This window comes from Coenobita brevimanus, chromosome 77 (assembly GCF_032717465.1).
Source record: "Coenobita brevimanus isolate Jiangsu-jjx chromosome 77, ASM3271746v2, whole genome shotgun sequence".
In the NCBI taxonomy this organism is placed as follows: Eukaryota; Metazoa; Arthropoda; class Malacostraca; order Decapoda; family Coenobitidae; genus Coenobita; species Coenobita brevimanus.
The window spans coordinates 18,744,452-18,816,540 of NC_137030.1; positions in this window are offsets into that span (position 1 = coordinate 18,744,452).

The following is a 72,089-nucleotide window of genomic DNA, read 5'->3' on the forward strand; positions in this document are numbered from 1 at the left end:
CCGGACATAATCATCCTGGATCCAATATTCCCAAAATGGGCCCAAAACCGCAAAAAATTCGAAAAAATCTGACTATATTCCCTCCCGTAATTTGAAATTGCCGCATGGCGCTGAACAGCTGTTACACCATGGTCCCTTCACCCCTTCCTTCCTCACCCTCCCCCCTCCCCTGTCAGGGTTGCCATTTGGTATTTTTCATTACCAAGTGTGGGCCAATTTGGTAATGAAAAATTCGTTTGGTAATGAATCAGAATAATGCATTACCAAATGGATTTTTCACATGTATGAGGATACACAGGATGGAGATGGTGGATTGATTGCTCTCTTTGATTAATCTGTTACCCTACATAGCGTGAAAAAAATCAACATGGTGTTAATTATAAGGAGAGTGATTACATGTATTTCCACTTGTATATATATTTAGTGAAGAATAAATGCTAGCTTTACGAATTTGGTAATGAAAAGTTAAATTTGGTAATGAAAGTTGAGGAGATTGGTAATGTGGCCATTGCGATCTGGCAACTCTGTTACCCTGCCATCATCAACAGTCACAGCCAAACTCTGATCGAGAGCAGATGCTCATAGCAGTGCAAGCCACAGGTGCTTGTTTTTTGTGAATAAACAGTGAATAAACTGCAATACTTCACCACTAGAACACACAGGAATTTACAGTGTTGTGCAGTGTTAAGAAATTAGAATTTAGAGTGCAGAGGATTAACTGTGGACTGCAAACTGGCGGTTCAAACCAGTCCAGGAGACAGGGACTTGTAAGTACCTAGAATGTTTAATATTGTATAAACTCACCTCTAAAACCTCATTTTATGGCTCTTTTGTGTTTATTTCAGTCTTTTATGTCCCTTATTGGTGTGATTTGGGTCTTAAATAGGTGCAATGCATGTCCAGAGGGAGTTGTATAGGTGTTTTTCTGAGTTAGGGTCCATAAGTACAAGTCCAGGAGGCTGGGGCCCAATATCAGGACAGGATCAGTATCCGGACATCCCTTTGGCTCTATTACGTTGGATATTGGAGGGATTACTTATATATATATATATATATATATATATATATATATATATATATATATATATATATAGGACAACAATGGATACTTATCTAAAGTCAAGGAGCAGAGATGAGAACAGTGTCAAAACAAGAAAATAAATAAAACAAAATGTAGTTGCAAGGAGTCGAAGAAACTCATTATGCATAAAGAGTAAGAATAGGAAATAAATTTAAAGAATGAAACACAAGAACACTTAAAGTATGAAAATTAATGCAAAGATGACATACTGGAAGAAAAATTGCGAGGGAGAGTAAAGAGAAATGAGAAGAGAATGAAAGAATTCCTAATAACCAGGAAGCACAGAAGAGAGAGAGAGAGAGAGAGAGAGAGAGAGAGAGAGAGAGAGAAGGGGGGGGAGTAAAAAGAGAGGAACAGGCAGAGGAGGAGAGAATTTCGAGCGAGAGTAAAGCAGTGAAAGCAGAGAGAAAATGAATGATGACAGCAATTGTGAGGGAAATATATGACGTGATGAACGGAGAAGAAGGGAAGATATGAGAGGGAGGGACTGAGCAAAAACAAGAGGAAGTGAAATGGCGTAGGAATGCAGAGGAAAACAGCAAATAAGCAAGAATATGAGAGGAGGAGGATGGACCAAGAAGTCTGGGGAGAAAATGAGAAAATCAGGAGAGGTAAGACAGGAAATTAGGGCAGGAGGAAGATAAATGAGTAAAAAGATAATCCAGTAAGAGAAACAGGGAGGAAAGAATATTAAAATAAAGAGAAATATAAAGAAAATACGAGAATACAGAATAAAAATAACAGAGACTGGGACGAAAAAGAATTAAGGATGAACAGAAACAGAAAGAAATAAACGAAAAGGTAAATATTGCCTCCCCCTTTTTCTTCCTCTGCTTTTGTCAACTTTCAGCCATATTTTCTTCTTCCTATTATGTTATGTTTCACCCCGTCCTACATCGTTATTCCTATCAATCTTTCACAGTTTTATGGCTCTTCCGTTTGTATCTCTTCCGGCATTTCTCTTGTCCACTCTATATATCCCTCCCTCGTCCTGATTTCCTTTGTCACACGCCATATTCCCCATTCCTCTCTCCTTTGTCCATGTCTTCGTTTTCTCCCTCGGCAGTCCTTTTCTATTTCTCTTCTTTTGTCTTCCCCTACTTTTTTCCAACCTCAGATCCCACTCGCAATCCAGTTCCTGTCGCCTTTCTCTCTGCCTTGTTTACTTCTCCATGTTATCCTTCACTTCAGTTAATTATATTTTCATTGCCAGTTTCGAGAGATCAAGGGACGGGGTGGATGGAGAGGTATATGACAAAGAGGATGCGAGTTGGAGAGTGGGCAGTCTGATGGCAGAAGACAGGGCGAGCATGATGGCGATTCGTTTGTGGCCACTCCTGATGGGATTCAGGCGTCTGGCGATGGATAAACAAATATATCACTTCTCACATGCTCCTCTCTTTATTATTATTATTATTATTATTATTATTCTCGTCTTCCCATCTCCTACTGTATTATTTAATCATCAAACCTCGTGAGCTCTTTTAGTCTGTCTTCGTGTTCTATTCTCTCTCAGGTTTCTTTTATTATTATTATTTTTTTCACGGTTTATTTCATATATTCATCACCCTTCCTCCTGTTTCTCCAATTTTCCCTCATTATTTTCCTTTATTTCCTATCTTTGTTTCTCGAAAATGGTCCTTAATACTATATGTTATTCTCTCTTATTCTGGTCCTCGTTCTTACCCCATTTTCAGATCTCCTTTCTTTCTATCTTCCTTCCTTCCTTCCTTCTTCTTCTTCTTCTGCTTCTTCTTCTGCTTCTTCTTCTTTTTCTTCTTCTATATTTTTTATCTACATTTTCTTCAACATTTAGCGACATTATAAACTTTCCCTCATATTTCCGGTTGTGTTCATACGTCTCTTCCACCGATATATTATGGTTTAAGTTAATACTGTTTTCTTTTCAAGTCATCTTTCCCATTATATTTTTTTCCATCTAACCCTCCTCCTACAGTTTCCGTAACTTTCTCTATAGTATAATTATTATCTTAGTCGTCCTCTAACATCATATCTATCTATCTATCTATCTATCTATCTATCTATCTATATATATATAAATATATATATATATATATATATATATATATATATATATATATATAAACTATTTTAATTTCCATCCTTCATTATCGTTATTTTATATTTCCTATTTCTTCCCTCCTACTTCTTTCTCATCACTATTCTCACATTATTCCTTGTGCATTGCTTCTTTCTTCCTCTAGTTTCTCTTGTTCTGCAAAGCAAATGCAATTTTTCCTGTTCTTTCATCTGTATCTATTTTATCGATCTGCTTATTTTTTTATCTGTCAGTGTATATTTATCAATGTATTAGTTTACTATCGCATTGTTCCTCGATGTCCTCTCATTTATCTCCGCCAGGAGGTATATGTTTTACCCTGCTTTGATTTGTCTGTCTGTCTGTCTGTCTGTTAGCAGAATTACTCAAAAAGTTATGAACGGATTTTCATGAAACTTTGTGGAGGGGTAGGGTGTGGCCCAGTAAACAATCGTTTAGATTTTTATTGTGATCCGGAATTATTTGTCTGTTTGTTCACACCATATCTCCAAAAGTTCTTAGTGAATTTCAATGAAACTTTGTGAGACGATGAGCCATGGGCCAAGAAAGAATTGGTTATATTTGGGGGCGAATCCTGATCCGGATCCGGCATTGGCGGAGGCATGCGTTGTCTGAGTGCTCCTCTACTTATTATTATTATTACTGCTGTTATTATTATTATTATTATTATTATTATTATTATTATTGATATTTTTTTATATTATTATTATTATTATTATTAACTTAGTCAAGGTTGTTATGGTTTAGCCTGCGATTGTTTGTTTGTTTGTTTGTTTGTTTTTCAGTCTGTTAGCAGGATACCTCAAAGTGTTATAAACAGATTTTGATAAAATTTTGTGGAATGGGGAACCATAGGCCAAGGAAGAAATAATTAAATTTGGGGGCGGATCCGGGTCCAGATCCGGAGTATCCCATACAATATCTCCAAAAGTTCTCAATGAATTTCTATAAAATTTTTTTTTGGAAAGATGGGCCATGAACCAGGAAAGAATTGATTAAATTTTGGGATGGATCCAAATCCGGTTCCGGATCCTATATTCACAGATCAGGATCCTCATCCTTTTTAATGGCAATGGCATTGGCGGAGGTATGTGCTCTCTGGGCCGATTCCACAGTTGTTCGTAGTGGTTTGCAAGCACCCAAACGAAAGAAACTGAACTGTGTAAATGACTTATGACTGAATTATATGATGATTTTGGTAACTAAACTATGTAGCAATATTAATTATCCAACCATTTTTTAAAGGCAGTGAAAGTGGATACTGAACTTTTTGGAAATAATGTAGTTATAAGTGTGGTTGGGGAGGAAGCAAACGAAAACCACTGTGGACTCTCCCCTCTGAATACTTTCTAGTATCCTCTGTTTTACTGGGGTCCATTATTCTTTCCTTTCCTCCCTCTCTTTTTACTTAAAAATTTTCTTCCTCCAGTCGTTTAATATCACCATCCCTTCTTGCATTCCTCATTCACACGCCAAATTCTCACTCTTCCTTCCTTCCTCCTTCGACATCAGTTCCTTCGTTATTCTTCCTGTATTGCTTCGCATTTGTCCTTTTCCGTTTTATTGTTCATTATCCTTCTCTCATAAATCACCCTTTCTATTTACATTTCCAGTTATTCTTCTCCCCTCTTCCTCTTCTTCTCCTTTCTTTTCCTCCTCCTCCTCCTCGTTTTTCTTATTCTCCTCCCCTTCCTTCTCGTCCTCCTCCTACTGCTCCTTTGTCCTCAGTTTTTTCCCACTTATCTACATGTATTATTCCTCTTTGTCTTCTGCTGCCTCTTCCCACCCTCCTCTCCCACTCCTCACCTTCCTCTTTCTGTCCTCTCTGCACCTAGCTCGTGCATTGCTCCTCGTCAGTCTTCCTCTGTTTTATTGCTCCATATTAAAACCCTTTCTTGTATTCCTCTTTGTCACTGTATTTCCTGGTTTTCTCTCTTTCTCTCCCTGTATGAGCATCTTCAATTCTCACTTTCTGTTCTACATGCATTCCTCTTCTGCCTTTCCCTCTATCCCTCTCTCCCACTTCGCTTTTTCCCTGCTCCTTCTCTCCTCTTTCTGTGCCTTTACTGACCCCGTTATTCACATTTTATTCCTAGTCCTTTATCACCATCTGTTTTACTATATCATACTTCTATAATTTCCTTCTTCCTCTTTTCCTTCTTTTCTTGTCTATCCTATTCTCTCGTTAACCTTCTTGTATTTCTCTGTTCGCACCTCTTGTTTTCCATTTTTCTTCTCTGCACCGTATTTTTCAGTTGTATTCCTCATCTATGTCTTCTTCTGCCTCTTCCCACTCTCTTCTCTCACCCCTTATCTTCCTCTTCCTGTCATCTTTCTCCCTCATTCACACATCCTGCTCTCAGTTTTATTTGTCTAGTATCTTCCTTTCTTTTCTATTCCTTCTTACCACCTTTTCTTTTTATATCCCATGAGGCCATGATGCTGCGATGCTTTCTTATACTGACTGGTGCCTATAGTGCGCTCTGCGGTTTTGTGTGTTGTGGGGACGAATTAATCTGCTTTCATGGGGAACGAAGATATTTTGAGTGCCTCGTAACACTGCACGTCAACCATGCAGTTAATGGAAGTATAATATATAATATCGTATACACATACATTCATACACACACACACACACACACACACACACACACATATATATATATATATATATATATATATATATATATATATATATATATATATATATATATATATATATATATATATGTGTGTGTGTGTGTGTGTGTGTGCGTGTGTGTGTGTGTGTGTAGATAGATAGATGGATAGATAGATAAAAAGACAGATTGACAGAGAGAGAGAGAGAGAGAGAGAGAGAGAGAATAACCAGACAAGGATTACTGGAAACTGAAAATAATGCAAGGTAGACAGTGTCAACGTTTACTGAACCGTCACAACAAACGGGCACTGAACTGCGTAATATATGGACCAGCTTGTATTTGATTCCCGATACCGCTATGTGATGGTACTCAGGACGGGCATACACACACTTAGGATCAATTCCCCGTCGTAACTCAAAGTTTGATCTCTAGTAAGAACAAGGAGGCTGTCGAATCTTCCTATGTCGCTTGTTGTAATTTCTTGAATAAATCTTAGTTACAGAACGAAAGTTACCTCAGAGTATAACTGTTTTCTGCAGGACCATCGGGGAAGTGAGTGAAAAGTTTTCCTTTGTCTAGTTCTTCCTGGAAAAGCATATCAAAGTTACGACGGGGAAAGAATTGTAAATATGTCTGAGAATCCCACCCCAGCTCACGCACTACAGTCTTGGAAGCAATACCCATTTGAACACCTCTTCAAAATGGCGACATTATCACATTTTAGCTACCACCAAGCTATTTCACTAGGCTTAGGAAACCTCTCGTTGTGAAGGGATAAAAGCCTTATCAATTAACTCCTACAATGGGATACAGCTTTTATAAACAGGTTCCCACCTTGTAGTATCTTTTGTGTTGCTGGAACGACCTGTTTGCTAGTGTGGTCGTGAATTGGGCAGTAGGAGTACAGTAGGAAGTGAATAATTGATGCAGAATAGACACGGCTAACGCTAGACCGATCCGTCCTCTCAATACACAAGAAATCACCCGGCTGACTGGAAAAGAGGCGTTATACACAGGCTGTCTTGGGAGGAAAGGGCATAACTTGGGAAATGATAGCTGAGCACATTCCAAGTGAAAAGTGTTATATGAACATGTGCCCAAATCACAACTGTTACGGAATTATATATACTTACCATCTTATAGGCGAAAATGTCTCCCCCATAATTCACCCAAAAAATCATCAGTAGTTGTAACTCTGTAACGGATGAGATTTGAAGACATGATGATAGAACACTTTTTGCATAGAACTGCCTCACCTGTCACTTCCCAAAGTTATGCCCTTTCCTCCCTCGACACCCTGTATATGAACCAACCCGTATTTCATTTGAGCTATCACCTGGCAAACTTGCCTGGCTTAGGGGAAATTTCAGTTTTCACATAGTGCAGGGGGTCAGAATCAGTGGCCATTAACCCCTTTAGTACGGTTATATATTTTCTTGATACCGTCAAACGATTAACAACGCCATAGGGCAGGGAGAACTTTTAATTACTCTCTTTGCTTAGTATTTTCTTCGGTAAGACAAGCGCCCTTCTGCCCCCTCCTTATCACTTAAACTTGATTATCGTATGCCAATATTCTTTTGTATGTTAAAGTTTTCAACCTATGCTGATAATAAAAAGACATAAAGGAGGTACAGCAAAAGGTTAAGGTTACACACACACACACACACACACACACACACACACACACACACACACACACACACACACACACACACACACACACACACACACACACACACACACACACACACACACACACACACACACACACACACACACACACACACACACAAAAGAAGACGCTATGGAAGAGTGATGAAAAGCTTCTCAAGCTGATGAGATTATGGGGCTCAGAAATACGCCCCTTGAACCTTTTATTCAATGGCAGTTTTGTGTGTGTGTGTGCGTGTGTTTTTATACTACACGTCTGCCAAAGCAAACGATTTCTATTCAGCTTTGGGCAGACCTGTCATAGTAAACGTTTTTTTTTTCCCTTATGTTTCATTGTTTTTTCTTTCCTTCTCTTTCCATTCTTCTTCCACTCCCCTCTCCTCTCCTCCTTCTCCTCCTCCTGTACCCCTTCCTCGCCATCCATCTCCCAGCGTCGCGTCCCTCACTTCACCCCCGCGTTAATCCCCACCTGGCAGATTTATTCCTGCCTTCATCGTACGCCCTGCCACGGAGGGATAGGAGAGGGAAGAGGGCAGCTGTCATCATCATCGTCAACACCTTTCCTCATTAAATTAGGCACCGTAACTCATCACACACTGTCATGAGGAGTATGAGGAGTAGACTGTAACACCAGTCGATCAGGGCAGTACTCCCGAGGTGGATGGAAAGCTGATGTCAGGGAGTGCTGGAGCTCCCGTTTCATCAGCCCTCAGGACTAGTTCCTGACCATCCCCCTTTGCTGAACTTTTTCAGTGTCTCAGTTACACAGAGAGTAGGCCAGCATGCTCTCCAGTACAAATTTCTCTAACTATCTTCACCAAACTACATGCACAGTACACACTACACTTCCTATTCAAAATTTACCAAAAATGGCGTCGTTTTATCAAGCCTCGGAGTCCCCAGGGGGGTGGACCATAAATGCCCCCACCATCTGCCCCTCTCCCGGTGACGACTCAAGGTGCCTGGAACCACTGTCTGACTCTCTTCTTCTTCATTTCTGCAACATTCGCGGCCTTTCCTCTAACTTTCGCTCTGTTGAGCACCACCTCTCCTCCTCTAAACCTCACCTTCTTTTTCTAACGGAGACTCAGCTGTCTGAGGCAACTGACAGCAAACACTTTTCTGTATCCTCCTACTTTCTCTATACTCATTTCAACGCCAAAGGTGGCTGTTGTGTATATAAACGCAACGACTTATCTTGCTCTCGTGTTCCTGAACTTGATTCTTCTGAATTCTCCACACTCTGGCTTCGGCTTTCCTGTCATTCTCTGACTAAATATATCTGTGCTGTTTACTTATCCCCTAATTCTACTGACTATCAAAAATTCTTCGACTATCTTACTTCTACGATGGAACACATTCTATCCATTTCTCCTTTCTCTGAAATCTCCATTCTTGGAGATTTCAATGTTCACCACCACCTTTGGCTCTCCTCTCCTTTCACGGATCCACCTGGTGAACAAGCCTACATCTTTTCTATCCTTAATGACCTAGAGCAGCTTGTACAGCACCCTACCCGTATCCCTGACCGCCTTGGAGAGAGCTCCAACATACTTGACCTCTTCCTCACAACTAATCCTTCTGCTTACTCTGTTAATCTTTTCTCTCCGTTGGGCTCCTCCGATCACAACCTTATTACCTTAACCTGTCCTATCACTCCGGTGCGGCCTGTGGACCCTCTAGGGAAACATCGTCTGTGGCATTTTGGAGCCGCAGACTGGGAGGCCCTCAGGCAGTACTTCTTTGATTTTCCCTGGAATGATTATTGCTTCCATGGTCGGGAGCCATCTGAGTGTGCCTTGCCAATTACGGAGGTTATTCTCTCGGACATGGAAGCATACATTCCTTTCTCATATCCTTTGACTAACGCAAGAAAGCCTTGGTTTAATCACGCTTGTTCTAATGCTGTCCGCAACAAGGAGAGGGCCTACAAAAAGTACCGGAGCCAACCCACCCCTGAATCACATCATCTTTACGTTTCTGCCCGGAATCGTGCTAAGTCTGTTCTTTGCTCTGCTAAAAATAATTTCATCCATACTAAATGCTCTCAACTCTCCAACTCGAATTCTTCACGCTCCTTCTGGCATCTTGCCAAAAATCTTTCTAACAACTTTACCTAATCATCCTTCCCTCCTCTTTTCTACTCTGATGGTTCTGTAGCTATTTCTTCTACTGATAAAGCAGATCTCTTCGCACAGACTTTCTCCTCCAATTCTACCTTAGACGATTCCGGTGCTGTTCCTCCATCACTTCCCCCCTCTGACTTCCTCATGGCTGACATTAAAATTTCTTCAGTTGATGTATTTTCTGCCATCACTGGTCTCAGTACTAACAAGGCATATGGGCCTGATGGGGTCCCTCCTGTTGTTCTCAAGAACTGTGCTTCTTTGCTTACACCCTGCCTAGGCAAACCCTTTCGTCTTTGTCTGTCAACTTGTACCTTTCCTTCTTGCTGGAAGTTTGCTCTCATTCAGCCAGTCCCAAAGAAGGGTGACCATTCCCAACCCTCCAACTATCGTCCAATTGCTTTAACGTCCTGTATTTCAAAAGTTTTCGAGTCAATTCTTAATAGAAAAATTTTAAGGCATCTTTCCTATCACAACCTTCTTTCCGATCGTCAGTATGGGTTCCGTCAGGGACGCTCCACTGGCGATCTTCTCACCTACCTTTCAGACTCCTGGTCATCCTCCTTTCGGGACTTTGGCGAAAGCTTTGCCATTGCACTTGACATCTCAAAGGCTTTCGATCGAGTCTGGCATAAATCTATAATTTCCAAACTGCCCTCCTACGGTTTCTATCCTTCTATCTGTGCTTTCATCGCTAGCTTCCTTTCTGGTCGTTCTATAGCCGCTGTTGTAGACGGCTATCGTTCTTCTCCTAGATCTATCAACAGTGGTGTTCCTCAGGGCTCTGTCCTATCACCAACTCTCTTCCTTTTATTCATCAATTATCTTCTAAGCTGTACATCTAACCCTATCCACTCATACGCTGATGACTCCACCCTTCACCTTTCCATTCGGTTCCCGCAACGCCCATCTCAACAGTTACTTCAACAATCAAGGGATGAGGCTATGGCACACCTAATGTCTGACTTGGCTCGTATCTCTGACTGGGGTAAAAATAATATGGTTGTCTTTAATGCATCTAAGACTCAGTTCTTACACCTATCAAGCTGACAAAATCTTCCACAGGGATACCCACTAATGTTTAATAATATTCAGCTTAATCCTGCATCATCCTTAATCATGCTTGGGGTTTCATTTACTCGGGACTTATCTTGGAAAGATCATATTACATCTCTTGTAAAATCTGCTTCCAAGAGATTGGGTGTGCTAAGCCGACTCCGCTCTTTCTTTACCCCTGCACAATTGTTGACTCTATACAGAGGTTTTATCCGCCCCTGTGTGGAGTACAACTCTCATGTGTGGGGAGGCTCCCCACATACAGCTCTTCTCAATAGGGTGGAGTCAAAGGCTTTTCGTCTCATTAACTCTCCTCCTCTTACTGACTCCCTTCAACCTCTGTCTCTTCGCCGCACTGTTGCATCTTTATCTCTTTTCTATCGCTACTTTAATGGTCACTGCTCCTCTGAACTGTCTGCTTGCATTCCTCCACCTCTACGACGGCCACATAGCACCCGTCTGGCAGCAAACTCTCATCCTTTTTCTGTCCAACTCTCTAATGCAAGAGTTAACCGTTACTCCCAGTCTTTCATTTATGCAACAGGTCAGCTCTGGAACTATCTCCCTCTGTCTGTATTTCCTGCTGCCTATGATCTCCAGTCTTTCAAACGCAGTGTGTCCAGGCATCTCAAAATGATCGGATCTTGAATTTGGCTCTATATTGTATTTTGTTTTTCTCTTGGAGGGAACTGTTACTGCGGGCTCATGGCCTTTGGTTCCTTCTTCCTCGCATTAAAAAAAAAAAAAAAAAATCGCACGGTCAGTTACAAAATATGGCCATTTTCATCATACGGTCAGATTCATCTGACCTTATATTTTAAAAGTGGGAAAGTTTCAGCACTTTGTCTTGTTTTCTCTTGCCACGATGATCACGAATACTTTGCTGTCTTAACCTTAACTTCACCTAACTTGTTGCAGCTTCACACTTCCTAGCCAAGCAAACAGACAAGGCAGGCAAGCAGGCAGGTTGCTTGGGGCTAAGCAAAAATCCTGATGTGTCTGAAATATGTATCATCATATGGGTTGGACTAAAAAATATCTTCCCATAACTGATTTACTTGGTTCTTCACAGAATTCAAGTGGCTTGACTTGTATCACACCATGGTGTAGTAGTAACGGTGCCTGCCTGATTTGTCTAGAGGTCTTGGGTTCGCTTCCCAGCTAGAGCGTCAAAAACTTTCCACATATGTATGCATGTGTGATGTGTGTTTCTCTAAAACACACACACACACACACACACACACACACACACTTATATATATATATATATATATATATATATATATATATATATATATATATATATATATATATATACCTAGGCTGCTTCCCCCAAGGAAAGGGAGGTAGCCGAGACAGGACGACACACTCCCTATTTGCTCATCCATTCAAACACATTCATTCGCATCTTAGCCCCAAAGGGGAGAACGGACTGATCCTCACAGTATATATATCATCTCATCAGTCGTTTGAGTGTCCACTGTAGGACCGGCCTATCCCGACTGAAATGGAGACGATACAGCCAATGTATCTCTACCAAGTGGCTTAGGCTGTCTGGTAGAGATTGTGTGTAGAGTGAGAAGTGTAACTGTAGTGTTGAAGTGGCTTTGGATGTGTGTGTAGTCTGTGAACCAAGCATAATCGGCCCGCGCAAACCGAATGGGTGCAAGCATACTTTATAGTATGCGACACTGGTTCAACCACGACACGCCTTATGTCCGCCAATGCAGTACGTGGCCAGAGGAATGCTCCCAAAGTTTATTACCCTGGCGGGGCGCGAACCCTCGTTCTTCAATGAACGAAAATGCACACTTTACCACTGTACCACAGAGGCTCCATATATATATATATATATATATATATATATATATATATGGAGTCTCTATGATATAGCAGTAAAGTGTGCGTTATCGTACACTGAGGAACGAAGGTTCGCGCCCCGCCAGGGTAATACACTTTGGGAGCGTTCTTCAGGCCACGTACTGCATTGGCGGACACAAGGGGTACTGTAGTTAAACCAGGATCGCATAGTATAAAGTATACTTGTACCCAGTCAGCTTGTGCGGGCAGATTACACTTGGTTCACAGACTACATACACATCCAAAGCCACTCCAACACTACAATTACATTAACAAGCACTTTTCACCCTACATACAATCTCTACTAGACAGCGTAAACCGCTTGGTAGAGATATATTGGCTGTATCATCCCCACTTCGGTCGGGATAGGCTGGTCCTGCAGTGGACCTCAATAACTGATATATATATATATATATATATATATATATATATATATATATATATATATGTGTGTGTGTGTGTGTGCACTAGTGCTTGCCAGCAAAAATCGGCAGGGCTAAATAATAGCTTTTCCATTACATAATGTTTGCAAAGACCATTATCTTTGTTTCCATACCGTTATTGAGCTCACAGTGACCAAATTCTCTTTCTTTCTTTTTTTTTTGTATATTTCTGACACTCCCTGGACTTACCCGTACCTAAAGCTGCATTCCCACATTCACTATTCAGCCTTCCGATCGTCCACGACTGCCAACCATGGCCAATCGGAACCGTATCCCAGGTAATCTGGAGCCTAGGCATGCCGATGGGTGTGCCATAATGACATTCGGGGATGGCAAAAGGGATTGTTGGGATGGGATTGGGATGGGGTTGAGACAGCCTAACGGGTATCTGGGACCGCGTTGCGAATGTCGCAATCGGGGCCGATGGTGCAAGTCCAAGACAATAGAGGACTGTCGGGGTGCGGTACGACGGTCGTAAAACCGACTGGAGGCACATGCGATGCCATTGTGGCAGAGTTACGGTTGTAAGGGATGATCCTAACGGGATCGCCATACCTGCCAAGATCCGATAAAAGAGGGCGTGGCCCACATGAATGGCATACAAGACACACCACCACCGAACCGTCAACAACAACAACGAGCTCCCCAAAAACCATGGACATCCCCGGCGAGTTTGATCCACTAGAACTTGTGACGGTTGTACAAGGCACCCTTGCAAGACAATTTGCAACTGCTGCTGCAGTCAAACTGGTGAGGAACTGGAAGAAGCAGAAGGGCAAGAGGAAAGTTTGGATGATGCCCTTCCTGACGAGACAACCACTTCTGGGTCACTACGATCGGTTGATGAAGGAGTTGGCAAAGGAGGAACCGTCATTATACCACAACTTCCTGAGGATCGACGAGGAGATGTTTAACGAGGTGGTTGCGTGAGTCATGCACCGCATACAGAGGCAGAACACCTTCTGGAGGAGGCCGCTGGACGTCGGTTTGAGGATGGCCATAACCTTCATAATGACAAAGATGGGAGGTGTTGGTGGTGCGAGTGGAGAAGAGTGTCTCCACCCCTTTTATGGCCGACGGTCCCCGTGTGCCGTTGTGACTCTTGCGTCAGGCAGTTGGTGTCTGGAGTCGACCGTTGCGCTGTCGGTGTGAGTTGCCGACGGTTATATTTTTTTCACGACGGTCGCTATAGTTTCGAGGCTCGTAACTACCCGTGATGACTTGTCAAGACTCGTAAAGACTCACAGCGGCTCATTACGGCTCTATTAGGATATTAAAAGGACGATCGCAATGTGATGGCGATCGGTGACAGTTGGCCCGAGCGTCGGCAAAATTCTGAGCAGGCCCAAAACCTTGCTCTGATGGCCGGCCCGCGCCAACAGCGCAACGACTCACGACGACGGTTGGGACGCTGTCGTCAGTGCGTGGGGATTGTGCGCGATCATAATGGCGACGCTACGCCGACTATCACTTTTCGGCAGTCGTGGACGATCGGGAGGCGGGATCGTGAATGTGGGAATGCAGCTTAATGCAAAAACAGTTAAGTCGGTATCAATTACCGTCCTCGTGAAAGAAACGAACAAGTTCACAGACAGACACACACATATGCAGCTTGACTTTCTTCTCTCTCTCTCTCTCTCTCTCTCTCTCTCTCTCTCTCTCTCTCATACTGTCATACACACAGGCACTCACACCGGTACACACACAACTATGCGCACACACACACACACACACACACACACACACACACACACACACACACACACACACACGAAACAAAATGTTAAATTGGATGATATACCTGGTTGTAAAGCGCAAAGATAGTTTTCGGTACGTACGGTAGACATAGATAATGCGACACAGACAGACGAATGAAACAGGCAGACTACAGACAGACAGCCATTAGCTGTCAAACAGGCAGTCCGGAATTAGAATTACAAAAATATACACCATTTAGTCAATAAACAACGTATAAAATGTCAAACACACTCATACACACATGTAAACAAAGAATCAAACAGAGAGGTACAGAGGCACACGGACAACCAATCGGACAGTCAGGCAAGTAGATATAGTAAACCAGAAAGCACTAAGAGAGCGTATACCTATCAATCAAATTTGATTTGTAACTTACCGCTGTAACTCTTTCCCTTCTACAAGATGAATACATCTGCGATCTCTAATAGGCAAGTAATTCTTTCAGTCTTACTTTGCCCTGTTATATAATTTCAGAGAAAGCATCCCTCAGTCAATAACATTCAATATTTATTTCTGCATCCGGAACCGGATCCACCTCACAGTCTAATCAAATCTTTCTTGATCCACCAGCCACTCATTCACCAGATTTCATTGAAATCCGAAAAAAAAACTTTCTGAGATATTTTGAACATAAACAGAGAAACAGAAAGACACGGGTGAATACATGACTCCTCTCCAATTTTGTTGGCTGAGATAATTACGGATTAAGCATTAATTCATGACATTACCAGGTGTGAAGGTGTTTAAAAAGGCCTTGTTGCTAATGAGTAAACAGGTAGGAATTATATTATATCAGCAGTGAGGATAAGCCTGAACATATGGTTTATTTGATACGTATACTGTCTGTCGGTCTCTTCCATAGTCTTTTTATTCTCCCCTCTTTCTTCCCTCTCCATTCTTTCCTTTTCATTTCTTTTCTCTTCTTAATTTTATATTTCCCACTCATGTCACTTCCTACCTCTTCCCACCCCCATTCTCTGTGTCCTTACTCTCTTGCTCTCTCTCCTACTCTTTCATACTTTTCGTTCCTTTTCTTTCTCCTGCTCTCTTCTTTCCCCCTTATCTCTTTCATGATCTTTTCCCTTTTGATTATTTTTCTTCTGTTTTTCTCTCTCCCATCGTTTTTCCTCCTCTTCACTCTCCAGCTTCTATTAGTATTCCTTCTCCTCCTCCTCTTCTTCGCTCTCCTCCTCCTCCTCCTCCTCCTTCTCCTCCTCCTCCTTCTCCTCCTCCTCCTTGTTCTCCTCCTCCTTTTTCTCGTGTTTTTTTTCCCTCCTCGCGTTTTCTAATCCCACTTTACTTCCTCTCGCTGCTTTTTTCTGTTATTCATTCTTTCCTACACTTCTACAATATTCTTCATTTCTATTCTACACTCACTCTTTTCTTTCTCCTCCTCTTTCACTTTCTCTATCATTGTATTCACTCTCTCCTCCCAAACATCTCATAATTAATTGCTTTTCCTACCCTCTCCTTTACTTCATCTAATTCATCCCTTTGTTTCCTTTTTCACATCATTTCTTTCACCATAATCTCATCTTCTCTCCTTTCCCTCTTCTTCTCTCTTCTCCATCTCAGTTTATATTGCCTCCATTTCCTATCTTTTTCTCTCTTTTTACTCTATATTCCTCTGGTTTCCTCTCCTATTTTCCTCCTCCTCCTCTTCCTCCTCCGCCTCCTCTATTCTACTAACTCTCCTTTCTCCAATCTTTATCTTCTCCTGTTCTCCCCCTCTCCTCACTCTTAACTCACTCATTTTTCTACTATCTCGTATTTCCTTTCTTTTCCCTCCATTATTTGATTTCGCATCTCCTCTTTACTTTCCCTTGTGTTTTATGATTTCTGTTCTCTATCTATTTTCCCATTTCCTTGCTTTTCCACTACTCTCGTCTGTCCTATCCTCTTTCCCCCTCTCTTTCTCCTCTCTTAAACTCCACCTCTCATCCAATTCCTATCTCCTCTCCCGTTCCTCATTCTTATCTCACTTTGCCTTCTCTCTCTCTCTCTCTCTCTCTCTCTCTCTCTCTCTCTCTCTCTCTCTCTCTCTCTCTCTCTCTCTCTCTCCAGCACTCGAAGTTAGATTAAATCAGTTCATCTTCTCAGAGGGCTCCAGGGGCCCAAGCCTGGGTTAAGCCAAGTTTTTCTAGATTTTTTCTCTTTGTCCTTAATTTACTTGATTTTTATTATTATTTTTTCCTTTCCTTTTGCTCTCTGGTTCAATCTTTTAACTTCATGCTGTTTCTTCTCAGTCTCTTCCAGCAGCCTCTTTTTCGTACTATATTTGTGTCTAAATGTCATTCTGAGTTTTTCCTGTTAATTTTCCCTTTATCTCTCTCTGTAACTCCATTTGTACAAAAAAATTGCCTCACTCTCAAGTTCACAATTTTCCTCGTCTAATGCATGTATTTTCTTCTTTCTTTCTACGTTTATTCCAGTTATTCTACCGTCAGTATATCTGTGTCTACTGCCATTTTGTTTTCTAATTTCATTTTACCTTCAGTGTGGTTGATGTTTTAATAATTATCTGTGTTTTCTACGTTTCACTTCCTTCTTGTTTTGCTGGGCATCTTTAGTCTCTCCGACAAGTAGAGTACGTTTCACCCCTCTTTGTTTGTTTGTTTGTTGTTTGTTTGTTGGTCTGTTCCCAGGATTATTCAAAAACTAGAAGAGAGATTTGGACCAAATTTGGTTGGTTGATAGCCCATTTCCCAGGGAATAATCGATTAACTTTTGGGACCGATCCGGATCGTATTACAGATTCCGATCCGGAAAGCACATTTTGCGAAACCCCAGTCAACTAGGAAGCACTAAGAGAGCCCTTACCTCCGACAGTGCCACTGCCATTAAAAAGGATGCGGATCTGGTTCCTTGGATGTAGGATGCAGATCCGAATCCGGTGTCATATGCACAGAGTGACTTTATGCTGGAAGTTACCGTTCCCTTCTCTATTAAGCCTAGATTAACCTAACCTAACCAAACCTAACCTAACCGTAACCTAACCTTATCGTAGATCAACCTGACCTAAATAAACACAAAAAACTAATTTTAATTCACGAAATGACTAATTTCACAATCTTCCTATAACATATATATATATATATATATATATATATATATATATATATATATATATATATATATATATATATATATCGACCTATAGTTACCTACAGGTCGATAAGACATCCAACTATCTTCCTGGCACATGTATTTCATACAATGTTGTTGATAAATGGCACAAAATTTGAGATAACATGCAGATACTTTCAAAATAAAAGCTAAACGGCCACCCGGCGCATGCGCACTGAGCGGAACGGTAACTTTCAACATAAGTCACCCCGTGCATACGACACCGGATCCGGATACGTCCCAAACTTTAATAATTTCTTTCCTGTTCCACGGGATACCATTCCACAAAAATTGAAATTCAATGAGAACTTTTGGAGATATTGTGCCGGATACTCAGGACCCGAATCCGGATCCGCCCAAAAGTTTCATCGTTTCTTCCTTGGCCCATGACCTACCCTTCCATTAAATTTCATCGAAATCCGTTAATAACTTATTGAGTAATCCCAGATTCGGCTCCGTGGATATAGGATCCTAATCCCAATCAGGATCTGCCCCCAAATTTAAGCACTTACTTCTTGGTCTATGGGCCACCTTTCCACAAAATTTCACTTAAGTTCATTGAGAACTTTTGCAGATGTTGTGCAGGATACTCCGGATCCGGATCCGCACCAAAATTTTACAGTTTTTTCCTTAGCTCATAACCCACCGTTCCACAAAATTTCATCAAAATCCGTTCATAACTTTTTGAGCAATCCTGCAAACAGACAGACAGAGAGAAAGACAAACAAACAAACAAATGCAGACTAAACCATAACCTCTTGGCGGAAGTAATGATGATAAATCAAACCCATTATGAAGAATGGTTTGGAAATTACGTTACCATTGTCTGAGGAATGCACTCCACTAAGTGCCCCTCTATTTTTCAGTGTAATTAATATCCAACAACTCTGCATCTCTCTCTCTCTCTCTCTCTCTCTCTCTCTCTCTCTCTCTCTCTCTCTCTCTCTCCTCTTGTGGTGAATATTATATTTCGAACTTTTTGTACCGAATATATATATATATATATATATATATATATATATATAGATAGATAGATAGATAGATAGATCGATCTATCTATATATCTATATCTATCTATCTATCTATCTATCTATATCTATCTATCTATCTATATCTATCTATCTATCTATATCTATCTCTCTCTCTCTCTCTCTCTCTCTCTCTCTCTCTCTATATATATATATATATATATATATACACACACACACAGTCCTGTATATATGTTATGTCTAACCCCCCCCCCCGTGGCTCTTGTTGTGATTATTATATTTCGTACCTTTTTGTACCGTTGCTAGGCTACCTTTATTCTGCAGTGTGGGATGTTGTCTGGCCATCCGCCTATTGCTTGCAGGTGTTCCATAAATGATCGTCAAAACTTATGAATACGCTTACACCTTCGGAAGGTCAGTTTCAATTCAGTCGTAACATCCACGCTTTTTTCCAAGCTCACATTTTACTTTCAATCTCACTTTTTTCGCAACATCATTCTTTTTTTCTCCCTCAGTGATACGCACTCCGACTCACACTCATACTCGCTGTTCCTTTTCACACTTATTCTCTAACAGAATTACTTCATACATTCACTCACACTTACTGTGTAATCACTTTCATATTCATTCCTTCATTTTCACTTACTCTCCTACTCTCACTCTTGTGCTCATCATTGGCCTCATTACCATGCTCATGCTTCACATATGATTATTCACGGTGCTTAGTATGCGGTTTTATTTATATTTCATATGAAAATTTTACACACACACACACACACACACATATACATATATATAGATAGATAGATAGATAGATAGATAGATAGATATAGATATATATACCGTATATATATATACATAGATATATATATATATATCTATATATATATATATATATATATATATATATATATATATATATATATATATATATATATATATATGTGTGTGTGTGTGTGTGTGTGTGTGTGTGTGTGTGTGTGTGTGTGTGTGTGTGTGCGTGTACCTAGGTTGCTTCCCCAAGGGAAAGGGGGGTAGCCGTGACAGGACGACACACTCCCAATTTACTCATCCACTCAAACACATTCATTCCCATCTTAGCCCCAAAGGGGAGAAGGGACAGATCCACACCACACCACACTACACGAGGGTCAACTACGCAGTATAATCAGTGACATCTGCAGCAGGGCCCGACAGCAGAGCTGGTTTACCCCTGCCACGTCATATTGGACCCATCCCCTTACCCGCACCTGACCTGATGAGCTGATCAGACCAAATGCGGAAGAATATTCCCTCAGGGCTGCGTCATCATTTATTCATTCACAATTTCTCTCCAGTCACTTCTATCACGCACAGCCACTCTTCCTTGCTCAACAGACATCCCTTTCGCATCCAGCACTCTTCTCACACTGTCCATCCATCTTATTCGTGGTCGTCCTCTCAGCCTTACACCTCTCACATCAGATCTAGTTATCTTTTTCACCATTCGCTCATTATCCTTTCTCTCCATATGCCCAAACCATCGCAACACCCTCTGCTCAACTCGATCAGCCATCTCCCGAACAACTCCAGTTCTCCTTCGCACTTCATCATCTCACTCGATCCATACGCGTCACTCCACACATACTCCTCAGACATTCAAACTTTTCCTCTCTGCTACACCCATATTCCATGTTTAAGCCCCATATAACGCACACGGTACCTCAACACCCTCATACAGCCTTCTCTTTACATCCACTCTAAGCGAATGACAGCTAAACACTTTTCTCATTCCTCCCAGAACCTTTCCTACTTCATTTATTCTAAACTTCACTTCTCCATCTATTTTTCCATCCACAGCAACATGTGACCCTAAATACTTAAAACGCTCTACCCCCTCAAGCAACTCACCATTCAAAACTATATTCGTCCCCCTACCATCTACCAGCTTCATACACTTCATCACTTTACTCTTATTCTCATTTACTTTCAATTTCCTCCTTTCACACACTCTTCCAAACTCCTCTACCAACTATCTCAGTCACTCCTGTGGATCAGCCACCAGTGCAGTATCATCCGCAAACAGCAGCTGCTTCAGATTCCACTCTCTTCCATCAACATTCACCAGACTCAGACCTCCACCTAACACTCTTGCATTCACCTCCTTTACAACACCATCCATATAAATATTAAACAACCAAGGCGACGTCACATATCCCTGCCACAGCCCCACTCTCACGGGAAACCAATCATTCACAGCATTTCCCACTCTTACACAGGCTTTACTATTTACATAAAAACTTCTTACTCCGTTTTGCAGCCTACCATCAAATCCATACAGTACGGTATTAAAAGTCCACAAAGCCTCCCTATCAGTTCTACCATAAGCTTTCTCTAAATCCAAGAACGCCCATAACACATCCTAACATGTCGCTAAATACTTTTCACACACCTGTCTCACAGCAAACACCTGATCCACGCATCCCCTCCCACTCTTAAAGCCCCACTGCTCTTCACGAATCACTCCCTCTGTACCCTCACTAACTCTCTTCATTAACACTGTACCATACACCTTTCGTACAACACTCAACAGCCTTACACCCCTAAAGCTAGCACATTCATACTTATCGCCCTTACCTTTTTGCAGCGGGGCCACACAAGCACTTGCCCAGTCAACTGGCACCATACTGTACCTTTCAAATAGCACACATACGACAATCTTAGTAACCAGTCAACAATAGTAGCTTCACCACCTTTCAGGCATTCCACAGCACAGCCATCCACACTTGCAGCTTTCACTGTTTTCATCTCCTTTACTGCCACCTGCACCTCCTCCATCGTGATCAAAGAGTCATTCAACTCTCCCAACACATTTATTCCACGCACCCTTCCATCTGCCACAATCCCAGCCTCCCTTTCCTCCTCTTCATTTAACAGCCTTTCAAAATACGCTGCACATACATCTCTTCTTCATATATATATATATATATATATATATATATATATATATATATATATATATATATATATATATATATATATATATATATATATATATATATATATATATATTCGGTATACATATCGTAATAACGCCTGATTCATACATAAGCTGTTATCCACAAGGAAAAAGGAAATACGAAATATCCCGACCATTATCGTGTATTAGGTGGTTCTGCATTGGGTGACAAGTCAAATCGTTTCCTGTTCACCATGAAACCATTTAGTGCACTGGGTAGTGACCATACAGTATAACCAAATTGTGGAGCCTGGTGGTTTGGTGCGTAATTAAAACTCTCCAGTTGGATTGAGCCTGTGTAGGTTTGTATCCAAGGGGTGGTTGGGGTTTGTTGCTCACGTAATGCAACTCAGGGACTAGTGAGGCTGGTCACTGCCATATTAAATGTCAGGACCAATATGCCTAGCCCCGGGCTCCTATGCTCCTCATTGGGTGGTGTAGGATTGCATGATGGATGGATGGATGGATTATTATTATTATCATTATTATTATTATTATTATTATTATTATTATTGCTAATATTAATATTTTTATGGCAAGCTGATAGACGACGATGACCAGCTATAAGATGACCAAGCTTTGTCAGCGACTGGAGGTGAGTTTCGATACTTTAAGTCATTTCTATATGGTGGTATTCCAGCGTAACATTCCACTCAAGAATCATGGCCCTGGATTAATAATCTTCGAAGCCTTATCATTTCACGCAAGAAAGGTTGTAATTTTAGCACTTTTCATATTTTCTGCACTTGATTACCTTTGACACCTGACCTGGCGGATATAGGTCATGCATGCACGAAGCATACTTGTAGTACTCATTAATGTCCATAAGCATGCAAAGTTTCATTCGATATCATCCACCCACTGTGGAGCTAAGGAACTTGAAATTCGCGGAATGGCCCACTAGAGGTACAGCTTCTAGGTGACGCTGCCAACGACTGAACAATAATGAGTTTCGACACTAAATGTCATTTTTGTATGGAGGTGCACCAGTGCAACATTCCACCTAGTATTCATGGCCCTGGCTTAGTAATATTCGAAACCATATCATTTTGCGCGAGCATAGTCATGGTTTTAGCTATTTCCACCATTTTCGCATTTCATGACCTTTGACCTCTGACCTGGCCATTATAGCAAATAGGTGTACCATAGAAAGTTGTAGTACTCGTCAGTGTCTATATGCAAGCTAACTTTCATTCAGTTCCATCAAGCTACTGGGGAACTACGGGGGGATTTTTGAAAACTGGTAGTGGTTGCTATTGACGCTGAGGCCAATCTTCTCAAGGTTGCCACTCGAAAACTAGAGGAGAGAGGGGAAAAATGGATGGCATGCTTCCAATAGGGAATGACTTCAAGATTACGCCTAAAGAAATCAGAGCATTCTACACCCATTAGTAATACTTCTACAGCTCAAAACGTGAAAAGTAAGAAAAAAGTGTTTTTTCGGCCGTTGCTAGGCAACGAGTAGCTGCCTGGCAATCAAAACCTTGCAAACACAACTAGATCATAGGCTGGTCATTGTGTCCAAGTTTGGTCTGAATCGGTTAATTCTGAAGGGTAGAAATGCCTGCCACTATTGAACAAGAGAGAAAGAATATAGGAAAGAAAGAAAGAAAACTCGATTAACAAAAAGGGCAGCATGGAGCTGGCCAGTTAAAATAATTATTATTATTACCTCCCCCAACGAAGTTGGAGGAGGTTATGTATTCACCCATGTTTGCCTGTCTGTCTGTATCGGTTAATTCTGAAGGTTAGAAATGCCTGCCAATATTGAACAAGAAAGAGAGAAAGAATACATGAAAGAAAGAAAGAAAACGCGATTAACAAAAAGGGCGGCATGGAGCTGGCCAGTTAAAATAATTATTATTATTACCTCCCCCAACGAAGCTGGAGGAGGTTATGTATTCACCCATGTTTGCCTGTCTGTCTGTTTGTCCAGACAATATCTCCAAAAGTTCTCGATGAATTTCAACAAAATTTTGTGGAAGGGTGGACCATGGACCAAGAAAGCATTGATTAAATTTTGGGGTGGATCCGGATCCGGACCCTGATCGTGCAATGGCAATGGTGGAAGTATGCTCTCTCTGAGTGCTTTCTACAGTAGTTATTATTATAACTGTTGTTGTTGTTGTATTCGTAGCAGTAGCAATAGCAGCAGTAATAGTGGAAGTATTCTAATTGTTGACTACACTTCAGGCAAGGCATAAGCTTGTAGAGTGAGACACGCCTCGAGGTTATTTTAATTGAGGAAACTCTATGCATGGTGAAAATCCAAGCCTCTCCTCGCTGTTATTAGCTGCGTTGAGCAATGAGCATCCCGCCAAAGCCAGGCAAGTTGTTCGCAACCGCACAGACGGAAACAAGTGTATGCATAGTATTTTCATCTTGTACATCTCACTCTGCACTTCTGGATTATATCTTATCTGATGGAGGATTCGTTTATTGTGTGTCCATAAATGATGCTCGTTGATATGATGTGTCAGGAAGGACACTAACAGATCTGTCATGAGAAGCAGACACAGTAGAACAGAGGATGAGTTTTGTCAAGACTGTCCCTTTTAGACTGTCCTGAGACCCCATCTAAGCGTGCTACCGGGTCGTAGTCTGGTTCGTTACGGGCTTTCGCAACACCTCTTCCTGTGTAAATTATTTTGCTCTTGCACCTAACTATTCTCTTGTAGGCTATTGATGCAAAATATATCAACATTAGAAAGACAGACATAACTAACAAGATGATACTGAATTGCATTATGCAATATAAATTGCTGAGGAAGAAGTGTTACAACCTCTCCATACAAAAGGATATTAAAGTATACAAGATTACTGATATTCCCAAAGAAATGCAAGCGTCATATAAGACTTTGTAGTTACTTGTAGTGGAGTTATATATATATTAGACTTGTGGACGAGCGGTTGTTATACTTGAGTAGCTTCGTGAGTAGATAATCTTCTTTCCCATTTGTCATGTAGTGACAGGAGAGGTAAAGAATAGTATGGGACTATTTTTATTTGTCTTGGAAATATTAACAATTCTCTCACACAGAGCGAAGTATAAAGTAGAGTCCCGCTAGCTATCTCTCTGTCTCACTTTCTCTGTCTCTCTCTCAAGTTGCTAAGCCCTTCTCCCTGCGACCTGTCTGTTCTATCGCTAGCTTCCTTCTGTCTCACTGTCGCTCCCTCTCTCTCTCTCTCTCTCTCTCAAGTTGCTAAGCCCTTCTCCCTACTACCTGCCTGTTCTATGGCCTGTCTCCTTCTGAGCTCTCTTTCCTAAATTCTGGTGTAGCAGGGGTTGTGTCACGTGTGTCCACTGTGGATGGAAAGTTCTAGAAGCCTGTGTGTGAGTATGTGTGTATGTGTGTGTGTATGGTCACTAGGCACTGTCGTGTGCCTATAAAGCATTCCTTGAGTTAAGAGTGTGTAAGCATGTTTAGCATTGCTCGATTCTTGCAGACACAGTACCTTCTCATCATCTGACTTCTTGCTTCTATCTGTCTCTCTATCTATCTATTTATCTATCTATCTATTATGATTTGTAATTATAATATGGAGTCCTAACATATTGCTCGGTCACGCGGAAATGGCGTACCATCGACAGTTAATAGTCCTAACATATTAATACATATTAAATGCACATTATAATGAACTTATAAGCTAATTAAGTGAAATACATACTATTGGAAAAGTAACATAATTGTATGAATATTGTATACATATAATATTCATAGTAAATAGTGATTATTCAGTAATATTACGTTTTAAACAAGTTGTATACATATTTGAATAACTGCATTAAAAGTAAATTATTTAACTGTTATACAGTATGTACTTGGGTTATTGTAGTGAAATGCATAATTGTGTTGGCCTTATAACTGTAGTTACATTTTGTTAATACAACTGTTACATAAGTGTCTTGGCCTTATAATTGTAGTTAAAGTTACATCTTGTTAATGCAACTGTTAATTGGCAAAGTGTAACATAATGCAATCGTTTGTCGTTACATAATTGTTACATATCGTTTGTAGTTACATAATTGTAGTTAAAGTTACATAAAAGTTACATCTTCTTAATGCAACTGTTACATAAATGGTACATATTGTTTGTAGTTACATAATTGTAGCAAGTGTAACATAATGCAATCGTTTGTCGTTAAATAATTGTTACATATCGTTTGTAGTTACATAATTGTAATAAGTGTAACATAATGCAATCGTTTGTCGTTACATAATTATAATATGGAGTTACATAATTGTTACATATCGTTTGTAGTTACATAATTGTAGCAAGTGTAACATAATGCAATCGTTTGTAGTTACATAATTGTAATAACTGCAGTCCTGACATATGAATCCAGTCATGCTGCGGTCGATGATAGTGATGATGTGTCATGCCACTTGCTTGTGGAGACAACAATTTGCTTTTTTGTTTGTAGTTTATGTGGTATTTTGACATATGTAGTAACACTTACGCTTATTTTCATTTGTTTGTTATGTGATCTTACTCTATTTCTCTTTTTTCTTTCTTACTTTTTCTTTTTTTTTTTTTTTTTTTTTGTATGTATTGATTTTCTATAGTTTGTTTTTCTTCGCTTGTGTACGCTTTTTCCATGTTGTTCATGGTTGCATAATTACTGGCTAGTTTCGTTGGGATACTTTTTTAAAGTTTAGTTTATATTGCACAGGTATTACTGAAAATGATATAATATAGTCCCATATTTTGTTATTTTATAAAAAAAAAATATATATATATACATATATACAGTATTAACTATATACACTGACTTGTTGTTCACTTGTACCTATCGTGGGTATTATGTGTGTCAGCACTGTGTGGAAATCATTGTCTTCACGATTGTGTTGAAGATGTTCACTCTTGCTAACGTCATTTGTGTTGGCCATTTTTTTTTTTTCTGGTTTTCCTTGTAAGTTAATTTATCTGTTTCCACACGGTAGCTTTAATTAATAAATGTTTAATACAGTTCTTTTAATCGATCACTGAGTAACTGCGATGGTATATTTTCTTTATCACTTTGTAGATGTAATAATGTATAGCTGTATGTATGAAACACGTATTTTATGTAGGTATAAATGGTAACACTCGTTGGTAGTAAATAAATGTTATAATAAATGAATGAATATATACAGTGTAGAATATTTATTGTTGGTGATTATTTAGTGTTTGAGTTATGCTGATAACTGAAGTAAGTATGTGTATTTAAGCTGTAACTATACAGCACGTTTTATATATTTGTGCAGAAGCTTATTGTCTATCACTGTGTATTGTATAAATGAAGTAACTATGTAACTCACTAATTTTTACCGTGGTGGGAATGGTGTGAGTGGTGGTGCAGGTGGTGAGTTGACTGACGTGGCGTCTTTTCAGCAAGCACGCATGATGACGTCGACTTCCCACACTGGTAGCTATGGTGAGTGAATGAGTAGCGATGAGTAACTTGAGTGAAGATGAGTGAGTAAGATGAGTTATGAGTCGTGTCTCACTCTTCTTTTGTTTGTTCCGTTTTTCTTCCTCGAGGTATTCGTGGTCCTTTTTTCTTGTGATTTACTCGTTGTGGGATGAAGACTGCCGCTACTTGTAGGTGCGTGTAGAAGATTATACAGACGACTCGTAGAGTTGTTACTTGCAGTTGATTGTAGATGGTTGTAGTTCGTTGGTTCGTCGTAGAAATTTCAAGATTGTTTGTATCAGTACTTTGTTAAACTACTTGCAAGACGTCGTGTGATCTCTTCACCTCTGCATCAGCATGATGATCGGGGAGATGGAGGGGGGGTTGGAGAGAACTGTCAGGAGCTTTTTGTGAGTTGTTGGTTGTGAGAGGTATTCTTGTTTTCAATCTTGATATTTTGTAGGAATTCAATGTTGACTCGTAGACGAGGTTCGTATACGTTCGCTGCTACCAAATGTCATATAAGACTTTGTAGTTACTTGTGGTGGAGTTATATATATATTAGACTTGTGGACGAGCGGTTGTTATACTTGAGTAGCTTCGTGAGTAGATAATCTTCTTTCCCATTTGTCATGTAGTGACAGGAGAGGTAAAGAATAGTGTGGGACTATTTTTATTTGTCCTGGAAATATTAACAATTCTCTCACACAGAGCGAAGTATAAAGTAGAGTCCCGCTAGCTATCTCTCTGTCTCGCTTTCTCTGTCTCTCTCTCAAGTTGCTAAGCCCTTCTCCCTGCGACCTGTCTGTTCTATCGCTAGCTTCCTTCTGTCTCGCTGTCGCTCCCTCTCTCTCTCTCTCTCTCTCTCTCTCTCTCAAGTTGCTAAGCCCTTCTCCCTACTACCTGCCTGTTCTATGGCCTGTCTCCTTCTGAGCTCTCTTTCCTAAATTCTGGTGTAGCAGGGGTTGTGTCACGTGTGTCCACTGTGGATGGAAAGTTCTAGAAGCCTGTGTGTGAGTATGTGTATGTGTGTGTGTATGGTCACTAGGCACTGTCGTGTGCCTATAAAGCATTCCTTGAGTTAAGAGTGTGTAAGCATGTTTAGCATTGCTCGATTCTTGCAGACACAGTACCTTCTCATCATCTGGCTTCTTGCTTCTATCTGTCTCTCTATCTATCTATTTATCTATCTATCTATTATGATTTGTAATTATAATATGGAGTCCTAACACAAGATGGTCTCCACAAGGCTACATTACACTGGCATGCTTCTGCACAAATTGCCATGATGATTAGTGAATATTCAGAAACATAGGATCTCAATATTTGTGTTTATTTTGTTTGACATTTGACCTCATAAATCCTTTAAAAAACTAAATAAAGCTAAATAAATAATAAAATATCAGGGGCTATTCGATCATGGAACAATTGTGCCAAGTTTGAAGCGAATTGGAGAAAAATTTAAGGAATGGGGCCAAACTGAAAAGCTTCTGGCATAAAAAAGAAAGAAACGGAATAAATACAGTAGTGTTCCACATTCTGATTTGGAAACTTAAATATGCGAAAAATATCACTGTTGAAGAGGAGCTAAAAACCCTCAATACAAAAAGATATCATAGACTAATACAAAGCGCAGAATTAATCGCTGTGGATGTAGTACAACAACTCTCCATACAAATGAATATGCAATTTCAAAACAACGTGCAAAACAAATCGCAGTGTAAGAGGTGCTACGAAGTCTTTCCTTGCCAACGAGAATTCGGACCATCAGCCTGAAACTCGTGCAGATCCAGGCGAAGATGGGTGGTTGGTCTTCGCCTAATCGATTTATGGCAGTGAAGTTAACTGGTTCCCAAGATCCAGGGGTGATTTATCTCGCAATGTGTCTATTCTAAGTTACTCAGAGATGCCAAAGCAAAGTCCTCCACCGCAGTATGTCTTACTATGGTTTAATTTTCACTACAATATATCTCACCGGTTTTATATTAACGTCCATGTTGTAACTTTTCACATACCGTAAGTCAGCTTTTTTGCCACATTTTTATTGGGGCAGGATACTTCATTGTACCTCTTCTCTCACTATGATTAAAAAAAAAAAAACTGACATGACTACAGTTATAAATGGGAAAAACATACATACAAGGAAAATACTCTAAAGAGGCCCTATGAGAGTTATTTGTACACCTTTGTCTTCCCTCACCTCTTCCTATGTAATTACTTTCTTTACTGCACCATTATTTTTTTCTGAATGCTGTTTTTTTACGTCTTATCAGTCGAAGGTTCCTGGGACACAATCGTAACTAAATAAAGTAACATGGTGTTAGCTGTATAAAATACCAGATTTCTCCTGATTATGGGGGGGTTAATGATGACCGTGGTTGCAGTTCCGTTTTATTTGTTTGAAACCCCCATAAGGTGTTTGAAAGGGACGCCTTCATGTGGTGGCACTCATATAAGAGGACTGCTCTGCTAACTGGTTATACAAACGTCCCTCAGCTCCTTCCATATAACCCCAAAGGAGCCTGGAGGACAGCGGGAGAAATTCAGTTCTGCCTTCAGTCCACCGACTTCTCATCTAGGTATGGCTGGGGCTGCAGTTACTACTACTACTGCTACTACTACTACTACTACTACTACTACTACTGCTGCTGCTGCTGCTGCTGCTGCTGCTACTACTACTACTACTACTGCTGGTGCTGCTGCTACTACTACTACTACTACTACTACTACTACCACCACCACCACCACTACTATTTCATTCTGAGTCCTATTAAACAATTCGGCTTAGCTTCTAATATCCAGTCAGTGAAAGGGTTAATGAAGACTACATGAATCTTCTACAGCCGAGAGAGACTCTTTTGTTTCTCTATCATCTTTTTTGCTCCACGAGCAGCGTAAGGGCCAGGGGCCAGGCTACTCATTTCTGACATTTATAGCGAAGGCGACCAGTCATTTTCGCTACTGAGTAGGATTTTATGAACATTAAAATATACACACCTGTCGGACGTAAATTTGTACGGGTCTCGTTCGGCTGAAGTGCTTTAGCTCTTTAGACAAACCAGGCGTCCCTTTTATTATAAGGTTACTGTCCGGCTTAGCAAATGGTTTCCTGGATTACAAGGGACGACTTGGCTTGGCACTCCGTGTAGTCACCTGAGTCACAAGTACTTTAAAGAGTAGATGGTCAGCGCCCTCACCTACCACCTGATTGACTACTAAGCTGAATAGAACAGTCTGGCAACACCGTTAACCAATTCTTAATTAATTCTCATATATTGCAATCGTCATAAATACCAATTCTCTTCATTAGCATAAATAACAAAGTGAGCAACGACTTTCTAAAGCCAGTATTGTTATCCTTGGAGCTTAACAAGCTTCCCAGAATAGTGTGGAGGAGTTTCATGGCTGAACGACTAAAACGTATTGGAGAAACACAATTGCCCGGAAGTATAAATGACCTGACACCTCAAAAGAGTTACATAGAATTACTTAAAATGTCTCAAAAATCAGCTTGTATGTAGTAAGCTCCCATGTTCTCTATCATACGGAGAAAGATTAACTAATGCTTGGGGTTTCATTCACACGGGACTTATCTTGGAAAGATCATATTACATCTCTTGTAAAATCTGCTTCCAAGAGATTAGGTGTGCTAAGCCGACTCCGTTCTTTCTTTACCCCTGCACAATTGTTGCCTCTATACAGGGGTTTTATCCGCCCCTGTGTAGAGTACAACTCTCTTGTGTTGGGAGGCTCCCCACATACAGCTCTTCTCAATAGGGTGAAGTCAAAGGCTTTTCGTCTCATTAACTCTCCTCCTCGTAGTGACTTTCTTCAACCTCTGTCTCTTCGCCGCGCTGTTGCATCTTTATCTCTTTTCTATCGCTACTTTAATGGTCACTGCTCCTATAAACTGTCTGCATGCATTCCTGCACCTCTACGACGGGCGCGTAGCACCCGTCTAGCAGCAAACTCTCATCCCTTTTCTGTCCAACTCTCTAATGCAAGAGTTAACCGTTACTCCCAGTCCATCATTTATGCAACAGGTCAACTCTGGAACTGTCTCCCTCTGTCTGTATTTCCTGCTGCCTATGATATCCAGTCTTTCAAACGCAGTGTGTCCAGGCATCTCGAAACGATCGGATCTTGAATTTGGCTCTCTCTTGTATTTTGTTTTTCTCTTGGAGGGAACTGTTACTGCGGGCTCATGGCCTTTGGTTCCTTCTTCCTCGCATAAAAAAAAAATAATTTCAGAAACAATTTCTTTTAATTAATGTAAAGTCATAAGAAAAAGTACTGTTACCCCCAGCAATGTTCGATACTAAACGAACGTTAGCTGGGCTATGTGGGCGGGTCCTTGCTGTTCTCCCTTCCCCTATCTAATGTTGCCGTATCACAATCTCGTTACAAGAGTTGGAATAATGAGCAAGAATGAGCCACATGGTGGGGAAATATATAGGACGTGTTTGCGTTACCCTGAGGGCCCCGCCGGGGATTAATAATGAAACTCGGCACGTTTATTATTTTCCTACTCTTCAACACTATTATCTACAGAACACAACAAGTAAATTATTTTGAAGTGTATTAAATCTATAGGCATCGACTTTTTTTTTTTTTTATGATAGTCTAGCAGGGGTGCACGAGCTCATTTGTTTGCTTTAGATGGGTGGTTAAATGCTTCAGATGGATGCTTCAGACGTCTAGAGGCTGTTTTGGAAGCAGGGGGTGGGTATACAAAATATTAAAGCAATGAGGCTGAACATGTATAATTATTTTCCTTCTACTGAACATTTATTATAAGAAGAAAGCAATACATAACGTTATTACATTGAAATTTACTAACTTGGTTTGTATCGGCTGAAGTACTATCATACGTCTGGCATGGGTGCATATACTCATTGCCCGTCTGCATGTGTGTTGCCGACTTCAGACCATTCAGTTATATTTTTATTTAACGAATTCGGTGCCGGATAATAAAGTGTATTGTCTCTATGCTCAGAGGCCAAACGATCTAATTAGCGTTTATTACCTCTAGCACAAATTCTATTATACAGTATGTGTCTCACATGTCCAACATTGACGGGTTTGAGGTACAAACTTTCCTGTCCCGTCATTCCACAACACTTCGTCGTTTTATCACAGTGCATAGCTCTGAAGGGTAACGACAGTTTTTCTTATGACTATATAAAGAAACATTCCATGTGTGTTGAAAAATTTAGAGTCACTTAGAACCAAATTCAAATACAGTATATGTACAGTAGTCCTCCCCTGCTCCTGAGAATAAAAAACTGTTCTAAGACAACTGCCCCCCCGGACAACTGCCCCCTGGACAATCGCCCCCGTAGGACAACCGCCCCCCGGACAACTGCCCTTCGGACGCTTGCCTTCGCAAAATATTACCTGATTCACTGTACAAATGGTCGCAAGTGTCTAACCTAACCTAACCTAATCTAACCTAACTTAACCTAACCTAACCTAACCTAATCTAGCCAAACCTAACCTAACCTAACCTAATCTAACCTAACTTAACCTGACCTAACCTAACCTAACCTAACCTAATCTTTAGCGGAAGGTAATTGCCTGGGGGGGGTAGTTGTCCGGGGGGCAGTTGTCCTACGGGGACGATTGTCCAGGGGGCACTTGTCCGGGGGCAGTTGTTCGGGGGGCACTTGTCCAGGGGGCAGTTGTCCGGATATCATAAAAATGAAACATATCTAATTAAAACTTTCTTTCAGTAACTTTATTCATGTGCTGTTCCACACGACCAGCCTCGGTTTTAATTAAAGGTTGGATGGGCCAAAAATGCCTTCATGCATCCCACCCCTGTCGGTGATCCATAACATATTTCGCGTGAAGCTTACAAAATGTTTTACAAATTTAGTATTGAATGTTCGGGTGACGAATCATTGTTTTAAATTGAGTCTATATTCATTGCTGGTTTTTTCCACTGATAAACCGTATGTAACCCATTTATCATACCTGTATTATTTTTCTTATTAATGAATGAATCACAAAAAAAATTATTTATATGTTTAGTTTTACCTTTCTGTGCCACGTAGTTTATTCCCATGTCGCCGTTATGATGGCATTAGCTGGATTTTTTTTATTTTTAATTTGTGTCACGTCGTTGATTTACAGCACTCATGAAACTTTTTCTGTTTGCTTGTCTTTGTTATATATGACTAAGTCTTACTAGAAATTTAATGGATTTAGTGTTCGGTATATCCCACTGACCTGGCTGATTGTAATTTTGTAAGTTATTATATTTTCTCGTGTGTTACTATTAATATTTTGGAAGTAAAATTTGTCTTATTTCCACATGCGGCACACACAGTGGTTTATAGAATTATTAATGAATTGGCAAGGGACGAGTTTTTTTTTTTTGATATATATATATATATATATATATATATTAACAACGAATCGTCTGTAACTTTCATAGTCTTGTAATTAATTATGAATGAATCTCACTAAACGTTCTCCAGAACTGATAGTAAATATTAGGATGACGAGCCAATATACTTTCCTTGGTTAATTCTTATCATAGCAGCTAAATTTGTCTTCCACGTGAATAGTACAAAATTATTAACAGATTTGTATCGAACGTTTTGGTGGCGAGATTTATTTCCACAGGTGTGTGTGTGTGTGTGTGTGTGTGTGTGTGCGTTTAACTAAATTTATTATTATACACCTCGTGTTATTGAATGCGTCATAATAACCCGCTCAGTATGTATTTCTTTATTATACATGAGCATTGTGGTAAGTGGGGCATCCACCATCCAGTCAGCTGATGTATTGCTACAATGAAGTTACTCTAGGTTGTATGATAAGCCAAATGGTTATATGAAACCCAGGAAATCATTTACTACGTTGGGTGGTAATAATATAACCAAATGAATATCTATTGTGGGTTATAGTTCTGCAACGAGATATAGCCCATAAAGGACTACATCCACTGAGTAATTAATGTTTATTGCATACACATGTGCTTGCCGCCAAAAATTTGCGGGACTAGCTATTAGTTTTTCCGTCACAAAGCGTTTGCAGATACTATTATCTTTGTTTCCATACCATCAATGAACCCACAATGACCAGTTCTTAACAAAAAGTCGAGAAAATAATTTTCGCATAATTTCGCATGATGCTATTTCCGACAATTTCGCTCAGTCGCGTCGATGATCGCCGTTATTTTTGCTTGGTATTTCTCCTACAATCCTTGGACTTACCCCGACCTAATGCAAAAAGAATTAGGTCGATATCTATTACCGTTCTCGTGAAAGAAACATAAACGCACAGACAGACACACAGATAGACAGCTTGACTTTATGAGTTAGAAATGCCACCCAGGGTTGAAAACTGATCACTCCTCGCTTAAATGTATGAATTAACTAGCCTACCGTGGGACCCCTATTCTCCTCAAGGGCCAGTAGCGGACAGAATGATCGAATTATTACCCAGGTGATTCTTACTTTTTTTTTTTTTTTTTTACAGATTTAGTAATGAGCATTAGAGTGATGAATAAAACAATTCTTACGTAAATTTACATTTATTGTGTTTTGATGCACTTTCATTAATTACATAAGACTCATTTACCCTCTGTCTGATATCTAAATGAAGCTTGGAAGCATTGCACAAATTAAGTTTTAACATGTAGACATGTATGATATGTAGGAGGACTACTGGGCCTTGGGAGCAGGCTGTGAAGCCTATGCCCAGAGTCGAGCACATAAAAAACAAAAAAAAAATCAGGTGACACTGTTAACTTTTTCCATTTTAATTGGAAAATTTAACATTTCTGTGGTTATGATTTTATTACTTTATTTCTGTTTTCTTTAAATGAAGTTATTTCCAAATGCTCCATACGAGGGGCTCTCTTACGACTGATTCACACTGGCTGGTACGACCGAGAAGTCAAAAGTCATGTTGAAGTTCTTTATGATTCATGTAACTCTCTTTAATGTTTCTTGCATAGCTGTGCGTTTTTAAGGAGGAAACATTATATTCTATCCTGTGATCTTGAGACTCATTTTTTATTTATTAAGTCATCTTTATTTAATTGATACTTTCTTGCCTGGGTTTATTTATTTAATAATATTACATTCATTTAGTAACAATAAAAGATTTTCTTAGTTTATTTCATGGAGAATTTACATGATATTTTATAGACATTCATTACAATCTTCAGACAATCCATGCCAGTTCTTCTCTTTTTTGGTATTTATATATTTTTTTTCCCTCGTGATGCTGTAAAATACTTCTCAGAGTTAATAGTAAATATTTATGTGATGTTGATTTCTTTAGCTGGAATTATCTGCTACCAGGCAAAATTGTCTTGAAATTATAGACCACTGTGAATATAACAGCGAAATTACTTTAAGTTTTAGTATGTGTTCTAATAGAGAGAGAGAGAGAGAGAGAGAGAGAGAGAGAGAGAGAGAGAGAGAGAGAGAGAGAGAGAGATTGAGCTGTTTCAGAAATTAAACATTAAAAAATGCAAAGATTAAGTGCGAAGAGTACCAAGGTTAGGTCAGTAGGATGCTGCAGTTAGGTTCGTAGGATGTAGTTTTCACTTTTACATTAAGTTGATTAGATTTGGTTTAAGTGATTTCTCTGTATGCCGAAGGTAAATTCAGAGGATGTCAAAGTTAGGTCACGAAGATGGCAAGGTTACGTAGGCTACGCAGTTTGGACAGGTTAAGTCCAAAGGGAGTCAAATTGTAACTTTGCAACAACAGTGACTTCCTTCAGTTTTAGGATATAACATTACACTAATCTAAAACATCCCAAAACGTCAGAAATGTATGCTTCAAGAGAATAAACAACAGAAAGGTGAAATGAAACTTTAACGCCTGAATAGACTATACCGGTACTGTACAGGTGAGTTCATACTGTAGGAGCAATAAAGGAATGGAAAGGGGAGAGCAGATATAGTTGTGTAATGAGAGAGAGAGAGAGAGAGAGAGAGAGAGAGAGAGAGAGAGAGAGAGAGAGAGAGAGAGAGAGAGAGAATGATAATAATATACTCGTAATACCCACCCAACATCCCATGAGAAACAATGATGACAGAGGTGTGGCTGGGGTAGGGATGGGTATAATTCGAACAAGAACACACACACACACACACACACACACACACACACACACACACACACACACAGGCACACTCATACCCATTCTCCCAACTACACACACACACACACACACACACACACACACACACACACACACACACACACACACAGGCACACTCATACCCATTCTCCCAACTGCACACACCCACACTCATTTATCCAATCACACACACCAACACCCAGTCTCCCAGCCACACACCTGCACCCACCCAACCACACACACATACAAACAACCCTGCCTCAAGGAACAATGATGGGAGGAGGAGGAGGAGGGCTAAGGGTGGGGTATATTACCATCAAGAAGCCTTCTGTTATTCTTAGCCGACCCCCCGCGGTAAAACTTTGATCCATTAATCCACGTCAGTAATCGAGCTTTTGCATATGAGTTACGGGCCAGGCGTGAGCTATGGCGATCACACACGCTCTCTCTGCCTTCCTCCTCGTGTCACGCTAATTCACTTTGGTTCTAACGGCGCTATGTTAGTGTCATCCTTCCTGTTATAAGGTTATGCTGGGAATCCCTTTTCTTTATACGGCAATTCTCCACAGTGTGCAGCCGTACAGTGAACCCATTTTCTTCCTTGTTCCATCTTCCTTTTGGTATACGACTATACAGCAAACCCTTTATCTATCTAGTGCCATTTTTCTGACCCAACTGTCATACAGCCAAACCCTTTTCTCACTAGTGCCATCCTCCCCATCATACGTTTATGCAGCGATTCCTCATTCTTTTCCGGTAAGCTGAATGACTATAACACAATCAGAAATCCTTTTTAAGTTGAGAACAAAGCGTCTACTGGTAACGAAAACAAACAAGAAAATTCGGTTTCGATTGCAGGATTTTACCTTCGAAAATATTTTATGTACCATTGTTCGACGTTCGTGATAGAGCCAGGCTACTTCAGAAAACATGGAAAGAATATATTGCAGTATTACATGTGGGTTAAACTCCTCAAGTAGAAAAATTTCCCTAAAGGTGAATAAGAGTCGTGATATTGCAAGAAAACAGAGAACTCCTCATCATAGTGTAGGTTTTAACCTTTGCGGGCCGATGGCACATGGTTAATTGCCATCAACAGATGATTTTGTTTAAATAGAGAGACAGTTTCTGAACTGGGGGGGTTTAGGCAGAGTTTTTTTTCAACACCTTCCGAGCGAAAGGCCTTTTCTAAGTTAAATAAAATCGTCTGGAAGCGGCAAAAACGGACCAATTATTACGCCATTTTAGTGAAGGGCTTAAGAATACTGCTGTTAACCGACTGTCATCTTCTAGTCAGCTTAGAAACTTTTCTAACACCTCTCAGCGATTTATTTGGTATACTAAACTTCACTGTTAACTGCTGCCCTCATGTCCTGTGATTTTATATCGACGGGGATTGCATAAATGACATGAGGCCGGAAAATAACGTGCCATGCGAATAATCAATTAGGTATGGAAGCCGTAGTAGGAAGCCTCCGCAATTAACGAGAATCCATCCATCCATCCATCATCCAATCCTATGTTGCTCCATGAGGGGCGTAGGAGCCCGGGGCTAGGCAAGTTGGTCCTGACAGTTAAGATGAGATTGACCAGCCTCACTCATCCCTGAGTGGCATTACGTGAGCAATAAACCCCAAATAGGAGTAGACTTTAGCACCAGTCGAGCAGGGCAGTACTCCCGAGGTGGATGGAAAGCTGATGACAGGGAGTGCTGGAGCTCTCGTTTCATCAGCCCTCAGGACTAGTTCCTGACCATTCCCCTTTGCTGATCTTTTTCAGTGTCTCAGTTACACAGAGAGTAGGCCAGCATGCTCTCCAACACAAATTTCTCTAACTATCTACACCAAACTACATGCACAGTACACACTACACTTCCTTTTCCAAAAAAAAAAAAAAAAAATCATGGTGTCTTATACCCCAGCCTCGGAGTCCCCAGGGGGGGGGGACCATAAATGCCCCCACCTTCCCCCCCTCTCCCGGTGACGACTCGAGGTGCCTGGAACCACTGTCTGACTCTCTTCTTCTTCATTTCTACAACATTCGAGGCCTTTCCTCTAACTTTCGCTCTGTCGAGCACCACCTCTCCTTCTCTAAACCTCACCTTCTTTTTCTAAGACTCAGCTGTCTGAGGCAACTGACAGCAAACCCTTTTCTGTATCCTCCTACTTTCTCTATACTCATTTCAAAGCCAAAGGTAGCTGTTGTGTATATATGCGCAACGACTTATCTTGCTCTCGTGTTCCTGAACTCGATTCTTCTGAATTCTCTACACTCTGGCTTCGGCTTTCCTGTCATTCTCTAACTAAATATATCTGTGCTGTTTACTTATCTCCTAATTCTACTGACTATCAAAAATTCTTCGACTATCTTACTTCTACGATGGAACACATTCTATCCATTTCTCCTTTCTCTGAAATCTCCATTCTTGGAGATTTCAATGTTCACCACCACCTTTGGCTCTCCTCTCCTTTCACTGATCCACCAGGTGACCAAACCTACATCTTTTCTATCCTTAATGACCTAGAGCAGCTTGTACAGCACCCTACCCGTATCCCAGATCACCTTGGAGAGAGCTCCAACATACTTGACCTCTTCCTTACAACTAATCCTTCTGCTTACACTGATAATCTTTTCTCTCCATTGGGCTCCTCCGATCACAACCTTATCACCTTAACCTGTCCTATCCCTCCGGTACGGCCTGTGGACCCTCCAGGGAAACTTCGTCTGTGGCATTTTGGAGCTGCAGATTGGGAGGCCATGAGGCAATACTTCTTTGATTTTCCCTGGAATGATTATTGCTTCCATGGCCGGGAGCCATCTGAGTGTACCTTGAGCATTACGGAGGTTATTCTCTCGGGCATGGAAGCATACATTCCTTTCTCATATCCTTTGACTAATGCAAGAAAGCCTTGGTTTAATCATGCTTGTTCTTATGCTGTCCGCAACAAGGAGAGGGCCTACAAACGGTACCGGAGCCAACCCACCCCTGAATCACATCATCTTTACATTTCTGCCCGGAATCATGCTAAGTCTGTTCTTCGCTCTGCTAAATATAATTTCATCCGTACAAAATGCTCTCAACTCTCCAACTCGAATTCTTCACGCTCCTTCTGGCATCTTGCCAAAAATCTTTCTAACAACTTTACCTCATCATCCTTCCCTCCTCTATTCTACTCTGACGGATCTGTAGCTATTTCTTCTACTGATAATGCAGATCTCTTCGCGCAGACTTTCTCCTCCAATTCCACCTTAGACGATTCCAGTGCTGTTCCTCCATCACTTCCCGCGTCTGACTTCCTCATGGCTGACATTAAAATTTCTTCAGCTGATGTATTTTCTGCCATCACTGGCCTCAATACTAACAAGGCATATGGGCCTGATGGAGTCCCTCCTGTTGTTCTCATGAACTGTGCTTCTGTGCTTACACCCAGTCTAGGGAAACTCTTTAGCCTTTGTGTTGCAACTTGTACCTTTCCTTCTTGCTGGAAGTTTGCTCTCATTCAGCCAGTCCCAAAGAAGGGTGACCACTCCCAACCCTCCAACTATCGTCCAATTGCTTTAACGTCCTGTATTTCAAAAGTTTTCGAGTCAATTCTCAATAGAAAAATTTTAAGGCATCTTTCCTATCACAACCTTCTTTCTGATCGTCAGTACGGGTTCCGTCAGGGACGCTCCATTGGCGATCTTGTCACCTACCTTTCAGACTCCTGGTCATCCTCCTTTCGGGCTTTGGCGAAAGCTTTGCCATTGCACTTGACATCTCAAAGGCTTTCGATTGAGTCTGGCATAAATCTTTAATTTCCAAACTGCCCTCTTATGGTTTCTATCCTTCTATCTGTGCCTTCATCGCTAGCTTCCTTTCTGGTTGTTCTATAGCTGCTGTTGTAGACGGCCATCGTTCATCTCCTATATCTATCAACAGTGGTGTTCCTCAGGGCTCTGTCCTATCACCAACTCTCTTCCTTTTATTCATCAATGACCTTCTAAGCTGTACATCTAACCCTATCCACTCATACGCTGATGACTCCACCCTTCACCTTTTCATTCGGTTCCTGCATCGCTCATCTCAGCAGTTACTTCAACAAACTAGGGATGAGGCTGTGGCACACCTAATGTCTGAGTTGGCTCGTATCTCTGACTGGGGTAAAAATAATCTTGCTGTTTTTAATGCATCTAAAACTCAGTTCTTACACATATCAACCGGTCAAAATCTTCCACAGGTATACCCACTAATGTTTATTAATATTCAGCTTAATCCCGCATCATCCTTGAACGTGCTTGGGGTTTCATTTACTCGGGACTTATCTTGTAAAGATCATATTACATCTCTTGTAAAATCTGCTTCCAAGAGATTGGGTGTGCTAAGGCGGCGACTCCGTTCTTTCTTTACCCCTGCACAATTGTTGACTCTATACAGGGGTTTTATCCACCCCTGTGTGAAGTACAACTCTCATGTGCGGGGAGGCTCCCCACATACAGCTCTTCTCAATAGGGTGGAGTCAAAGGCTTTTCGTCTCATTAACTCTCCTCCTCTTACTGACACCCTTCAACCTCTGTCTCTTCGCCGCACTGTTGCCTCTTTATCTCTTTTCTATCGCTACTTTAATGGTCACTGCTCCTCTGAACTCTCTGCATTCATTCCTCCACCTCTACGACGGGCGCGTAGCACCCGTCTAGCAGCAAACTCTCACCCCTTTTCTGTCCAACTTTCTAATGCAAGAGTTAACGGTTACTCCCAGTCCTTCATGTATGCAACAGGCCAACTCTGGATCTGTCTCCCTCTGTCTGTATTTCCTGCTGCCTATGATCTCCAGTCTTTCAAACGCAGTGTGTCCAGGCATCTCGAAGTGAATGGATCTTGAATTTGGCTCTCTCTTGTATTTTGTTTTTCTCTTGGAGGGAACTGTTAATGCGGGCTTGTGGCCTTTGGTTCATTCTTCTTCGCATTAAAAAAAAAAAAAACACCCCTTGCATATCAGCCTTCACCAGTTCAATCCGACTGCAGCTTCTTGATTACCCACTAAACCACCAGGTGCCATAATTTGGTGTTATGGTTACCACCCAGCGTAGTAAATGGTTTCCTGGTGTACAGGAAACCATTTGGTTTGTCACTTAGTGTAGAGTCACCCGTAGGCAGCAGGACGAGGAAAGAATGAAGGAAAGAAAGACAGAAAAGGATGGAAGGAAAGAAGGATGGAGGAGAGGAAAGGGTAGACACCCGAGAGCAGCATTACATCGAATGAGCGGATGGTGAGCGCCCCCACGTACCACACTATATAGGACTAATTATCGTCTTCTAAGTGATTCTAGATTTTTCATAACGTAACTTCCTTTGCGATTTGTCCTGCACATTTGCATCTTGAAATCCACTGGTATGCCATTAATGCAGATTATAAAGACTTTAAAAGAACATAAGTAACATACAAAAGAATGCAAAAGTATAATATGCAAAATAAATAGCTATGAAATTCGTGTTACGACGCCTGCTACTCTGCTTTGATTAGGGGCTTCCTTCTCCTGCAGCAAGGTAATGGGGCGGTCCGACATGCAGGTGACTGACAACGTCATTATGGGGTCAGGGTCAGATGGGGGAAGAGGTGATGGGGTAAAGGGGAATGGCGAGAGGGAGGGAGGATAAGGTTCATTGTGTGTAGGGGGGATGGGTAGAAAGGTGGAGGACAGGGGTGTGGAGGTTAGGGTGTGTATGGATGTGGTTTCAGTGTTTGTTGTGGAGAGAGAGAGAGAGAGAGAGAGAGAGAGAGAGAGAGAGAGAGAGAGAGAGAGAGAGAGAGAGAGAGAGAGAGAAGAAGGGAAAGTTACGGAAGTGGGGACTGAGTGTGGAGGGGAGGGGGGAACAAGCAGGAATGGCGTGTGTGTATATGTGTATAGGAGGGTATGAGAGTAAGTAGGAGTGTATGGAAGAAGTTAATTTTTTCTTCGTTTTTTCTTTCAGAACCATTTAATTTTCCCTTTTCTCTTTTTTTTTTTTTCCCTCCCGGCACCCACACCATCTTTTATCCCGTTTTTTTTTTTTCTCTCTCTCTCTTTCTGCATTCCACTTCCTAATACCGAAGCTTTCCAGTCTATTTTGTCACCTTTCTCTCTATTCTTTCATTTTCCTATTTTTCCGTACACTGAATTTCATTCGTTCGTTTCCCTTTCAGTTTTTCTATTTACTTTCTTTTCCCCAGACTCTCAATTGACGCTTTCCCGCGTTTCTCCATCTCCCCGCTTCAAAGTTTTGCGTCCCCTCTCAGATCTTTCACTTCCCTCACACTTCCTGATTTCCTTTCCTCCTTTTCCCCTCCCAGGTTTCCCTTCCACTCGCTTGACTTTTCCATATCCCTCTCCCGCTTCTCCACAGACGCCTTTCACTCTCTGTTCTCCATGCTTTTCAAAATTTTATTTTCCATCATCTTTTTACGTTTCTTCTCTAATTCACTTTCGTCGTTTACACCCTTCACTCCGAGGACATGTTTTAGATTTCATCCTTGCTTACTCTTGACGACTGTATTCAACTTATTAGAAAATCCGAATAGTGAAGAGATTAGTGAAGGCTGTATGTAACACCGCCAAGATGAAAAGCCTCTCCTAAACTAAATGAAATCGTCTGCAGATGACAAAAGTAAACTTTCAACACTACTGATATCATAGGACGGCAGGGGTTAACTTCCTCGATCCTTGGACTAAACTCTTGTAGGCTCAGGAGGCTCCCTAGCATCTCTCCTTTAGCGATGTTTGTTGTGTGATGTACTTATGACCCACAGTTGAATGAAATCGTCTGGTATTAGATGGAATAGGATACAGTACTAGAGATATTTCAACCTCAAGATGGTTGATGGTGAGGTACCAAAACTGAGAGTTTGATGATTCACTCTTATCTAAATAACATTCTTTGGCTGGAGTTTGAGTAACACATACACAGATAAAAATTATGTCATGTTTCCTCTTAAGAAATCTCCATCCTGATAGTTGCCCATGGACCAGCAGGAGTTTTCTATGGACTGGAACCTAAATCAAGTGCCAGAACCATCTAACTACTCCCCCAGATTGCTGGAAACTGTTGAGAAAAGGCAAATTTGAAAATTAAAATTTGTAACAATGTATCCCAGCTTGAATTTTTTGTACCGTCACTCAGCATACAGGTCATCAAGTGACCGTACTTGTGGCTGAATATTTCCCGCTTAACAGGATAACTGTGTGGCTAATTACCAAGCTTGTAGCCACACTTCTCTCTCACGATAGTTCCTCCCAGGATCGACGGTAGCCATTAAAAAAATGGAGATTTACTAGTTATATATGAGAGGATTCGTGTTTATATTTAACAACACAGAGGATTTATGCTTTAGATTTAACAATATAGAGGCATAATGTTTTAAATTTTATTGTAAGGATTACGTTTTCCCATGGATATAGATTCAATAAGCCAAAATAACTTTTTGCAATATATATATATATATATATATATATATATATATATATATATATATATATATATATATATATATATATATATATATATATATATATATATATATATATATATATCACCCCAAAAGATATGAGTAAAAAAAAAAAAAACTTAAAATGTTTAACAAAATCTAGGGATGGGGGTATACCTAAGCCAGAGTTATGTAACATAAAGAGGTCCTGCAGACACAGTTATTCAGAGGTGGGTTATAGGTTTTAATATAAAGTGATTCAAGCAGTCTTAAGTTACTATTTGATGTACATCAAACAGTCACTTAAGATTGCGTGAATCACTGTAAATGAGGTCCCATAACTCATCTCTAAATTATACAACGTCTGCAGCGCCTCCTTTTGTTACATAAATGCTTTTTCATCACCCGTCTTCTGTTTTAGTTAAGCATTTTCAGCGTTTTTTATTAACGTAATTTTTAAAAATGTTTTAATGTTGTTTAGTCTCTATTTTTACTCTCCCTTTAGATCATTATGATAACACTTTAAACGTCGAAATGTTTGAAATAAAGATGCAATTGGTATCTACTGTACGCTCGTTATCCTCTTCCTAATAAAGTTCAGGATTCCTACGAACACCCCACTACATTTTTAATTTTATTTATGTGTCCGACTCTGGGCATAGGCTTCACAGCCTGTTCCCAAGGCCCAGTAGTCCTGCTGCGTACCATATACCTCTACGTGTCACCTGGCATATATATATATATATATATATATATATATATATATATATATATATATATATATATATATATATATATATATATACTGTATATATATATATATATATATATATATATATATATATATATATATATATATATATATATCATCCAATCCTACGTTGCCTCCCGAGGAGCGTAGGAGCCCGGGGGTAGGCAGTTGGTCCTGACATTTAAGATGAGAGTGACCAGCCTCACTCATCCCTGAGTGGCATTACGTGAGCAATCAACCCCAACCACCCCTTGGATATAAACCTTCACTGGCTCAATCCGATTGGAGCACAATAATTACCCACTAAACCACCAGGCGCCAAAATTTGGTTATATGATTACCACCCAGCGTAGTAAATAGTTTCCGTTTGTACAGGAAACCACATGGCTTGTCTCTCAGTGTAGTCACCCATAGGCAGAAGAAAAAGGAAAGAATGAAGGAATGAAAGACAGAAGAGGGAGTGTAAAGTCACCCGTAGGCAGAAGGACGAGGAAAGAATGAAGGAAAGATAGAAGATGGAAGGAAAAAAGGATGGAGGAGAGGACAGGGCAGACACCCAAGAGCAGCACTACATTGAGTGAGTGGATGGTGAGCGCCCCCACCTACCATATATATATATCCTCATCCTCAGCCACTGCAGGACCGGCCTATCCCTACTGAAGCAGGAACGATACAGCCAATGTATCTCTGCAAAGTGGCTTAGGCTGTCTGGTAGAGACTGTATGTAGGGTGAGAAGTGCTTGTGAGTGTGACTGTAGTATTGTAGTGGCTTTGGATGTGTGTGTAGTGTGTGAACCAAGTGTAATCGGCCCGCCATAAGCCGACTGGGTGCAAGCATACTAGTATGCGACACTGGTTCAACCACAGAACCCCTTGTGTCCGCCAAAGTAGCATGTGGCTTGGTGAACGCTTCCCAAAGTATTTACAACTCTGGCGGGAGGCGAACCCGCGCTCACCAGCGTGCGAAAGGCACACTCTACCACTGTACCACAGAGGCTCCCTCTATCTATATATATATATATATAGATATATATATATATATATATATATATATATATATATATATATATATATATATATATATATATATAGGTGTTGCCAGGCAGGATATTTTCTGCCAGGCGGGATATTTTCTTGGAGGCATACGAGATTGAAAGCTATGGCACATTCTTCTTTACTGATTTTCTTAAGGTTTCTATTTGCCGTACAATTTTTCGGTGATTCTCTTGTAGTTTCTTCAGGAGTTCCCCAAAGGGTAGTGACGTTTCGGAACTATCTTGTTCCATCTTCAGGCTGGATCTATTTTTTTTTTTTTTTTTTAAGGAGAGGGGAAAATTTGGAGGAGAACAGAGAAGAAAACAGTGGGAAAAACAGAAGGAAAGTAGGAGAGTAACAGTTGGTGGGGTGACCACCGCTGTCTTTTGTGTGATATTTTATTGTTCATAAGTGATTTCTATATCTAAATTTGTTAATTTTTTATTTATTTATTTACTTTTTATTTAATGCATCGATCCATCATCCAATCCTATATTACCCCATAAGGAGCGTAGGAACCCGGGGTTAGGCAAGTTGGTCCTGACATTTAAAATGAAAGTGACAAGCCTCACTCATCCCTGAGTGGCATTTTGTGAGCATTAAACCCCAACCACCCCATGGATATAAACCTACACAGGTTCAATCCGACTGCAGCACCTTAATTACCCACTAAACAACCAGCGCCAGTATTTGGCTATACGGTTACCTCACAGCGTAGTAAATGGTTTCCAGGAGTACAGGAAATCATTTGGCTTGTCACTCAGTGTAGAGTTATCCACAAGCAGAAGGAAGAGGAAAGAATGTAGGAAAGAGAGACAGAAGAGGAAGGACAGAAAGAAGGAAGGAAGAGAGGAAAGGGCAGGCAACCGAGAGCAACACTACATCGAGTGAGTTGATGGTGAGCACCCCTATCAACCACTAAACCTACTGTACATTATATATATATATATATATATATATATATATATATATATATATATATATATATATATATATATATATATATATATATATATATATATATATTTGTGTTGTGTTCTAAGCTAGCTAGCTAGCTACGTGAATAATGGATGTGGCTCTTGGTTCATAAGGCTTAGACTGCTGGAGAAATTTCTATTCATGTTTATGGTACTAGAGAGTTGTTGTAGTAACATGTTAAAGTTTTACCTCTTTTTTTTTTTTTTTTTTTTAAAATTTTCTTGGCTTCTTTATGAAGTATGTTGACTGGGTCTATTTTAGTTATTTCGTGTAGTTCTTGAGTGTTATGTGTGTAGGGGTATCTTGTGTCTGTAGCAAATCTTAGAGTTCTGTTTTGTATCTCTGTAAATTGTAGCAATTGTTTTTTTCTGAGTGTATGCGTAGGAATTGGAGGAGTGTAGAACTGGGAGAACAAGAGCTTTTATCTAGTGTATTTTTATTCTCGTTGGTAAGATGGGTGGCTGCTGATACAGGCCTACAATACAAGTAAATCAAGTGGAGACAGGTGGGCTCAGCTGATCATCTAAGCTGATCGCTCATTGGCTGCTTCGCTGGCTAAGCCTATGTTGCGTTTTTATGATGGTAGGATTTGGAAATTATCGACTTGTGTTTTATTGTAGGATGTCTTGTTATAATGTAGATTGCCTCTTGAAACAAGAGACGGCAAGGGTCTTGTTCTCTGTTCGAACATAACCCTGGAACATGACCCTTTCTCAATCTTTTCAGTACAAGAGGTCCATACTTTGAATCTTCGGGAAGAAGAAAGAATAAAATGGACGAACTGATGGCCTAAATCATGTTTTCGTGGTGAATAGGATAACGCCTTCATTACGATGATATCTTTCTCTATTCTTGCCTCTCACAAATGATTTTACTAAGCGTTGGAAGGACGTCCAACGGGAAGTGTTGAAGATAGCCTTTATAAAGCCCTTCCCTGCTAGAAGTCTTATTTATACGATATAACATCGTCCGAGAATAGCAAGAATGGATATAACCTTCATCATCCCCGCCATTGCAAAAGCCTTCACCTAGGCCGAGTATAATCGTTTCAATGTGTCAGAAACAAACCAACATAATACCTCACTACCTTCAATGTGTATTCTTTCGCTTTTTTTATTTTTTTTTTTTTTGAAAGAAGAGAGAGCAATTATTTTTTTCCCTAAAGTTGTTGCACTGTGTATTCTTATATTTTTCCCTTGCTCTTTTGTCACTTTGTTTCCTGTAGTCGCTCTTTGCAGGAAAAATATTTTAGTCTCTCTCTCTCTCTCTCTCTCTCTCTCTCTCTCTCTCTCTCCATTATCATCATTTACATCAGCCGTTTGAGTTTCCCCTGCAGGACCGGCCTATCCTGACCGAAGTGGGGACGATACAGCCTATGTATCTCTACCAAGTGGCTTAGACTGTCCGGTAGAGACTGTATTTACAAAGAAGTGATTGTAAGTGTGATTGTAATGCTGGAGTGGCTTTGGATGTGTGTGTAGTCTGTGAACCAAGTGTTATCGGCCCGTGCAAGCCAGCTGGGTGCAAACATACTTTATTCATTGTATGCGACATTGGTTCAACTACAGCACCCCTTATGTCCGCCAAAGTAGTGCGTGGCAGGAAGAACGCTCCCAAAGTTTATTACCCTGGTGGAGCAAGAATCCTCTTTCTGCCATGTTCGAAAACGCACACCCTACCAATGTACCACAAAGGCTCCATATATATATATATATATATATATATATATATATATATATATATATATATATATATATATATATATATATATATATATATATATATATATATATATATATATATATATATATATATACTTTGGGTCTGGTTAGTACTTGGACGGGTGACCGCCTGGGAACACCAGATGCTGTTGGTATCCCTACGTGTCAAGTGGGGTTGGTGGAGGATTAGTGCCCCTCCCTGTAAAACAATTAACTCTAAGCCCTTGGCCACCCCGTTTGGGATACATGGCGTCTGGCAATGAATGATTGAATATATATATATATATATATATATATATATATATATATATATATATATATATATATATATATATATATATATATATATATATATATATTGTTACGGAACAGAGAAAGATAATGTACACTTTAAGTGAGAATACTAAAAATCACTACTGTCCCGTAAAGTTCCAGGTTCAAAACAAAAGAGTTAAGTAAAATTACAAGTTAAAGTTTAATGCTCAAACTAACAACAAAACATTCAGAACTCATAAGGATAATGTAATGGCAAAAAACAGGTTAAATATATGGTTAACTGCAATAGCCTCTATTAACATGAAATTAGCAAGAGTAAATTTACCTAAGTCAGCCCTGATAAAATGAAAATACACTGGGTAATGCTCAGTTAATGCAAGATAAATTATTACAGATACAAAATAGTATTAAAACTGGCTGACAAAATGAATCCTACATAAATTACAAAAAAACCTCACTAGGCCTACAAATCAACACCTTATGCTATACAGTACAAGGAAAAAATGCAATAACAGTTATACTCAAATTACACAGCTGCTAGATGGTTGGAGACTTCCGGAGCACTCACAACAATAACTGTACAGGGGAGGACAGAGATGTGACCAAAATGAGGAGCAGATCTAAGTGGCAATGATGCAGAGACTGAGCTCATTATATAGGGGCCGGCAGAGCTTGATACAACTTGTATGAAGGACGCGCAAATGAAGCCATGGGGACAAAGAGTTGACAATCCCGCTCTGAACAACAGAAAGGACGACTTTACTATAACGGTAGAAGGGGGGAACTGAGGCAAAACACGCTCGTGATCAAACATGCAGCATATTGTGCGTTAAAATTACACAAAGGATGATGAAATCATAGGCTATGTAACACCTTCCCACAAAGAAAAAGAAATTTACAAAGGAAATTTCTTATTACTCTAAAACAATCTGTCTAAAGTCTAGATAAGCAATCTGCAATAACATTTTCTTTCCTAGTGTTACAAAACATGAGATCTCCCTAGCACGTTCAATCATAGGTACTTGCCAGTATCCCTTTAACAAATCAAACTTACTTATGTACCTAGCCTTTCCGATCTTGTCTATGCAATCTTCCACGCGAGGGAGAGGGTAAGTGTCTGTTTTGGTTATCTGATTAACGCGTCTGTAGTCGATGCAAAGCCGCTGTGACCCACCTGGCTTAGGGACTAGAGTGACAGGAGAACTCCACTCGCTCTGACAGGGCTCAATCATCTTGTGGTCCAACAGGTAGCCAAGCTCCTTCTGGATGAGAGGAACTTTCACCGGGTTCACACGGTAAGGAGGCAATTTAATTGGCTTTGCGTCTCCAACATCGACATCATGCATCAACACAGTGGTTCTTCCTGGAGTGGCACAGAACACTTGCGGGTTCTCTTGCAGTAATGCCGAAAACTCCTGCCTTTCCTTGGGAGGTAGATGAGAAAGCTTAGTTTGGAGATCATTCATGATATCAGGATTCTTCCCCAAACTATCACTCAGGCACATACTGCATGGGAGAGCTTCACTTGCAGACTCGGGTGGAACAGCTACAGTGCAGACTGGATTATTTTCGTCCCGCCTGTGATATAACTTTAGCATGTTGATGTGACATAGTTGCTTGCTCTTTCTATGATCTGGTGTGGCGATGACATAGTTGACATCACTGAGTTTCTTCTCCACGAAATAAGGACCACTAAACTTGGCTTGAAGAGGTTGCCCATGAACTGGTAGCAGAATCAAAACCTGATCTCCTGGCTGAAAGTGGCATAACCTGGACTTCTTATCATACCAAGTCTTCATTTTCTCCTGAGCAGCTCCTAAATTCTCTCTCGCCAACTGTAAAGCAGTGGACAGCCGTTCTTTGAACTTCATCACATACTCCAGCAGGTTGACGTCATCTTCCTCCGACAGCCAGCATTCCTTGAGTAACTTAAGGGATCCTCTTACTTCATGGCCAAACAGTAGTTCAAAAGGTGAGAAGCCCAGTGATTCATTTGGAGATTCTCTTGTGGCAAATACAACGAATGGAAGACCTTTATCCCAGTCTTTCTGATGTTCCAAACAGTATTTCTTGAGCATCGATTTGAGTGTTTGATGATATCTCTCCAACGCTCCTTGGGTCTGGGGATGGTAAGCTGAAGACGTGATCTGGGAGATGCCCAACTCTTTCAGAGACTGCTTGAAAACATTTGACATGAAATTACTTCCCCGGTCTGACTGTACCTCCTTGGGCAGACCAAACTTTGTGAAGAACCCTAGCATTTCCTTAACCACGTTCTTTGCTGAGATATTTCTAAGTGGAATGGCTTCAGGATAACGAGTAGCCATATCAATCAGGGTCAACACATAAGAAAATCCTGAAGAAGTCTTAGGAAGAGGGCCCACAATATCCACCAACACACGGGTGAAAGGCGCCTCAAAAGGAGGAATGGGAACTAGAGGTGCAACCTTTTCGGTCTGATTACACTTCCCCACAACTTGACAGGTGTGACAAGACTTACAATACCAGGAAACATCCCTGAAGATACCTGGCCAGTAGAAGTGTTTCAAAATGCGTGCCACAGTCTTCCTCACTCCAAGGTGTCCTGCCAAACTGGAATCATGAGCCACTCTAATGATATCCTGCCTACAAACACGAGGGATGACAACTTGATGTACAACCTCCCATTCACAGTCGGCTGATACTGTTGGGGGTCTCCACTTCCTCATAAGTACGCCTGACTTTATATAATAACAAGTAGAAGCACCAGCTGACTCTTCCTCACTGCAAGCAGAGTTAGCTAGATCTTTCAACTCAGGGTCAGCAACCTGCAACTCAACCAACTCTTGACGAGACAAATTATCAACACTACGGGGTACTGCCTCATCTGGTGAGTGGTCCAAATTAGCAAGAAAAGTGTCAGCTAGGATAACATCATCATCATCATTATCCTCTAAATCACCAGTAACTTTAGACTTAGCCCTAGTGACAGCACATGCACGGAACACATCAGAGACATCACAATCCTGGGACGCAGCCACTGGCTCACTAGACAACTGAGGAGCTGGACACACTTGACTTCCACTAATATCATTTCCAAGTAAGAAAGTTACACCTGACATTGGGATTGTCTCAACCAACCCAACTATAACGGAACCATTAACAAAACTAGACTCTAAATTCACTCTGCACAGAGGGACAGAGAAGTAATTATTCCCTACACCTTGTAAGATTACAGTTTCATCAGAGGAATTAACATTAGAGCCTAGAACACTGGTCAGCATAAGGGATTGGCAAGCACCTGTATCACGATATATTTTAACTGATTTCCTGTCATTACTGTCCAGAGGACTGACAAAACCATCAGACAGGAAATTAGCACATGAACTCTTGAGAGTGTCACCCACGTTACTGCTCAAAAGAGGAGCTCCATCATGAGAATTTAAGTTACCCCTCAAAGCAGGTTCAGTTAACTCAGTTAAAGAATTCTGGGAACTCTGAAGAGTGGACACTAGACCAATTGACTGAATATTTAAAGACTCCTTTTTGTTCACATCACGCTGTCTCCTGAAACATCTCTCCGTAGTATGACCAAGCTTACTACAATAAGTACATTTACTTTTCTGAAATCTAGAGGTGAAGCTGGTATTTACTTCCTGAGAAACATCATCTTTATTCTCTTTCCTGTTACCTGTACTCTGAGTAGAGGCAACGTACTTACTCTCAGCTTTCCCTTTTTCTTTAGAATATCTCTTGTGAGTGAGAACATATTCATCAGCTAAAACTGCAGCATCAGACAAATTATCTATTCTTTTCTCATCAAGATATAGGCTTACATCTTTACTAATACACCTCTTGAAGTCCCCCAGCAAAATCATCTGCTTAAATTTACCAAAATCAGAATCCACATTCTTAGAATTTAACCACTGCTCTAACAGATCTTCTTTGATTTTTGCATACTCAACATGGGATTGCTTATCTTGCTTGTAAGTTGTCCTAAATTTTACTCTATAAGCTTCAGGAACAAGCTCATAGGCCTTAAGAATCAAGCTCTTAACTACATCATAATTATCAAATTGATCCTGAGGCAAAGATGCATAAGTTACTTGAGCTTTACCTGTGAGAACAGTTTGAAGGAGTACTGGCCAATACTTTTTGGGCGAAGTAAAACCTGTAGCTACCCTCTCAAACAACTGAAAATACTTTGTTAAATCAGATTCATTAAAAGGAGGGACAAGTTTAACATTTTTAGCCACATCAAAATCATCAGAGCTAGATGATCCAGTTCCACCTTGTTTCATGCGATACTCATGGTCTGCCTGAATCCTAGCAAGTTCAACTTGTGCGTGAAACTCAGCCTCCTTAACATCAGCCTCCTTAGCACGTGCTTGAAATTCAGCTTCCTTCACACGAGCCTCCTGCAGAGCTAGCTGTAACTTAGCTAATTCAATCTGCGTTTGCTCATTTGGAGGAGTTACATTAAACAAGCTTTCATTAATCATGTCAACAATTTGATCTTTAGAATGATGAGAGCGAACAGCAATTCCCAATTGTTGAGCAACAATCTTAAGTTCATTCTTTGTTCTGTTTTCTACATCACACACTGTTTGCACATTTGACAAAAAATCTTTGGCTTCATCAAGCGTAGTAATAGTAGACATCATGAATAAGTAACATTCACAAAATATCAAGCAATATCCTTATGATAATATCCTGAATATCCTGATAAGAGGTCGCCAAATTTATGTTACGGAACAGAGAAAGATAATGTACACTTTAAGTGAGAATACTAAAAATCACTACTGTCCCGTAAAGTTCCAGGTTCAAAACAAAAGAGTTAGGTAAAATTACAAGTTAAAGTTTAATGCTCAAACTAACAACAAAAAATTCAGGACTCATAAGGATAATGTAATGGCAAAAAACAGGTTAAATATATGGTTAATTGCAATAGCCTCTATTAACATGAAATTAGCAAGAGTAAATTTACCTAAGTCAGCCCTGATAAAATGAAAATACACAGGGTAATGCTCAGTTAATGCAAGATAAATTATTACAGATACAAAATAGTATTAAAACTGGCTGACAAAATGAATCCTACATAAATTACAAAAAAACCTCACTAGGCCTACAAATCAACACCTTATGCTATACAGTACAAGGAAAAAATGCAATAACAGTTATACTCAAATTACACAGCTGCTAGATGGTTGGAGACTTCCGGAGCACTCACAACAATAACTGTACAGGGGAGGACAGAGATGTGACCAAAATGAGGAGCAGATCTAAGTGGCAATGATGCAGAGACTGAGCTCATTATATAGGGGCCGGCAGAGCTTGATACAACTTGTAAGAAGGACGCGTAAATGAAGCCATGGGGACAAAGAGTTGACAATCCCGCTCTGAACAACAGAAAGGACGACTTACTCTACTATAACGGTAGAAGGGGGGAACTGAGGCAAAACACGCTCGTGATCAAACATGCAGCATACTGTGCGTTACAATTACACAAAGGATGATGAAATCATAGGCTATGTAACAATATATATATATATATATATATATATATATATATATATATATATATATAGAGAGAGAGAGAGAGAGAGAGAGAGAGAGAGAGAGAGAGAGAGAGAGAGAGAGAGAGAGCAATTTTGGGTCTAAAATCATGTCGTTGTTGCCCCACACTCACCGTACTCAACAGATCTCGCTCATTGTGATTCTTTCTTGTTCCTCAAGATTAAGTTAGAACTGAAAGCCAAAAGATTTCAAAGATTTGAAGAAATTCAGGAACAATCGCCAGTCTCTGGACAAGGTGACAAAAGATGACTATAGGAAGTGTTTCCAGGACTGGGGAAAGCGCCAGGACAGGTGTATAGCTCCTCAAAGGAAGTGCTTTGCAGGGAATTAAAGTGGATTTGCTGTTTTATAATGAACAGTTTTCGGAATTTAGGGGCCTCCCCTCGTACAAGTTTACGAGTCTCTGTATATCTGTCTATTTATCTGTCTTTGTCTATCTGTCTGTCTGTTTGTCTGTCTCTCTCTCTCTCTCTCTCTCTCTCTCTCTCTCCCCCGTATATATATATATATATATATATATATATATATATATATATATATATATATATATATATATATATATATATATATATATATATATATATATATATTGACACTCAGTAGTTCTGAATCCCAGACATAATTGTTGTCAGTCTATCTACCTATCTGTATCTATGAATGGCCAAACGTTTCAATCCCGGAAAGGATGGCCACAAACGAATCGCCCCTCATATCACCATGTCCTTCGCTATCAAGTTACTCTCTTTCCAACTCTCACTACCGTCACTCATGAATCTCTCCAGCCCATACCTCGGTCGTCTCCCCTACCCACTTCTCTCTTCTTGATTATGTATATCAGTTTCAGTGTACTGAGATTTGAAAGGCAGGAAACTTGCCGCCACTGACCTCTTCAGCCATAAAGAACCACTGGGATATTGAACTGACATTTTATTCAGTGCAGCCAAAATTATTCATTTTCTTTGTTTATGCAAAACTCCATAGCTATATTCTTTTATGGCTGCAGAAGTATTGTTGGTTTGCTTTTATCTCATGGAATTGGGCCACATTTACAAATTTTTATACTAAGTTCTTGTTGCATAAAAATCGATGAGCCTTAATTATGAGATAAGAATGAGTCTCCTTGATAACTAGTCAAACTTATCCTCCAGTCTGATGACGCTTGACTATTAACCGAGCTTATATGAGTTAGAGATCTTTGTCAGGCGAAGACAGGTTGACTATAGCTGTTCATCCTTACGTATTAAAGCAAGATTAATAGTTTACCTTATATAGTACGACAAGAATTATCACTTTCATTAGAAGAAGATATAACATAAATTTTAAAGGAGCGTTGTGGTGTGTATGAGGATGTGATTGGAAGCGTTAGGAGATATACACAGAGGTGGTTTGGCCACATGGAGATGATGGAGAGTGAGAGACTGTCGAGGAGAGTGTATGTGAGTGAGGTGGAGGTGGGGAGAGGGAGGGGGAGGCCAAGTATGAGATGAAGGAATGGAATGGATAGATATATGAGAGATGGGGGTTTGAGCTAGGAGCAGGGCAGTTAAATGGTGGAGGACAGGCGACACGGAGGCGATTTGTTTGTGGCCACCCCTTACGGGATTCAGGCGTCTGGCAATAGATAGATAGGCAGACATTCAAAGAGCAGAAAAATTGCTACCATTGACTCCGTGTCATGGAAGATTATCGGCAAATTACTAAAAAATGTTTCAGGTTAGAATTTTAATGGAAGAATTTTTAATTTACTGTTATTACAGTTAGGGTATGCATAATTCATTCTTTTATTAACAAGAATGTTTTACTTTAATTGCGTTAGGAAGAATATTTCAGTCTTTCTTTTTACAGAGAGAACAATTAAACTTTTCTTAATTCAATATGGACTAGGGATTCATGATCTAGAAAATTAATTACCAATGACCTCATCCGCCACAGCTGGGACATTCAACTGTCATTACATCTGATACTGCATTGATGATTCAGCTTTTAGTGCAATTATATTTGTTCAATTTTCTTATATTTTCAGTGGGAATACTAATTTTTTTGGTTCAGTTCAGCAAGATTATTTAGCTATTATTGTAACAGGAGTAATAGTTCACCCTTTATTTTTACAATACGAATAGTTCATTTTTCACTAATCATGTAGATACTCGAGATTCAGGAAGAGGAAAAGTCGCTGCCAGTGACCTCATCAGCCACAGAGAACAACTCGGACATTCAACTGACATTACATCTGATAACGGCGCACTAAAATAAAATCACATTAGATAACACGGCACTGTTTTATTCAGATGCTCTCCTTCATCAAGGAAAGTGAGTCATAGAGTTTTCACTAGAGCGACGTAAAGTTCATAAAGATCTTTCTGTTCTAGACAACTTTAATTAGCTCAGAAAAGATTTCTCGAACTGAAGGCTCACATACAACCTTAACTAACCTCTTAAATGAAAGACATGAGTCTTAAGTTATAAAAAAAATGAGTTGGCAAAAATGTCATAGAGAATACGTCCGTGGATTGCAGCGGTAGATAAAAACGTCACGCTAAAGGAAAACTCAGGATATCTTACTCCATCACAGAAACTGAGGTTAAGTTACGAAAATAGGAATGTATAACCTATTTTACTGGGAGAAACATCCCTTCACACGGTATCAGAAGTGAAAAGGAGAGGATTACTGACGTTGTTTGTAATGGAAATTACGAGTATTTCTTATCCCGTAACAACGTTATATCAGTTTTCACGCCATACATTCCTCTCTTGGTGGGGGAATATACTCTGCTCGTACTTAAAGGGCTTTGCCAAAGCGTCAAGCACTTTACGACTATACTCATTTTTTTTTTTTTTTTTTAATTGAGGCGATGATGCACTTGACAGGTTGATGATGATTGGCTGAATGCAACATTACTTCATAATCTCTTTACCCGTTAGCATTATTAATTGACAACATATATCTGATGAGGAAATTTGGGCTAGTAAATGTTATTAAAACGTGTTGAATTCAGCCAGTCATCACCAACCTGTCAAGTGCATCTTCGCCTAATTTATATATATATAAAAAAAAATAAGTATAGATGTCCATCTTCGTTGGAATATAACACTCGACCCCTTAATCAATATTGTGCGCATTAACTCAGTATTGTCTAGGCCACGACAACAATATCCTAACTAGGAGACACCTCCTTTAACGTAAATAATATCGTTCATGGTAGTAAGCGTGAAATGACAAATACAGCATACTGAAAGAGAAGATGGAGAATGTCTCTGTATGGAGATTGTCTCCCTTATCGTGAATAACATTGTCCATTGTAGTAAAAGTGAAATGAAAACTGTCATTATACTAAATAGGTGGTGAGGATTTTCTCTTTACCTAAACCTCTCACTGAAAGAAGTATCACATTCTGACTGCAGTCGTCTGGCAAGAGAAGGAATGAAATTGATAAGACGTCCTCATACTAAAAGGGTCATTGAACGGGATAAGGGGTCTAGAGGAAATTTAAGGTATCAGGAAGGGGAAAAGAGACAACCGGAATTCGTCAGCTCTTAGGCTTCCATGACTCATGCTCCTGTGAATGAAATAATTTGTCGTTACCTGGAGCAGGATACCAGAACTGTCTCGAGAAATCACACCCATACTTTACACACCCAAGGACGTTGCTTTCATTTTGTTCGTTCTGGTTCCAGAGGATTTTATTCAGATTAGGAGCACACCCAAGAAGTGGAACGATTGCTGAATGCTGAACAGAATCGTTTGTGGATGGCAACACTATAATGAAAAAGAAAATCACTTTTTCCGGGTATTTCCTGCACTGTGTTGCTCTCTTCTGATTATTTTATTCACCGCTGGGTGGCTTCCGGTCCTTTTAGTCCCTGCATTACTATACATTTTTAGTTTTTTCATTCTTGCCAAAAGAAAATCTTTATTTTACTTTGTAAGGACCACTATAGTTCATTCTCATTCACAGGGAGTAGATTTTCTTCCATTTGTAGCTTATATCCAGTAGCGTAGGGCCAGAATAAGGCAATTCTATGGCTCTACATCCTTTCTGTAACATATCGTGGTGATTAGCGTCATATTCGGGTACTAATTTCTTGTCACAGCTCTGTATTGTTGGTGGAGGGATTGCAAGTTCTTGCCCAGTTAAAGTGAACAGATTATAGTAGTGATGAGGCTAACACTCTCAGGCTGTGATAAGTCACTGTCAGCTAAATAAATCGCCTGGTGTTCGCTTAGATAAAACATTATATTGTTCCGACCATGACACGATTAATGGAGGCTACATCTAACTCTTTCCAAGTCGAAAAGTAATCTAAAGATGAATAAGATTTGCTGGTATGTGAAGCTACAGAATATGGTGAACATTTTTGGCGTATCAGATAGAGCCAGGATTCCGGGGAATTGATTGATGAGTGAATGGAAGCGTAGCACATTGGAGTGGGCAAACTTTGGCTGTCTGGACGTTGTTACCCTGCCCTAGGGTGGGAAACGAGGTCCGGATGATGATGATGATGATTTAAGAGTATTAAATTCTAGTCTTTCTGGTGATTAAGTTATTATTATTATTATTATTATTATTATTATTATTGTTGTTGTTGTTGTTGTTGACATAGTTGTTGTTTCTGATGTTGCTCTCGCTGTTTTCCCAGGCTAATCTAAAGCGTGAACACAGTGGACTGCAAGTTGAAGGTGTCATCTTCCCGCAGTCCTTCATCCTGTTCCTGAGGGAGAGGGAGGTAGTTGAGGAACGTTTGTACCACCGGACACTTCACAAGCCTGGCTATATCGGTGCCACCACAAGAAGGCGTCACTCTCCAGTACTTTGGTCTGAAGAAGCTGAGGCTCAATACACCCTCTAGTACACCATTCAAGGCGAGGGAAATTATTATTATTATTATTATTATTATTATTATTATTATTATTATTTTCCTGTTATCTCCAGGTGATTTCATTCAGCTCGTCTCCAAGGGTTAATTTTTCAATGCATAAAATTTCCATGTGAATCTCTAGCGGTACTTTAGGTGGAGGATTTCTTCTTTCTTTTTTTCTTTACTTTTTCATCATCATTATCATCATTAACATCAGTAACAAGAGCATTAGTTTGTTATGCACACGTGAAGTCATTGACTGTTTTATTATTATTATCATTATTATTATTATTATTGTTCGGTTCAACATTGTCTGGTGTTAGCCTGAAGGGAATGTATGGGTGGATTCACACCAGCGTAAATGTCAGAGAGAGAGAGAGAGAGAGATTATGGAAAGGAACAGAAAGAAGATGAGGAAAATGGGTAAACTCAATACAAAAGCGAAAAAGAAAACGGCCCCACACTCAATATTACAGCAGCGGGAACTATCCTAGAACACCGGGAAGCTACTAACACAGCAGGAGACTCCATGTAACAGCACTGAAGAGACCCAAACAGCAGCAAATAACCAAACAACGGCGTTTTAACTCCTACCATACGCTAGCGTTTTATGTAGTTTTTTCACGCTGCTAAGGGATGTTAATTCTAAGTAATATTTGTATTAACAGAAGTTTCTAGTAACAGATAATAGCAGACGATTTTATCAACCTCAGGAGACCCAATTAGCAATTTTTAAAAATTATCTGTGACGTCTCTTCGTATTCAAATCCTCTTACAGCCAGAGGTTTCCAGTAAGCCTAAGAAAGACCTTTCGTGTTACAAGGGTCACTGCAGGCTGAATCTAACATCTTCCGTTAGCACCTTCCTTTAGCAGTGTCTGTAATAAAGAATTCGTCTGGATATATATATATATATATATATATATATATATATATATATATATATATATATATATATATATATATATACCCATCGCAAATTGACTTAGGACCTACAGGCAGAATTGCTATGGGAGAGTTGTCTGTCTTTGTTTTGTGTTTCCACTACTATCAAGTGAATTTTGGGGGCAAGAAGTAACTGGCAACTCCTCTGGTGTTGGCTGTGAAACACTCCGTACGTCAGTGCTTGCCCAGAAGTGAGAGTGGGAATATAATTATGTTCCTGTTGCTGCGAGCTTGCACCTCCCTCGTTTTTCGTTTGCATTACTGTTTGCCCTGTTATTTTCCTAGAGTCGAGTTGTCATGCCTGGAAAGTAATGTTCAAGCGATGAGCGGGTCCGTATCATTGCATGGAGGCAGAATAACGTCCCTATCAACACGATTTGTGAACGTACTGGACGCGCAAAGTTGACTGTCATAAAGAGTCTTGCTAGAGTGCGCGGCCTGCCACCTGATGTCATACCATGGCGGTGGAAAGAAGAGGACGACTTCCAGAGGTACAGATACGCTTCTGAAGAGGGAATTAATAAAAAATCCTCGACTGACAGCAGCAGAATTGAAGATAATGCATCCCCAGCTGTTATAAGACGTCTCAATTCGAACTATGCAACACCGCTTGCAAAAGGAGCTGGGTTTGCCAAGCCGCACCGCAGCCAAGAACTGCTTCTTACTGACTGCATGAAGAAGTAGTGCATCCAGTTGCCAAGAAGTATGCATACTGGACATCGGATGAGTGGAGAAAAGTTATGTTTTCCGATGAAAGTACATTTCAAGTGTTCCAGGTGCGTTCAGCCAAGGTTCGTCGCCCTGCCTCCCGTAGTCGATATGACCCTGCTTACACGGTGCCGACTGTGAAACACCCACAATCAGTAATGGTATGGGGGTGTTTCTCAGGTGAAATGGGATGGGGAGGCCTCTACTTTCTTCCTAAGAACTTGATGATGAATGGTGGCCGGTACATACAAGTTCTGAAAGATCATTTGTTAAACTTTTTTGCTCTTCATGGGTGCGACTTTTTCATGCACGATTCAGCTCCATGTCACAAGTCAAGAAAGGTGACAATATGGCTTCAGGATAATCGGATTGAGGTCCCCGACTGGCCTGGGAACAGTCCGAATCTAAATCCGATAGAAAACTGCTGAGCAATGATGAAGAAAATCATGGCAGAGAAGAAGACACCCAATCTGGACAACCTCAAGACTGAACTGAAAAATGTTTGATGGAAAGAAATGTCCTTAGATTACTTTAGAGATCTAAGTGATTCCATGCCAAAACGCATCCAACTGGTCCTGAAAAACAAGGAAAACAGGATTTCATATTAATGAATGCCATTTCATGAACAAATATTGTGATATACTATGATTTTTTTTTTACACCTTCTGGGAGGAGGTCGTAAGTCAATTTGCGATGGCTGTATATATATATAAAATACCCACCACCGCAGGACCACCCACCCCACCACCAAGCCACCACCACACCACCACCCCAGGAGGACACCACGACGGGGTTATTGACCCGGAACAAGGGGTCACCGGGACACTCCTGTCCTGAGTCCCTCTTCCCCGCAACTGTCCCAACACCAGGTAAGCGGGAAGAGACAACGACCCTGCGAGCGGGGCAGCCTTCACCAGGTTCGGGGCGGGGCTGATCCAGAGTCAGTCCCAGGCAACACCGTACGTACCGGGGAAGGAGCGGTCACTGTATGCCCTTCAGTTGTTTTCCCCCTGTGACACCGCCATCACGGCCACTGTACGTGAGGGGGAAGAAGCGGCCACCATACGCCCTTCAGTCACAGCCACGTCTGGGGACGGCCTCGGGCGTTAGTAGCGGTCACCATACGCCCTTCAGTTACTTCCCAAAGGGCAGGCAGGCCCATGGCTATGGCTGCTGTACATGCCAGGGTAGACAGGCCCATGGCTACGGCCTCTGCACATACCGGAGAGGGTGCGGCCTCCATGCACCCTTCTCCTGCCTTTTCCTCCTTGGGGAGCAGCACCATCAGCACGGTCACTGTACGTGCAGGGGAAGGAGCGGCCACCATACGCTCTTCAGCTGCGAGCCCTAGGAGTCACGAAACCGCATTCACGGCCACCGTACGTGACAGGGAAGGAGCGGCCACCGTACGCCCATCATTTGTGATTCCAAAGGCCCTCCCGAAGCAGGAGGTCCCTTGCACGGCCGACCCTTTCCCTCTCGGCTGCGTGGGACGCCCTTTGTCTCCTTACAGGAGTGGTTCCCCGGAGGTGCTGCCGGAGTGGTGGCGCGGCCCGATCCAAGCTCTACCACCTACACCTGCGAGGTCCCTGCCCCTGACAGACACCGGACTGAGGCAGCGCCACAGTTCACCTCTGACGGCGCTTTCCCCTGCAGGCAGCCACAGCCCCCAGACCCCCAGGCCTGACCAGCAGCCCCCAGGCCTGGACAACCCAGGCTCTCTCTCTCCCTGGAGCCAGAGGCAACAGGCCCTCCTCCTGCAGCTGTTCGGCCCTAGTCCTGAGGGCCACCACTCAGGTCAAGGCCCCCAGACCGAAGGGCCTCCCTGCACCCCACCGACGAGGCTCCAGTACGAGGGCCTCCTCCCAGGTCGAGGCCCCCAGACAGGAGGGACTCCCTGTACACCACCGACGACTACGACCCAGACAGTGATGCCCCTGTGGGCAGTGCGTTGCCCCTTGCAGGAGGGCTCCCCGTAGGTCCACTCCCTCACGCCCAGGACATGCAGCAGATTATGCCCAGGAAATAAGGGTATACAGTGATCTCAACAACTCTTGTGTCGTGAACAGTTGAGACGGAAATGTATAGTAACAAGTGACGGAGTGAAGGCCCTAATAATATAAGTGACTAAGTTACCAATAGTATACTGAGACCCGATACCTGGCGGAATAGAAAATACCAACAGCTATATACCAGAAAACTTATAGAAATCGTAGGTCAAGACCAGTGGTGCGCGGGAAAAATCAAAGACCTGTTAATAAGTGCTACTGCGACTAAGTGATTTTCTCAAGTGTCACGACCCGCACCCTGCACACTTATAGTAATATTCATTCCCCTAACCCTTGGCCATGTCCCCCCCTAGTGTATCAAACTTAATATATAAAATACCAAATCTGCCTATAAACTGTATACGGGTATCGCGATATTAGAACCCATTACCCATGCCTAAATGAAGAATACTATGTCTTGAGTGTAACTGTGAACATTTATATTAAAGGCTAACTCTGTGTCTCTGTCCAAAACATATCCAGTATCTCTTTGTTTTATATTGTAAGAGTGTAGGAATTAAGACAATAGATGTGTTAAGGTGTACTGCCTGGTTTTTATGTCCTGTTCCTTTGTGAGTGCTTTACTTCCGGTCCGGAAAGAGGACCCTGCTCAGTCGCTTGTGTTCTTAGGACGAGAGGTCGGACTAAAAACACCGAGCATAACACTGGTGGCCAGCGGTGGTTCTGGATCCGATTAAAGCACGGAGGAACAATAAAGGAAACTTGCACAATGGCAGCCAAACCTCACATCCAATTGCCAAAATTCAACCCGGAGCAATATGACATTGACGTATACTTGGATACGGTCAAACCCCTCCTAGACATCGGGTTCGACTCTGACAGAGAAAAGATAGCCGTCACACTACCCAACCTGGGCAAAATAGTCACCACTGTCGCAACAAAAGTTGTCCCAGAATTAACATGAGATCAATTCGCCCACATCATGAAGCAGGCTGTCATGCCTTCCAGGGGCAGAGTTGTCGCTCTCTCTCAACTCGACGCTCTCGCCTACGACGGTAACCTAGACGACACTTTCATCCAGGCACGGCGCCCTGTCAGCGCCGCTTATCCTGACACAACCACAAACACTTGGGATCTACACACTTTCAACGCCCTCCTGAGAATTCTCCCTAGCACAGTTAGGGAGCACCTCACCATCTATGACCCCTCAGGGAACATGGACCAGGACCTACAACTCATCTGACGCCTCCTCGCTGCCTGTCCCATGCCACAACCTATCCATGTGGTGAGCAAATTCCCTACAACCAAGACCCCACCACCAAAAATCAAGCCACCGCCCCACCAACCCACCACGGAGCAGTCTTCTATTATTCCCAGGGCCCACCCACAGAAAAAACGCCCCAACCCCAGGAACAAGGGCAACCTCATCTCAGTTAATCCCTGGGAATTTACGGCCTGCAGTCACACCTGCCCCCTGCACGACATTAGGGAACAGTTCAAATCAAGCAGATGCAGGACCCTCACACAGGGGCGCAGAAAGGTATCCTCCCTGGAGGACGACGCCCCGCCCCTAGTCTACCCAGGACCAGACTACGAGGAACACAACGACCACATCAGCGCTCAGCAGATGGATTTTTAGGTCCACGCCCGCACCTCCCCACGGTGGTGGGGGCCACTTCACATCAGTACAGACCCTCAGTCTACGACAAAATTTGCCTGAATGGGGTCAAGGCTAGACTACTGGTGGACACGGGAGCTGGCAGGTCATGCCTGTATTCTCACTTCTACTCCCACCACACTTCCGCTTTCGGCCTCCTTCTCCCAACCTCAGCCAACCTCGTAGACGCGGGGATGGCCCCTTGCCTATCCGTGGGGAAACCCGGGCCCTTCGGACCGCCACCCACCAACAAGTATCCACCAATCACCCTTTCATCACATTTGACTCCACATGCCGTCAGTATGACAGATACCTAGGGCTGGACCTCTTGTAAAAACTTCGCACCAAGATCGACTGTCATCAGCACAACCTCCACTTCAGTCCAGCCCCGCCCCCACCAAGCAGCAATCACAAAAAAAAAAAAAACCACCACCACCACCCAAATACCCCTCACACACACACACACACACACACACCTGACACTCACCTCCCCCAACACCTCTGTATATGCCACCCCCATCCCAACCCTCACCCAACACCTCACTTCCCCACCCTCCATCATCATCCCCCTCCCCACCTATACCGGCCCCTTCTCCATCTTTCCCCTGCCACTATCACCTCCACTGTCACCATCCAGCCCCACCATGAAACTTGGGTGGAACTAAACAGACCCTCCGGTACCTCCACCACGAAGCTTGGGTGGCACTCAAACAGACTCTCCGGTACCTCTGTCATTTTCTCCTCCTCCTTACCTGCCGGACCCTCTCATCCCGTCTAGTATCCCCCACCTTCCTCCCCTCCCTCCTGCCCGAGCAATCCGTATCGCTTAACCTTGCCGCAACACCACTGACCCTACCTAGAGGACTCATCACTGGCAACACGGACCCTACCTAGAGGACTCATCACTGGCAACACGGAAGAAGGTGAGCCATGCCATGCACCACCTTCTAACCACCCCACCCTTTCCTGACCTACCTCCGCATCTGTCCCCTTCCCAAACCAACAGCCTGCGACAATTACTCCTGGACTTTCAGGACCTCTTCTCATCTGGCCCGACAGACCTTGGCCACACCACATACCTCAGTCATGAGATACCCATGACCGGACCACCCATTCGCCAACCATCACGCCGCAAAAACCCTAAGCAGCATGCAGAAGAAGACTGGCAGGTCCAGGACGCGCTCAATGCCGGTGTCATCTCCAACTCCACCAGCCCGTGGTCCTCCCCCATCGTACTCGTGAGAAAAAAAGATGAAACCATGCGATTTTGCATTGATTACCACAGAGTAAACGATGTCACCATCAAAGACGCCACACCCCTACCCAGAATCGACGACTCCCTCGACTCCCTAAGCACGGCTCCACATGGTTCTCCACCCTAGACCTTCAATCAGGATACTGGCAGGTCCCCGTTCACCCAGACGACAAACAAAAGACTGCCTTCTCAACCTCAAACGGAAAACACTATGAGTTTAACGTCCTCCCCTTCGGACTCTGCAATGCCCCAGCCACGTTCTCCTGTCTTATGGAATCCGTCTTGAGCAGCCTGACCTGGGAAATCTGCCAGGCCTATCTAGATCAGTGGTCCTCAAACTATGGGTCTCGACCCAAAAGTGGGTCGCGAGAGGAATTTTGATGGGTCGCAGGACATAGAGTAGGCCTAATGCTTTCAATGTATTTATTTACTTAATCGAAATTGTAATTATCCTTATTACACTATTAGCATATTCATAACTACGATAGGCTATATACCGGCTACTTTCTGTGTGTGTGTGTGTGTGTGTGTGTGTGTTTGATTTATTTACCCTGTGGGTCGCCAAGTCTTGATATATTCCAAATAGGGTCGCACACTAAAAAGTTTGAGAACCGCTGATCTAGATGATGTCATAGTCTTCAGTCACACCTGGGCTGAACACCTCCACTGCCTCAAACAGGTGTTCCTACGCATACGCCAGGCTGGCCTTAAACTCAAACCAACAAAATGTGTCCTAGTCGAGCGATCCGTCTCCTTCTTAGGACACGTGATTGGAGCCGAGGGCATCTCACCTGACCCCGACAAACTACGTGCGATTGCTGACATCCCTCTACCACGAGAAGTCCACGAAACCAGGGCCTTCCTAGGCCTAACTTAGTATTACAGACGTTTTGTTAGGGGGTTTGCCGACATCGCCAAACCACTCCATGATCTTACAAAAAAGGGCGAACCATTTGTCTGGACAGAGCCTAGAAAGACCACATTCAACACCCTCAAATCCAAGCTAATTTCAGCCCCCATTGTTGCTTTCCCAGACTACAACCTCCCCTTTCGTCTGTACACCGACGTTTCCCTTATAACCATAGGGACTGTCCTCGCTCAAGCACAACACAGCCGCGAACACATCATTGCCTGTGCCAGCCGCACTCTAAATCAAGCTGAACGGAATTATGCGGCCACCAAACGCGAGTGCCTCAGTATCATCTGGGCTCTAGAATATTTCCGTTCATATATCTCCGGCACCCACGTAGTCATCATCACGGACCACCAATCACTGCAATGGCTACGCCAATCCAATGCCAACAATGCCCAACTCATCCGATGGCGGGAAGCACTCAAAGAATTCGACTTTGAAATATCATACCGGCCAGGCAAGTTGCACACTAACCCCGACACCCTTTCCCGCCTACACATCAATGCCATCTGCCCAAAACCAGACCTAATTCAAATGTGGAGAGATAAACAATGCCCTACCTGGATCCCGCCGTGCACATTTGCCAAGCTCCACCTCCACAGCGATCACCTGTTTGATGCAAACAGCCACATCGTCCTCGACCCTGCCACGGCACACGATGCTATGCTACACCTGCACACCAACAACGGCATCCACCTCGGCACCAAAAAACTTTTACAAGTTTTCACCGACATGTATTGGACAGCTAACCCATCCACCATTGCTAAAAACATCATCCAAACATGCTGCACCTGTGCCTTAGGGAAAGACATCACTCGCACACCCTGCCCTTCAGGCAAAATAACTGCACAAAAACCATGGCAGCTGCTTTCTCTCGACGTCGTCGGCCCCCTCACACCGAAAGCAGAATACAAATACATTATCACATTCATTGATGTTTACTCAAAGTTCATCATCGCTTGCCCCGCCAAAGACCACAAAGCCGTAGCAGTCGCCGACGCCCTGATCTGCCACGTCTTCCCTTATTTCGGAATTCCCCAAGCCCAACACTCGGATAATGCCCCAGAGTTCACAGGAAAAATATGGGAAGAACTTGCGAAAATATTCGGTTACCGCATCTCCCACTCATCCCCATACTGGCCACAGGGAAACAGCGTATGCGAGAGAAGTCATCGGATCCTTCCGAATCAAGTCAGGACGAGAATCCTGCAAACGAGAAATGACGATTGGCCCGCCCACGTCAAAATTGTTCAATGGGGCCTCAACACCTGCCCACGAGATGACGGCATAACCCCCCACGAGCGAGTATTCGGGGAAACCCCACTCCTCCTACCCCTCCACCACCACCTCCATCCTCCCACCCCTCCCTCCCCCACTGACCCCCTTCACCACCTCAAACAACGCCTCCACCATCTCCAAGCCCAACAAGATCTTACACCCGACACTAACCCCTCCAACCCTTACAAACCAGGAGATTCTGATGTCGTGGCACATCTACCCACCCCCACTGAGACCTCCCCCTGATTCGATGGTCCCTTCAAAATCATCAGAGTCCCTAACCCTTACCAAGTTATCATTGATCACCAGGGACAACCACGCATGTAACGTAACCACCAGGTGCGCCCCTTCCACCACTCCGACAATGACCACCCTCACACCCGCGCGCCCTACACCTCTCTCCACACACCTGTCCCCTCGGCGTCTTCTGAGAATTACCCCCCAGACTCCTACTCTTACTCCTCCTCACCCCCACCCTCCACCTCACCCATGAGCACGCTGCCTCCCACCACACCAACCCCCAACACACCACCCCTCCTCGCCGACACCGATCCCCAACCTCACACTCCCCCCCATGACCACCCTACCCCCGCACCACTATCTCCACCACCAGATCCTGCATCGCCGCTCCCTCCACCCACAACCCAACCTCCGTCCCACCAGTTCAGCCAACCCCTGCCCGACACTGCCACACCACCACCAACCATCACGGACCCCCCCTTGCACCAGTCAACACACCACCCCACCCACTGCACCACTCTGCAGCCCACCACGTGCAACCACTCCACCACATGCATGCACCACCCATCCACCCAAACCCCCCTTACCCCACGACCATTCTCACTACACACGACACACCACACCCCCGCGCGCTACCCCACCCACCCCAGACCACGCTCCCTCACCACCACGTGGCCAACCACCTTCATCACCTACACCGACCCTCACCACCACCACCACCAGATCAGGACGCCTTTCACGCCCACCCTCCAGATACACACCAACACCACCACCAGCCACCCACATGATTCACCATTCACCACCACAAACCACCCCCACCCCAAACACCACTCCCATGACCCTCCCTCTCCACCAGGTAAATTGGAATCTCCCCAAATCCCAATTCTCCAAAGTACAACGCTCCTCCCAGCAACCCGGCCCCCATAAAAGCCGCAAACTCCCCTCACTCACCAGCATCCAGCTCCTGCCTCCACACCAAGCACCACCACCTGAGATGAACATCGAGAGGATCCACTGACAACCCCGTGACCGCCCACAGGTCAGGCTTAGGGCAACACACCAGCTTCTCCGCATCCTAAGCCGGACCGACTGCCCATCCTCCCTCCAGCTCACTCTCAATCCCCACCGAGAGCCAAACCCCACCACCCTCCACTGGACCAACTTCCTATGGCACCTCACCCCGGCCCACCAGACATCCACCACCACAACATACCATCTCCAGTCATGGGGCCGTGACTTCTTCACCACGGAGGGTGGTAAAATACCCGCCGCAGCCGGACCACCCACCCCGCCATCCCCCACCCCACCAGCAAGCCACCACCACATCGTCACCCCAGGACACCACGGCGGGGTTATTGACCCGGAACAAGAGGGTCACCGGGACACTCCTGTCCTGAGTCCCTCTTCCCCGCAACTGTCCCAACACCAGGTAAGCGGGAAGAGACAACGACCCTGTGAGCGGGATAGCCTTCACCAGGTTCGGGGAGGGGCTGATCCAGAGTCAGTCCCAGGCAACACCGCAGTACGGCCACCGTATGTATGGGGAAGGAGCGGTCACTGTATGCCCTTCAGTTGTTTTCCCCCTGTGACACCGCCATCATGGTCACCGTACGTGAGGGGGAAGGAGCAGCCACCGTACGCCCTTCAGTCACAGCCACGTCTGGGGACGGCCTCGGGGCGTTAGTTATTGAACGCGCCCCGACTGGCAGAGACAGGAGTAGTGGAACTGCGTTCAAGGTCACCGTACGTGACGGGGAGGGAGCGGCCACCGTACGCCCCTCATTCACTACCTCCTCCTACTACGGGAGTAACACCTCGTTCACGGCCACCGTACGTGACGGGAAAGGAGCGGCCACCATACGCCCTTCAGTTCCTTCCCGAAGGGCAGGCAGGCCCATGGCTATGGCCACTGTACGTACCAGGATAGACAGACCCACAGCTACGGCCTCAGTACGTACCGGAGAGGGCGCTGCCCCCATGCACCCCTCTTCTGCCTATTCCTCCTACGGGAATAACACTGCGTTCACGGCCACCGAACGTGACGGGGAAGGAGTGGCCACGTATGCCCTTCAGTTACTTCCCGAAGGGCAGGCAGGCCCACGGCTACAGCCACTGTATGTGCCAGAGTAGACAGGCCCACGGCTACGGCCTCTGCACATACCAGAGAGGGCGCGGCCTTTGTGCACCCCTCTACTTCCTTTTCCTCCTTCGGGAGCAGCACTGCCAGCACGGTCACTGTACGCGCGGGGGAAGGAGTGGCCACCGTACGCCCTTCAGCTGCGAGCCCTAGGAGTCACGAAACCGCGTTCACGGCCACCGTACATGACGGGGAAGGAGCGGCCACCGTACGCCCTTCATTCATGATTCCAAAGGCCCTCCCGAAGCAGGAGGTCCCTGGCGCGGCTGACTCTTTCCCTCTCGGCTGCGTGGGACGCCCTTTGTCTCCCTACAGGAGTGGTTCCCTGGAGGTGCTGCCGGAGTGGTGGCGTGGCCCGATCCAAGCCCTACCACCTACACCTGGGAGGTCCCTGCCCCTGACGGACACCGGACGGAGGCGGCGCCGCAGTTCACCCCTGACGGCGCTTCCCCCTGCAGGTGGCCCCAGCCCCCGGACCCCCAGGCCTGACCAGCAGCCCCCAGGCCCGGGCAACCCAGGCTCTCTCTCTTCCCGGAGCCAGAGGTGACAGTCCCACCTCCTGCAGCTGTTCGGCCCTAGTCCCGAGGGCCACCACTCAGGTCGAGGCCCCCAGACCAGAGGGACTCCCTGTACACCACCGACGACTACGACCCGGGCAGTGATGCCCCTGAGGGCAGTGCGTTGCCCCTTGCAGGAGGGCTCCCCATAGGTCCTCTCCCTCACGCCCAGGACACGCAGCAGATTATGCCCAGGAAATACGGGTATACAGTGACCTCAACAACTCTTGTGTCGTGAACAGTCGAGACGGAAATGTACAGTGACAAGTGACGGAGTGAAGGCCCTAATAATATAAGTGACTAAGTTACCAATAGTATACTGAGACCCGATACCTGGCGGAATAGAAAATACAAACAATTATATACCGGCGGACTTATAGAAATCATGGGTCAAGATCAGTGGTGCACGGGAAAAATCAAAGACTTATGAATAAGTGCCACTGCGACTAAGTGATTTTCTCGAGTGTCACGACCCGCACCCTACACACTTATAGTAATATTCATTCTCCTAACCCTTGGCCCTGTCCCCCCCTAGTGTATCGAACTTAATATATAAAATACCAATTCTGCCTATAAACAGTATACGGGTATCGCGATATTAGAACCCATTACCCATGTATAAGTGAAGAATACTATGTCTTGAGTGTAACTGTGAACATTTGTGTTAAAGGCTAACTCTGTGTCCCTGTCCAAATCATATCCAGTATCTCTTTGTTTTATATTGTAAGAGTGTAGGAATTAAGACAATAGATGTGTTAAGGTGTATTGCCTGGTTTTTATGTCCTGTTCCTTTGTGGGTGCTTTACTTCCGGTCCGGAAAGAGGACCCCGCTCAATCGTTGGTGTTCTTAGGACGAGAGGTCGGACTAAAAACACCCAACATAACAAATATATATATATATATATATATATATATATATATATATATATATATATATATATATATATATATATATATATATATATATATACGGAAAGATTAGTATTAAAGCAATGGCATCTTTGTATTGTTGTTGTTATTTTTATTATTTTATTAGCACGAGGCTTACTTGAGGGAGTGTTTGTGCCAACTTTAAGTATGGGTGTGAGACTATGGTGTGGCATGAAAATGAAATGACAAGAGTTAGGGCAGTGGAGATGGGACTGCTGAGGAATGAATGTGGAGTACAGAGGGTGGATAGGATACGAAAAAATATGATTCGTGAAAGGTGTGGAGTGAGGAAGTCGGTGGACACCAGAATCGAAGAGAGTGTCCTAAAATAGTATGGTCATGTGGAAAGAATGGATAATAATCGAGTGGTGAAAAAGGTATACCTGAGCGAATTTGAAGGAGGGAGGAGGCGAGGTAAAACAAGGAGAAGGTGGAGAGATATGGTGGATGAGTGTCTGAGGAAGAGAGGTTTGGAAGTCAGTGAGGCTAGGGAACTGACAAGAGATCGAGCTGGCTGGATGAATGTT